Source organism: Glycine soja, chromosome 9, assembly GCF_004193775.1.
Source record: "Glycine soja cultivar W05 chromosome 9, ASM419377v2, whole genome shotgun sequence".
In the NCBI taxonomy this organism is placed as follows: domain Eukaryota; kingdom Viridiplantae; phylum Streptophyta; class Magnoliopsida; order Fabales; family Fabaceae; genus Glycine; species Glycine soja.
Window position 1 is genome coordinate 21,026,039 of NC_041010.1, and position 72,089 is coordinate 21,098,127.

The window sequence follows — 72,089 nt, forward strand, 5'->3', positions numbered from 1 at the left end:
CTCAATCGACCTGTGCTCCTGAGTTTGGACTTCCAAGACCGTTCAATCAGAGATTACTCGTCTTGCACGTTGGTGGGGGTGCCGTAAAACAACGAGTAAAGTTCAAAACAAATAAGTTTCAAAATATAAAAAAAAAGTTCAAAAAGAAAAAAAAGAAGCATTTAATTGACTGTGTTTTCCAAACGTCCATGTGACCTTATTTTATCATTCCAGAAAGTTTGTCTTTATCAAGAATAGGATGTTGGACAAATGGCCTCAGTTAACTTAAGAAAAATGAGGGTTAAATTAAGATACAAAGACTATTCCCCAATTAAACTTTCACTCTCTCTTTTTGGATTAACAATGCACACAAGGACAACCCTTCCCTTGTGTTCAAGAATCCCCTACAACAAGAGACCCACGGTCTCTTAATCCCTTTTCAGAAATAAGAAGAAGAGAAGAAGAGGTCTCTCTTAAAAGAGATGGATTGTACAATGAAGATCAATCAAAATTCTTTATTGAATATGCAAGTGGTTGACCAAGGAATCTTTTTGAGAGGATAAAATATTTCAGTTCAGAAAAACTCTTAATCTTTTAAGAGGATAAAACTTTTTGGGCAATGAAAACTCCCTTTAAGTTCGTGTTTCCAAGTCACCTTTGATGGTCATTCATAAAAAATTTGAATAGGTGTGACTCTTGGCAATTATTTTCTGAAAATCCCCTCTGGTAATCAATTACACATTATAAATTTTGAATTCAAATTTCTAGTGACTGTGATAAACATTTTCAACTGCCGGTAATCGATTACCATAGAGAAAATCTCAATTTGAAATGATAGAATTCTTTGGTCAAACCTTTTGTATTTTCAATTTGGAAACTTCTTCCTAAAGATTCTAGAGATCAACTTGATCATATATCTTGATTTTCTTGGATTCTTGTCTTGAGTAAAACTTAGAAGCACTTGATCCTTTAGCATCATCAAGACATCAAAACATCTTGCTTCTACATAGGAGTCATTTGACTTAATCCATCAACTGAAAGATCCTTCAACTATTTCTCGTCCTTGGAAAATTCTTTTTGCAAGAATCAACTGCTTCTTTCATTCTTCCTCACTACGAGGTTGTGAAAACAAGACAACAATTGGTACCTCTAAGCCCTACACTAGGGCAACGAAAGGCACCATGTAAAAACCTCAAGCGAACCTAGGGGCAGATTAGAAGTTCTCAACGAATAGGTTCCCAGCTACAAGGTCATGACGAAAGATAACAATTGGTACCTCAAAGCCTTACACTGGGGCAATGAGGGGCATCGTGCATGAGCTTCAAGTGAACATAGGGGCAGATCAAAAGTTCTCACCCGTCGATGTTTTTAAACAAAAAAAAGGGAGACAAGCCCTGGAATTTTTAGATTGATTAAACGTCAAATGGCTCCATTGTCGTCACTCCAAAATGGTTAAGTGACTGAATCAACAGGATATACACTCTGAGGGAGTTCCCGGAGAGATTTGCAAAAGATAGGATAAGGTTGCATGAATTATCACCTTTTTCAAAATGACAGTCAATCTGTGTTTTCCAAAAAAAAATTAAATCAAAATCAAAATCACAAAATAGGGAAAGAATGTCATGAACATTGTACAACTTTCCATTGCATTGCATTGTTTCATATGAGGTCAGCATTATCAAATCTCACGACAAAGGTTGCATGCGTCTGCATCCCTAAATATCATGTTAACTGCATAGATTTCCTACATCTCGTGTCCAATCTTGTTGGATGACCGGCCCTCTCGATGGGTCGATCTCTTGTTTTCTCATAAAGTTGGACCCTTGGGTACTAGTACCTATCACCTTTAGAGGACCATATGTCCTCGCCATCAGAGGACTGCACATCCTCGCCTGCAGAGGGCTGCATGCCCTCGCCGTTAGAGGGCTACGCGTCCTCATTTTCAGTGTGCTCCATATCCACACCTTAGAAGAATATAAGGTCCTTTGCCCTTAGATGCTTAACCGAGACTTGCGCTCCCGATTAAGGGGCCAGTAGTTTCCTTTTATCAGTTCCTGGGCTATCCCCTGATATTAGAGGGCGACCAACTGTGCGAGCACATCCAGAAAGGGAGGCTATCACGCATCTACTATGCATACCGGGGCAAGATTTCACCCGTGCCGCTGCAAAAAGACGAGAGTGGATCATGCGCACCAACATGACCACTTTTACATGGATATGGATGACGTTGCTATTTAGTAGCATTCTGCCCGGCGACCACAATGTCAATCTCCCCCTGCAGATGTATCGGTTGGTCTATGCCGTCATGACATAGGTAAGTATGCACATGGTTCAATTGATTTCTGATGTCATCTATTGTTTGCAGGGATCGTGCCCACAAAGACACCCAGTGGACCCGGAGAAGTCCAACAGGGCCCTGGGGTTTCCAGCTCTGGTTACGGGCCTCTGTAGTCCTACAGGGTGCCCGTTCCCCCCGGCAAGGTCACGTCATCATAGGTAAGTATGCACATTGCTCAACTGATTTCTGATTTCATCTATTGTTTGCAGGGATCGCGCCTGCAAGACACCCAGTGGACTCGAAGAAGTCCAACAGGGTCTTGGAGTTGTCAAGCTCTAATTACGGGTCTCTGTCAATTCTACGGAGTACCTGTCACCTCCAGCAAGGGCATCAGGCCCCCTACTAATCGAGCTTTCATCAAGAAGTACTGCGTCTCCAGGCAGGCGCAGGGTGAAACACCACAGCAGCCTGGGGATGGCCGGCAGCGGGCAACAGACGCACCGCCATCACCTCTAGAGTTCACCTCAGCTCATCCACAAAAAGGTTAGAGTGTTGCTTACGACCCATGGCCGACCAATAGGCGACCAAGTCCAAAGTCAAAGGTAAGGAAAGTACTAGGTCCGTGACCGACAAGCCATCAAGCGTCCAGCTCAAGACTTTAAAGAAGCGCTACTAGGAGGCAACCTAGTACCTTTTAAATCTCTGCTTGTTATTTGATCACCCTTGTTTCTTAAGTCATAGCAGGACACACCTAGTTGCTCATGATCCTAGGTATTTGAATAAAACAAGCACAAGCTTAGAAGATAGTCATACCTCACAAAATATATATGTATGTTTAGTTAGCAAGATACCTTGGATATGCATGTATATAGCAAAAATATCTCACAAAACATATATATGTATGTTTAGGTAGCAAGATACCTTGGACATGCATGTATGTAGCAAAATACCTCACAAAAATATACGTATGTTTAGATAGCAAAATACCTCATGGAAAAAAGGAGAGAGCGAGCAAGAAAAGAATAAGAAGAAAAAAAATAGAAATAAAAATAATAATAAAAAAATAATAATAAAAAGTTGTCTAGCTAAAAAACAACATGCTTGTGAAAAGAGATAATTTCCAACTTTTCTTTGAAAGATTTTACTGATCTTAACCAGTTTTTTGAAAAAAATGTGTGTACACATTTGAAGGGTAAATGCCGTGAAAATTTTTTCGAACACCCAAGATAGACTCGGATGAATGCACAAATTGATAGAAGAACATATTTTGGAAACACTAGGTTGACTTAAGTAGGGAAAATGAATCCTGAGCCCTAGTGTCACATGGCCATAAAAACTTGATCCTTGAGTGTCCACATGGGTGCATGCATGACCAGTTTTGCATAAAATTTCCTAATCATCATTGTTGCATGTGTATCATGGGAATAATGTGGGACATCCCCTTAATCCCCAAACCGTTGGCCAAACCCTGACATATATCATGACCAACCGTTCTACAAGCCTTGAGCCAGAATCCCAACTTATCATAAACCTTGACCCAGGGTGAGAATGTCAATCCTTGCCCTCGGAAGAAAACACAAAGAGAAGGAAAATTCTCAATCCAAGAAAGGGAGAAGACACAAAAAGAAAAAAAAAAGAAGAGAGAATTCCCAAACCAAGAAAGGGAGGAGACACAAAAAAAGAAAGAAAATTCCCAATAAAAGAGTGGGAGAAAGCAAAAAAAGAAAGAAAAATTCTCGATCAAGGATCGAAAGAAAAAGAAATATGCAGAAAGGTCTTTGGACCAGACAATATCTGAACAATACAGAATTGTCACCAAGTAACCAAGAAAAAGGAAATCACGACCTAAAGTGGTCCTCTCCCTTTGATTGCCAACAAAATCCTGTGCGCTAGCGACTTTCTTGCCACGCACTAAACAAAAACAGAAAAGGAAAAGGCAAAAACACTCAAAGCCAAATTCCCCACCTAAAAACCATTCCCAAAATAAGTCCTATTGACCCATGATCACGCATGTAATCTTTGATTTGATAGGAAATGATTTACAAAATCAAGTCATGACATATCTATGGTTCGAAATTAGGATAAAACACTTACCTGTGTGAGATTGATACACTTTGAGTGATTTTCTTCTATATTTGTTAAACCCAGTGTTTCCTCTAAATGGTCGTTTAGAAACGAAATGCTAACATCCAAAATCTCATTTACGGTTATGAGAAAATTTCATCAGCATACTCTCCTTCCCCGATAGACACATTGTTTTTCATCCAAAAAGCATATGTTGCTCTTATCAGTTGGAAGTTTTGTCTCTTTACTAAAGCATGTTCGCATTTTGGTGAAGAAAACACCGAGACTATTTTTAGTCTCACAATTGGCAAGAACTACGTAGGAGCAAAAGCCCTGCTTTTGTCGACCACCCCACCTTTTGTTGCCATGACCCAAGAGTTTGGTGGCATACGGAGCCACATGACCGTGGGATCCCTAAATTCGTATGTTCCATCATTTATCATTTGTATGCTATCTTTTGTTTAACTGAGGGACTAACGTTTGTTTCGTTTTGATTGACTTTTGTTTTGTACATACATATCGTTTGAGTTGTTACGTCAGTACTTGTTTCGTTGTTGTCAATAGTGTTTGTAGAAATTCCGGAATCGCATGGAATTTTTATTTTAGGAACGTCGTCCTAAAAATAAAATGAACCAAAATCATGAAAAAAAAAAGAAGAGAAGTGTAGTGAATAAAATGTCTGCGTATATAGAGAAAAAGGAAAATGTGCATAGAAGGGTTTTTATAAAAAAAATACGTGTAGAGAAATTCTTGTGTGTGTGAACAACGAGTGTATATGAAGAAACTTTTGTATGAACCATAAGTGTGTGTTGGGAAAAATGAAAAATCTTTGAATGTAAATAGGGTTTGTATATAGACCGTATGACGTAAAGAGAAAGAGTTCTAATGCGTGTACAGAAAAAGTTTGTCATGTATAAGAATGTAGATGCACAAAGAAAAGTTTTCCTCATAAAGGACCACAGGTGTATAATTTTAGTGAATATATATAAAAATAAAACAAAAAGGAAAAAGAAAGAAAGACCGCAAAGGTCGACATGTTATAGTTAAGAAGTATAAATCATTCGTAAAGAGCAAACGTATCTTCTGGAAACAAGGAACTGATGCTAAGAGTTTATTTTCCGGAATGAACCAAGATAAGGATGGATGAATTCATTGAACTGATGAAAGAACATAACTTGGAAACGTTGGGTCTGTCTTTGTAAATCCCCAACCGTAGTATCACAATGCCATAAACGGGATGCTTGAGGGCCCACCTGGCTGTAGCCATGACTAATTTTGCACGTTGTTTTCAAATCATCATTGTCACGCGTGCCTTATGGAATAATATGGAAGTTCGGCCCGAAATCGACACCTTGACACCCAACTTTTTTTCGCCCCAGATATCAAGATTGGGGTTCCCACGATAAAAGACCCCATTGAGACACAACCTTAGACCTTTTTGAACCTTGGCCTATAAAAAAGGAATCCTCATCCTTTCCCCCGAAGCAAAGGACAACGGAATCTCCTCAAGAAAGAGCAAATAGAATGCTAAAACCCGATTTCCCAAAGAAAGGGATGGGGAAGGAGAAGTGAAAAGAAAGAAAAGGAAGAAATGGAAAGAAAGAAAAAGAGAAAAAATGAAAATAAAGAAAAGAACAAAAGAAAGAAAAGGAAGGATTCCCGATCAAAGATCGAAAGGAAGTAAAAAGGGAAAAGAAGCAATTCTCGATCAATGAAAGAAAGAGAACGGAAGATCTTCAGACCAGATAAATTTTCAGCAAGGTAAGTGATTGCCGGCAAAGGAAAACCCATTTTTGGTGTCTCTTCCCTTCAGATTGCCATTCAAGGTCGTTGTCGACTGGCGATATCCCACCCCACCTGAACAAAGAGGAAAAGACCGAAACACCCAGCTTCCTCTCCAAAAAACACTACCCTTGAGAAAATCCTATTGGTCCGTGATCGTACGTTTGATCTTTGATTCGATAGGAAGTCGTGTCCAAAATAGAGTCATGGTGCAGTTATGGTTTGGGAATAGGATAAAACACTTGCCTGTGTGAGTTTTATACACTATGAGTGATTTATTTTATGCTTAGCCCGATGTTTCCCCTGCATGTTCATTTAAAAGCTAAATGTTGACATCCTGCCCTTCATTCTCGGTTACAAGGAAGATTACCCTTAGCACAAGTATATTGTTTCTCTAAGATATGGTGCTCTCACGAATGATTTATTTTTCTTTGCAAAAAGCATGTTTGCCTTTAGGTGGAAAAACCCGGTGGACCATTCGGTCCTGCCAACAACCCTTTTTCGGAGCCCCATGAATTGCGTTTTCGTTCATGTGTCCTCCACCCGCGAGTTTGGAGCCATGCATAGTGATTGCTTAGTGCAATTCTCCATTCTCAATCTTTTTTCGGAGCCCCATGAATTGCGTTTTCGTTCATGCGTCCTCCACCCACGAGTTTGGAGTCATGCGTAGTGATTGCTTAGTGCAATTCTCCATTCTCAATCTTTTTTCGGAGCCCCATGAATTGCGTTTTCGTTCATGCGTCCTCCACCCACGAGTTTGGAGCCATGCGTAGTGATTGCTTAGTGCAATTCTCCATTCTCAACCCTTTTTCGGACCCCCATGAATTGCGTTTTCGTTCATGCGTCCTCCACCCACGAGTTTGGAGCCATGCGTAGTGATTGCTTAGTGCAATTCTCCATTCTCAGCCCTTTTTTTTTGGAGCCCCATGAATTGCGTTTTCGTTCATGGATCCTCCACCCACGAGTTTGGAGCCATGCGTAGTGATTGCTTAGAGCAATTCTTCATTCTCAACCCTTTTTCGGACCCCCATGAATTGCGTTTTCGTTCATGCGTCCTCCACCCACGAGTTTGGAGCCATGCGTAGTGATTGCTTAGTGCAATTCTCCATTCTCAGTCCTTTTTTTTGGAGCCCCATGAATTGCGTTTTCGTTCATGGATCCTCCACCCACGAGTTTGGAGCCATGCGTAGTGATTGCTTGGTGCAATTCTCCATTCTCAATCTTTTTTCGGAGCCCCATGAATTGCGTTTTCGTTCATGCATCCTCCACCCACGAGTTTGGAGCCATGCGTAGTGATTGCTTAGTGCAATTCTCCATTCTTAACCCTTTTTCGGAGCCCCATGAATTGCGTTTTCGTTCATGGATCCTCCACCCATGAGTTTGGATCCATGTGTAGTGATTGCTTAGTGCAATTCTCCATTCTCAACCATTTTTCGGACCCCCATGAATTGTGTTTTCGTTCATGCGTCCTCCACCCACGAGTTTGGAGCCATGCATAGTGATTGCTTAGTGCAATTCTCCATTCTCAATCTTTTTTCGGAGCCCCATGAATTGCGTTTTCGTTCATGCGTCCTCCACCCACGAGTTTGGAGCCATGCGTAGTGATTGCTTAGTGCAATTCTCCATTCTCAACCTTTTTTCAGAGCCGCATGAATTGCGTTTTCGTTCATGCGTCCTCCACCCACGAGTTTGGAGCCATGCGTAGTGATTGCTTAGTGTAATTCTCCATTCTCAACCCTTTTTTCGGAGCCCCATGAATTGCGTTTTCGTTCATGGATCCTCCACCCACGAGATTGGAGCCATGCGTAGTTATTGCTTAGTGCAATTCTCCATTCTCAACCCTTTTTCGGAGCCCCATGAATTGCGTTTTCGTTCATGGATCCTCCACCCCCGAGTTTGGAGCCATGCGTAGTGATTGCTTAGTGCAATTCTCCATTCTCAACCCTTTTTCGGAGCCCCATGAATTGCGTTTTCGTTCATGGATCCTCCACCCACGAGTTTGGAGCCATGCGTAGTGATTGCTTAGTGCAATTCTCCATTCTCAATCTTTTTTCGGAGCCCCATGAATTGCGTTTTCGTTCATGCGTCCTCCACCCACGAGTTTGGAGCCATGTGTAGTGATTGCTTAGTGCAATTCTCCATTCTCAACCCTTTTTTTGGAGCCCCATGACTTGCGTTTTCATTCATGCATCCTCCACCCACGAGTTTGGAGCCATGCGTAGTGATTGCTTAGTGCAATTCTCCATTCTCAATCTTTTTTCGGAGCCCCATGAATTGCGTTTTCGTTCATGCGTCCTCCACCCACGAGTTTGGAGCCATGCGTAGTGATTGCTTAGTGCAATTCTCCATTCTCAACCCTTTTTCGGAGCCCCATGAATTGCGTTTTCGTTCATGGATCCTCCACCCACGAGTTTGGAGCCATGCGTAGTGATTGCTTAGTGCAATTCTCCATTCTCAACCCTTTTTCGGACCCCCATGAATTGCGTTTTCGTTCATGCGTTCTCCACCCACGAGTTTGGAGCCATGCGTAGTGATTGCTTAGTGCAATTCTCCATTCTCAGCCCGTTTTTTTGGAGCCCCATGAATTGCGTTTTCGTTCATGGATCCTCCACCCACGAGTTTGGAGCCATGCGTAGTGATTGCTTATTGCAATTCTCCATTCTCAACCCTTTTTCGGACCCCCATGAATTGCGTTTTCGTTCATGCATCCTCCACCCACGAGTTTGGAGCTGTGCGTAGTGATTACTTAGTGCAATTCTCCATTCTCAGTTCTTTTTTTTGGAGCCCCATGAATTGCGTTTTCGTTCATGGATCCTCCACCCACGAGTTTGAAGCCATTCGTAGTGATTGCTTAGTGCAATTCTCCATTCTCAACCCTTTTTCGGACCCCCATGAATTGCGTTTTCGTTCATGCGTCCTCCACCCACGAGTTTGGAGCCATGTGTAGTGATTGCTGAGTGCAATCCTCCATTCTCCAAAGTTTTTCATCGTCAAGGGCGGAACCTCTTGACTGGAAATGTGATCTTTGTTATGTTCCCGATTGTTTCTTTTTCCCAAATGTGTATATGTATATTATATTTGTTATATTTGTTGTTGTTTGTATTGTGTTGTGCAAAAAAGAAAAAAAGAAGGAGTAGAGACAAGAGTCATCATGGACTAATCATGGAAAGGGCAAGACAGACGAAATCAGTGTCTTATCTTTGCTTTCCTCTTATCTCCGATAAAAGGTAAGTAAAGAGGGGCAACTGTCATACCCTAATTTTGTCTGGGGATTATTACTTGATGACATGCAACCTTTGGTTAGCCGCTTTGGGATTACTTGGCGTCCTTTGTTGCACAATAAGTGAAGTCCCGAGACGTGTCAGAAATCAAAAGGAAGCAGGCTTACGCGATCCGTTAAATTCCGTAATGTGGCGGAAATCGAAAAGAGGTGTTTTTGCACAATCCGTGAGTTTCCGTAACTTCTTCGAAAGCTAAAAAAGAGTAAATACATAATCCGTAAGGATTCGTAACCTTGCGGAAGGAAAATAAGTATCATTATGAAATTCGTGAAGTTTCGTAACGTTACGGAAAAAGAATTACCAAAAAAGTAGAAGGGGGTGCATTTAGTAAAAAGGGGGGTACAAATAGAAATCTGGCCCACTTGGGCCTTCCAGATTCTTCCTCCAGAAGGCTGTTGCTTCTGGAGGAAACAGCCTTGCTCGCCTGGGCGAGCTGAGCTCGCCTGGGCGAGCTGAGCTCGCCTGGGCGAGCTGAGCTCGCCTGGGCGAGCTGGGTGGCAAGCTCCTCCCCTATTTTGCTATAAATAGGGGGAGGATTGAAGAAGAAAAGGGTTCAGCCTTCTTGGCACTTCTCATTCTCTCGAAATTGCCGAGGAAAATTATTTCCGTGAAGAAAATCCAAGCCGAGGCGCTTCCGTAACGTTTCCGTGAGTAATTACGCGAAGATTCTCGACCGTTCTTCAAGATTCATCGTTCGTTCTTCGTTTTCTTCAGTCTTCAACGGGTAAGTACCTCAAACCGAGCTTTTCAATTCATTCTATGTACCCTTGGTGGTCCACATTTTGTTTCATGTATTTTTATTCTCGTTTTCATTCGCTTTTTATACCCCCTTTTGACGTGCTTAAGTCATTTATTTAAGTCATTTCTCGCCTAATCTAAAAATAAAATAAATTTCCACCGATCGTTTGAATTGTATCATCCGTTAATTTCGGTTAAAATGAATTCCGACCGTTCGGTCGTGCCGTAACCACGTTGGAAATCAAAAAAGAGGTAAAATAATAATATAATAATAAAAAAAATACCTTTTAGTAAAATAAAGCGAAAAATCAATCGGACGTTTTCTCTTTGGGATTTCTCATTCTTAATTGAATTGACTAATAACTAAAGTGAAACTAAGGCTAAAATCAACTCGCCTAGTCAAGCTCGTCCACAAAAAATAGGATTTTGAAAGTTTATCATTTCAGTTTCTTACCAAGTAAAATGGATCATTTTTAAGGTCCAACGCCTTAAAATGATCACCTTTCAAGTAAAAAAAGAATCATTTAATTCACGCATAAGAAAGAACTACGTAGGTCTGATTTCCTCTCCGATGGAGGGTACGTAGGAGCAAAAGCCCCGCTTTTGTCGACCTCAAAAAATAAAAAGAAATAAAGTTAAGGTAACACAATTTTCACAATTCTAAAAAATAGGTTGTTGTCCTTTGGGACAAATGTGAGAGGTGTTAATACCTTCCTCAAACGTAAATACAACTCCCGAACTTAGAATTTTCATTTTGACCGGTTTCCTTCGGTTTTTCTGACGTTTTCCCAAATAAACGTTGGTGGCGACTCCGCGCATCTTTCCTCCTTTGGAAAGCACACCCGTGAGCCTTGCCTTCGCTCGCCCGCAAAAGGGCATGTTGCGACAGTTGGCGACTCCACTGGGGAACTTTTTGTGAGTTAGGCCTATTTTAAAGAATTGTGGAATTGTGGAACTTCGTGTGTGCATTTGTTGAACGGTGTAAAATGTAAATAATTTATGTCTATTTCGCATTCTTTACACTGCATTCTAAGCACCCACTACCCCCACAATTGTCCAAAATCTAGAATTGAATTCTACCAAATTGTATGTTGTCATTGAGCTTATTCCTCAACTACAACCACTACCCCCACAACCACAATACCGTCTCCACAACCATCATGTCCACAACTACAACTACCATCTCCACAACAATTATCGTATAACAACCTTGACCTCAATGATCCAGTGTCCTCATACAACAACCTTGAAACACAAGACGCCTTTGACATTTATACTTCATACACACAACCATTATTCCAAAATGATTCTTTTTAAGATGTCCAACAAACCTCTTTTGACCAAAAAAACCACCATCCATCACAATATTTTACGTCACCCTCATCACAACAACCACAAACACAAACATCAAACCGAAATGAACATCTTATCACTAACAAAGATCCCATTATACGATTTCACAATGAAAACATGGATGATTTTAGTGAGCATGAAGATCAAGAGTTGTTTCATCACAACAATGACCAAAGCGATGACGAGGGTGTTGTCATACCAACGTCACCTCCGTTGCAATATCACCAACCTAGGTGTCTAGTGGAGTTGAATCTTGACCACCTACCACAATACATTGATCGGTACCATTTCGTTTAGCAACAAGACTGTGTACAACCACCAACCAGTGCACTCGAGGTTGGCATGGTCTTCGATGAAAAAGAACAATGTATTCGAGCAGTCAAAGAATACAACATTAGAAATCATTTTGACTGAAAAATAATATATTCAAACCAGAGAAGGCTAAGCTTCATGTGTAAATCACATGAAAATGGTTGTACATCGAGCTTAGGCGCATGCAATTCAAAGAGGCATAAGAAATGGATTATCAAGAATATCAGAGATTATCACACTTGTATCGCGCCAATGCTCAGACAAGATCATCAGTAACTTGACAAACACGTCATAGCATAGCACAGATCATCCAACCCATTGTCAAAACAAACCCAACAGTCTCCATTAAAATGTTGATTGTAGAGATCAAAACGTTCATGAATTATACTTCATCCCACAAAATGACATGGTTAGCAAAGCAAAGAGTGTTGGAGATGATTCATCGAAACTGGGAAGAATCATATGCCAACCTGTCAAAAATTTTCAAAGCTTTGCAATCTTGTGTCCCCGGGATTGTGGTCGCTAATCCGTGTTTGAGGAAGGAAAAATCGTACCTGGCAAAAAAATGCTTAAACTAGTGTTTTGGTCATTTGGTCCATGCATTAATGGGTTTGCATATTGCAAACCCATAGTACAAGTAGATGGTACATGGTTGTGCGGGAAGTATTTTGTCACATTATTGATAGCTACACAAGACAGTGCTAACCATATCTTCCTGATTGCCTACATCATTGTAGAAAAGGAGACAACTTCAGTGTAGGGGTTTTTCCTAAAGAATTTGAGAAGGCATGCTACTCTACAAAGTAACATTTCTATCATTTCAAATAGGCACCCCCGATTGCCTACAACAACCCAAGTAACTTATGGGTCCAGTAAACATCCTATTTCTTCTGCTTGCGCCACATTGCACAAAATTTCCTTCGCGGTAACTCAAACTGGAAACATTTAAGAAACTACTCATGCAGACCGGTAAGAATTTATAATATTTTATTTCATCCTTAAACTTTACTTTGAAACAAATTTCATAACGGATTAAATTGATTGAATATACACAGAGAAGATGCACTGGCGACATCTTGGGGATACCCGTGCGAAGACAAGTGCAGTGGAATGTCTTGATCAGTTACCCAAAAAATATTGGGTACAATGCTTCAATGATGATGAGAAACATTGGGGAGATATGACTACAAATTTGTTTGAGTTGGTCAATTCCATGTTCAAAAGCACAAGACATTTGCTGGTGTCATCGTTCGTTGAGGAGATGTACATTAAGACCACAAAACTCTTTGCTACTAAAGGGTCGACAAACCCAAGCAATGATCAACTCTGGCTCGCAGTATTATGAAGTTGTCTCCGAGGCAATGAATAGTTGTTAGCTAAGAATCAAATAAGCACATTGTTAACAAATTCGATAGACACAACCACACATTTATTACCCAAGCCCCACTTCAAACACCTAAACCACCTGGAAGGTTTAGGGTCATGTTACAATCCCAAAAGTGTGATTGTGGTGAACACCAGATTAAAAACTTGCCATGTTCTCTCATGTCTTGACTGCCTATAAATCTGTCAGTGTTGGTCCCATGAGCTATGTGTCATTGTTATTCACTTTACAAAACACTTTGCATGTATATGACAACTCCTTTGGTTTACTGTCACACGAATTAACGTGACAAGAATATTAAGGAGATCAATGGGGTCCTTGAGTGCAAAGGGTCGTCAGATTTCAACTCGCATTCCTAATGAGATGAACAAAGAAGAAAATGAATGGGAAACTAAAAAAAAATGTGGAATCTGCCAGCAACAAGACCATAACAAAAACAATTATACCTACATACCTACATCTTCAACTTTCCCTTAGACAAATATTATTGTTTATGTATTTTATTTATAATGTAATGTTCTTCTATAAATAAATTGTTAAACAAAAAGTATTATCATTTTCAAAAAAAATTAAATGAGAAAACAAAAAAATAATAGTTAATAAAATAATAATATTAAAAGATTTAATTTTTTATTAATGCAAAAATAATATTAAAAAAACAAGTCAATAATTTTTTTAAGAAAATAATTAAAATGTAACTAAAAAAATTTAATTTTTTTAAAAAAAATTAAAATTAATAACAAAATTAACTCTTTGAGAAGTTGGGTTGCCAAATCCCGACTTCTCACTGTCCCAACAAAGCGGTGTAATTGAGGCATTAAAACTGAAAGAGGTGTATTTTTGGGTTTAATAGGAGAAAGGGTGTGTACTTTGATAAAAAAAAAAAAAAAATTGGCTAGACACCATATAAATACTACCTTTGGCTACCCACATACATCATGCATTAATCGCAAGATAATTACTAGTTGATCGTATGACCAAGCATGATATGCATACTAGGTGACTAACTCTCGTTGGATGATTGAATACACTTGTGCGTGATAAATGAGTATTGCACTCATTCTTCCACGTGTCTGCTAAATGTAACGACGTTGCTTGTGAAGTGCTACTAGTGCTCAAAGTGCAGGTAGAGTAGGAAATTGATATTGCTTGAATAGTTGTAATTGTAAATGATAGTTGTGTTCCATACACTACTAAAAAAAATGGTTTCTACGACACACTAACCACATCAGTCCTCCTAAACCGATGTGGTATAATAAGCAATGGCAATTTTGTAATTATAAAGTTAGAAAACGAAGACGGTGATATACAACCCCGTCTTTGAATTGCGGAAACACTACTTCGACGACATTGCTTTGGTGAACACCGTGGTGGTTGGCGCGGCATTATAGTCACGTGACTGGAACAACACTCTCATGACCTCAAAAGACTTAGTTGCGCACCCTAGCTATGTGAAGATCATTCGAACAACACTCTCATCACTCAGTTCACATCGTGACTCAGCTCTCTCCCTTCCTCAGTCATCATCACTCCTTCGTCACCCCGACTTACGGTGGTCATCATGACTCAGGTCACTCCTTCCGAGGTGGCACACCCCTAGCCTATCGTGACTCAGGTCACCCCTTCCCGTGCATGTTTGCCCAAACTGAACCCTAGTTTTGTTGTAAGCTTTATTTTTGTCCCTCTTTGACATTTGTAGTTATTTTCCATTTTCATTCTTTTATTGAAAACAGACAAAGAAGCAAGCAAACTACTTTTTGTGATTTTGAAGAAATTACTAAAATTTGATGTTCATGAAGCTGATTTATTTTTTATTCGAACTGTTTTGGAGTCAAATTTGGGTCTGTTTTCCACTCAACCCTCCAATAATTTTGCATTTCTTTGTTATTTTTAGGCAAGAGGGAGAAATGAAGTGATGCGGAGGCAATGTATATGGTCAATTAGATTTGTATGGAACTGCTTTTCTACTGAAGATAGACCTTGACAAGAAAATAGTATCTCAGTATTACACTCCCTTCTGTATTTGGAATAATCTAGATTCTTCTAACTATTTTGATTTTCAAAACTATCTTAGACTCTTGGTCATAGTGGCATTGCTATATTCTATCTCCTTGAATGATGTATGGGCTTGTATTTAGTAGTATTTCTGAACAATGTTGAACCTGTGTGAAATTGTAGGAAGAACACTTTATCCTTTTATCAAAGTATTAAGTATTATGTAGTAGTATTTTCTACCCATGTTGAACCTCTTGGTCATACTTTTGATTTTTTATGAAAGTATGAACATTATAGTTAAGTGTTTAGTAGTATTTAGTAGTATTTCTGAACCAATGGAGTTGTTCATATGATGTATCGATGTATTTAGTAGTATTTTTTTATCAATGTATTTAGTAGTATTTTCTTATTGCTTTAGATACCTTCAATGATTTAAGTTCATCTATCAACTTTTGAATTTGTTAAAAGGAGTTGTTCATGCTCCAATGGAGGTCTTGTATCCAGTAACTATTTTGTTTCATAGATTTATTTGTTTTGATTATTGATGGTGTCAATGTATTATCCCTACCTTATAAAGATACATATTCTATGAGGAAAGAAATGGATATGTATTAAATTTCATGTTTCTTGTTAATATTATATACTCTTTGATGATAATAACTCTCATAGCAAAATTACTGTATTTTGACTGCAGGCAGGGTTGCCTTTGGTACAGCAATTCCTCTGTATTATAAACCAAAGCAAATTTATGCTCTCTGTTTGTGGTTTTTATTGTTTATCAGATTAAACTACCTTTTGAAAAACTCATACATGCTTTCAAAAACTTTCCCGAGGATGCAATAAATCCAGATACATTGTTACCATTAGCTTATTCCATCTAGGTCATCTTCCTTTCTCTAACTCATTGTTACGAACTATGAATGATATGAATTGGAGCAAGATGCACATTTTCCTTCACTTCATAACTTCCACATACATTTTTTTTGTCAAACTCAAAGTTGCTTTCAAACTTGAATGTTACATAATCTGTTACTTTTAAATCTCGTATTTATTGATGTGATTAATCAAGTGATAATTGTATTACTGATACATTCTCTTAACTGCATTAAATCTGTGAGTAGAAAATGTGTCTCCATATAGTTTTTTGCACAGTCTGAGCAAAAAAGGTTTTACTAGGCAATGGGCCAAACATTTGTTTTACCTTGATCATTGCAACTATTCTTTTACCTTTGTCAAATAGTTGGACTAGGGATCAAACATTTATTATCTTGAACATGCAGCTCAAATATAGAGCATGGCCTATATACCCTTTTAATTTGGCAGTTTCCATGCCAAGATATTTGGACTTGACTTTTTTATTTGGTAGTGTCCCTACTCTTTTACCTTCTTGGCAGACACCATGATGCATATTTTTTCAATAATGGCCACTACAATAATGCATGACTATGATGTTACTAGACTATGTAATATTTATTCAAGTCAGATATAATTTTACATCTACATTATGGTTTGCATCACATATCCTATCGTTTAGAAGAATTGAAACTAAAGTATGAGAAGAAGAATGGAAAGATAAGATGATCTCAAGAACTTTCTGAAAAGCCAATGCTTCATTCCTAGTGACCAGGCAACTAAAGCAAGAGCTTATGCAAACATTTGCTAGACATAGAACTACTAGTAAATCTTAGAGAAGGACCTGAAGGTCTATGTTTCCTGCTAAGAATTAATCCAGTGTGAAAATCATACCCTTAAATTCCATGTTGCTTCATTGGATAGTGGTACACTACAACTTCTTCCAAGACCTGAAACATCTGATCCTAAAGGCAATGGTGTTTGCTCCAAACCCAAGACATGATACTCAACTAAGTTCTCATGATCATCAAAGACACTGCAGTCTTCAACTTGAGGCTGAGAAGTGGGAATTGAGAAAACAGTATTGCCAGTGGCATTGGTGTTTGCTACCAAAAACACTTTCTTTTACTTGAGATTTACTAATTACTAAAATTCATATCATAAAAACTATTAAGTAATAAGTAAAAAAAAAATGAAATATATTCTTTTAAATACTAATCGATGATATTATTGGGCTTCAAAACATGGGTTTTCCTCTTCTCCACTCAAGGGTCAACAAGGGCTTCATGTTCAATCTCATTTATTTTAATACAAACCTATATAAAACATAAGAAAATATTAGACTTGACAATTAAACTTACAAATATGTATTAAATTAACACCAAATTATAATTAAAACTTAAAGAAACTATTATAAAACTAAAATTTTTAATAGATAAACTACACATAAGTTTACTATTAAATGTAAATCTTGGTGTTTCAATCAGTGATTTGCAGCATCATTTGTGAGAGAATTAAACTGCTGAAGTTTTCTTATACTCCTGTAATGGTTTCAGGTACTGCTGCTGTGACACCCTTTACCCCTCACATATATATTAATAAAGGAATAAAAAATCAAATATTAATTAAAAGTATTTTTAAAACATTTTTAAATACAAGCTTTTCAAATGGTAAAAGGCTCACATTCACTTTCTTCTACATCATATTCAAACTTGTCCAAATAAATAATACAGTCATCTCGACTCAAAGAAGGTCATCTAAGTCTCATACAATTAATATAAAACCTATATCCTAATGTCACATTCTATCAGAGCGTGGTGTTCCCGTGTCCTCTAGCATGAGGTTCTTCATAGTCATCCACCTATTCATCTGCTACCCCGAACACAAAGTTCAAGATCATCATAGGATCCAAACACAAACAACAAACCGGGAGTGAGTTATCACATTTCTAACTACTAGAGAGAAACAACACAACATATAGTAGCCAAATACAATTTACTTAGCATATCTCACATTATTTCATCACTTTGTCATTCATCAATCACAATTTTCATCCATCAATCACACCTTTCAATCATCAATCACTATACACAGGAATCACACACTCCGATCAAGACATAATAACACATCAATTTCATAATAAACAATTAACAAGCATATGCGACAGTTATGCTAAGACTCAAGCCTATATGCAACGTGGTACCATGTCAGTGAAAAACCTCGTCGGGCACCTAGGAGTACATGACAAGACAAACCACACAATAATAAGTCAAGTCACTCTCACTAGGTAATATCATAGGGAGACCAGTCAGGGTCACAGTGTTTTGCGAGAATGCTCCAACCATATGGGATCAACATAGGCTTAAAGGAGCACTCAAACCGTGTGACCCCCAAGGCCTACACTCCGAAGAGTCCGTCAGGGCCTCTCCCTCCTGATTCAGGTCCAACCCAGAAAATATTTTAGCACACATATTCTATCTATGAACTGTACAAAACACACGACTCCTCAATTGTTCTCAAAATAATTTTAACTCGTCGCCCTTTAAGGGTCTTATCAATGGTATAATCTCAATTTAACATGTTATCACACCTCATGAATCATATACACTTTACCTATGAACTATGCAATACACACATCTACTCAATTGTTTTCAAAATCATTTTAACTCGTCGGGTTCCCACAGTGGATCCCATCACAATACTCGTCGTCCTTAAAGGATCTTACAATTGTGTGATTGCACAGTTCATAGTTCACAACTCAATACACATATCTCATCTCAATACACATGTATTTCATCATCCGTCACATGTTCAATTTATCACATACTCACAATTTGAATCATCATTTCATAACCTCAACATAACAATTTATACAAAAGATTTTATCACAACATGGGATGTAAAGCCTCTAAAATAGTTTCTCACTAACCCCCAATTGTGAATAACTCATCCCTTACCTCTGAGCGGACTCACATGTCTTTAGCCAACGATAGTAACATCTCTAGCGGTTCCCTGAGATTCCTTCAGTTATTCCTCCAATTGCTCCGATAGAATTCTCAAACGTCAGAGAGACGGAGAAGAGATTGAAACCTCCACTTGTACTGTTTTCATGTGATTCCTTTTTCTCCCTCCACGAATATTGTCCGAAAATCCCAACGGTGGAAGTGTGCGCAATTGAATTTCGAACAACATAACCAAATTTCATAAAAATCCAACGGTTAACGAAACCGAGATTGTAATTTTACCGAGACAGTTTTGGGATTTTGCGGGAAATTAAGAGGCTATAATGCGAAGGGTTTTCTTCTAAGCTCAGACATAATATCAAAATTCCCAATGGTGAGAATGCTCGGAATTGGGTTGTGAACGTGGTGCTCAAATTTCATGATGATCCAACGGTGAATGAGCCCAAGATTGTCGTTTTTCTAAGACAGGTTTGGTGGGCTGCGGGAAAAAGAAAGAGTTTTGAGAGGAGAAGGGGAAAACGAAAATGAGGCCCAAAAAGAGGCACCTGACTTAACATAACTATTTATACCTAGGGTAATCAACCTATTATTTGCTCTATATTTATTTATTTATTTATTTTATAAAAACAAACTCTATTTTATTTTCTATCAAACAAATAAATGAAATACCCTTTTTATTTTCTCTCAAATCATTATTTTAATTAATAATTATATCTCCTTATTTATTTATTTATAAAATCTCATCATTTTTCTAAAACTTTATTTATTTATAAATAACAATCTTTTTTAATCTAGATTACAAAAATTGGGATGTTACAGCTGCTAAAGTTGTCTTGTTACATTAACAAGGGATATTTACCCTAATACACAATATTTCCCCAATACACAGTATGTTGACTTTATGTTTATGGCCTATACTTATTTGCCATATTATATTATATCTTACATTTAGTCCCTTAATTTGTTTCTAAATATTCATTTGAAATTTTGACTGTTCATATTCATTTCTAATGCAGAACTGAAAAACACTTGAATACAGGATACTTTTGCCATTGATTTATTATGATATACGTGAAAGAATTTGTAGGAATTAATTACTAGTAGGGTATTTAATTACTAGGGAATCAATCACTTGTTATCACCCGAGCCTTTGAACTAGAGTATGCAAATTTAAGGTTGGGTTTCTATTAATGGTGATTCTAATTAAATGGTTTTTAATCCCATTTATGTTGATCTTTTCACCATCAATTATTTATTTTAATTGAAGGATTATAATCCCATTCAATTTGACTCTTAAGTCACTAAGTCATTATTGAGCCCTTTTCTATAAGATTGGCCAAATTGATTTGTGATTATGCCATCAGATATTGTCTCACATATTAATGCTTTCAACTCATGTAGTATTGTCTATTGTGTATCTTACACATATGTACCAAAAAATTTTCTAGACATAGTAGCTTCATATGACAATGCATGGATGACATTGCTGCAATTAAAACACTATTTCTATTAACAAAAACCCTGGCCACTCACTCAACCTCATTACATGCACCCACTAAAGCAACAAACTTGAAAAAAGAAAACCGCTATGTGTTTTTTGCCTTGTTTTTTTTCACACAAGTTTAATTAAACTTTGTGCACGGCCAATGTCTTTCAATCAGTGAGAATTTATTTTTTGTTTCTAGGTACTACCTTGTGACAAAAAGTATCCATGTCAATACTTTAGTATTGCCATTTTCTCCTCTTTTGCCGCCATTCAATCGACAATATTAACTTTGGTCATCCATAGAAGTAATGCCAAGTGGATTCTCAAAGGGAAGTTAGAGATAATGACTGTTGTATATGCTATGAGTATAATATCCTTTATCACAAAATTTATCATTTAGATATGTTTGTGAAAGTTCCATTTCAAATTATACTATAGTTCAAATCTGAATATCTATAAGCATATATTATGCAAGATTAATTCAACAAGCCTAAATTATCTTTACAAAATTTTTCATTCAGGTCTGTCAATTATTCTTTGCAGATTCTTCCGTTTGTGTTTTTCTCATGATTTAGTATTAAACTATTTCATGGTACTGAAGCTTAAATATTATGCATGCTACATTGCACTCAATAGTATTGACTATATTAAATTTCTTTTCAATAAGGCCTACTCCTACTGGTGTCTAGACTTGCCTAGACTTGCCTAGACTTGTCCACTTTATTTTTCTGCTAAGGTTCTCAGTGCACTTATTGCATCTGAGACTGTTGGAACATGAAATGAAATATTTTGTTGTTGGCATATATTTATACTTTATAGACATTGAAAGTGATACCAACTAGTTATATATTGTGTAAAATGTCAAATGCTAAGCATATGGTATCTTGATTATAGTTTTGCCATTGTTATTGAATCAATTTTTTTAAAAAAAATTGGTGATGGATTTGCATGAAAATACTGACATATGTTGGGTCTTTAAGTAATCTCAAGATAATGTTTATTTCTTACATCTTTAATTTACTTCTTGGTTGCTTGTTATAGAACATGAGACACTTGTTGTAATATAGTGGCTAGATAGTAATTTTCTAAAGTTTTGTGATTCTTTAATCCTTTGTAATCAAATGCATCATAGTTATAATTTTGGGTTTGACCTGACTTGTGGCCTGATCGCCCATCAAAAGATTGAGGTTTATGAAGGGACTCAAGACGAACCAAACTTAGCACTCTGCATCGTGCCACCCATGATATAGGGAAAATATTTACCCATGAATGAAGTAATATTAAATAGAAAGAATCTGATGAAAGCATAAAAGTAGGTTCTTAGTTGCTAACATGAACCTGACTCAAGATTTATACTGGTTGCTTGAATAATGATTATTGAAAATCCAATTATTGCTTACCATTGTGCTAACTTTTTTTCTTTTTAATAAATTTTTGTATCAGGTGCAAGATTTGCACTCAATAATGCTTGATTATTTCTTACAAGTGAGTAGGGCAGTAATACATCCTCTTTCTTATCAGCAGGTTAGTTGGATGGAACTCAAAAATTAGAATGATTACTTATTTTATTTTGTGCTCTCTACAGAAAACTTAGTTGAATACGATTTGGCTTGTTGTTTGAGAGGTCGAAGGAGGTGCATGTTCAAATGAAGAAATATGTCTTGAATGTTCACCATGTTTATTTTATATTTAAGATATTATTAGAGAAGTGTTTGGCCTTTTTCCTTTATTCTATTGGCCCATCTATCTTTGTGTGCTGACCTTTTTCCTTCATTCTATTGGTCCATCTGTCTCTATTTAAGATGTTTTTGATCTTATACTAAATTACTATTTCCTCTAAATGGTTGATTTACCTTTCTTATTGTATATTCAAGGGTACTAGTTTGTTTCAAGTTGTGGTTACTGTAACATAGTTATTCGAGAATATACTGTCATAAAACTCCTAATATGTTACTCACCCCTCCCCAAGGTTGCTTCCATTACTCTTCCAATTTAAGCTAACTACCTCATTTTGGTTATGTTTATCATCTTTTTAATGCAGGCTAGAAACTTCTATTTCCATTGTGGGCTTGTTTATGTGGCTGAACCAGGACTTGTTTATCTGTATGTAATTTCTTTGTGTGAGGTGCTTATAGGACTTTTGTAATTTTAAATATGTCTTTGGTGCCTTCACAGCTATAATTTTTCCTTCTCCTGCCAACAATATTAAAGTTTATAAACTACATTATCCATATCTAATATAGCTATATACACTTATAGGTGGTAAAAATAAGCTCAAAGTTGACAAATGCTTCTCAACTCCTGGAATGGCACCTAATCTTGGAAAGGTATTTTTTATTATCTTCAATAGTCTTATACTTGTAAAGTCATCTGAATTAATATCTTTATCTTCTTTTTTTTATCAGATTAATAGTTACATCTTCTATTTTTATCAGATTAATAGTTTTAAGTAGCAAAGCTTATATGAACATGTTATGCAGATAACACAATATCTTAGAAAGCGAAGACTGATGTCAGATAAGAAAGTTAGTTCATCAACATTTGTTGTCATTTGTTTCAAGTATGAGCATAAATGGGGATTGTATGTAACTCTTGTTTGGTTGTATTTATGTTTTATAGCTAGGAAATATCACTATAGTGATATCTATAAATAGTAAGTATTTTTTTTAATCTTATATAATTTTATTTATAGATAATTTTGTAATTTTGTAATATACATAATTTTGTCATTATAAACAATATCTTTTAATTAACCTCAAATTTATCTGCAAGTTAAATATGCAACTTCAACTAGTAAAAGAGAAGGAGAAAATTATTGAGAATAACTATGAAATCATATTGGCATCCATTTCGTTAGCACCTGCACATACAAGGTCATTCTAGGTTGATGAATGCTTAATTATTTTGGCTTTCTGTGCAACATTTGCATACATAGATAATATAGATAATATTATTGCATATCATATAATTGTACTTGTTGATTATTACTAATATAGATAATATTGTAATTATAAATACAACTTTTCATATTATATAATTATATTTATTGATTATTAGTAATATAGGTAATATTGTAATTATAAATATTGATTTTCATATTATATAATAATATTGTAAATATAAATATTGATTATTAATTAACCTAAAATTTAATTGCAGGTTATTCAACATTTAACATCAGTGCTGACGTAAGCACCAATGTAGAAATTACATATTTCTACATTAGTGCTTACGTCAACACCGATGTTGAAACACATATTTATTACATCGTTCAAAAGGTAACACCAATGTAGAAAGCGCATGTTACTACGTCGTGCCTGATGTCACCACCGATGTAGAAAACACGTTTTCGAAGTCATTGCTGATGTCATCCCCATATTCGAAAGGCACCCTTCTACATCGGTGGTTTGGTTGGCACCGATGTAGAAATCAATGTAATTCTACAACGGGCGATTGTCGACCGTTGTTGAAAGTTTTTACTTTCAACTACATTAGTATCAACAACGGTTGAGCACCGATGTAGAATGCTCATTTCGACCGATGTAGAATAACAATTTTCTAGTAGTGATATTTGGATTCTATGTTGTAGTATGGCCACTTAACATGATGGTAAATTATTGTGAGTTACACTAATGACCGATGTATTATGCATGAAGTAGATTCAAATAGATCTGAATTTTGAGTTACTTATATATGACTTAGTGATTGATGAGAAAGGATTACAAGAATGTTGTCATAAAGAGAATTGTATTCATGTTCTGAATTATGTTTGTTTGCAGAGAGGATTGTAATAGAGGCAATGATATCTCAACTAGTCTATCATGTTATGTACATTGCCTGCACTTTGGCTTCATATCTCACATCCCTTTGTTTCTTGATTGTGGCCTTGCTTAATCAGAAGCAGTGGATAGATGAACACTATGAAACACTCCCAATCCTAGAAGATAACAAGCTTGAGGCGACTAAGATGAGATATCTCTTGTGAAGACACTTTACGTCAAGATACCCTTTGTTAAAAGTACTTGAATATGAGAAGAATAACTCTAGGATAGTCGCCTTAGTTATTATATTTATGTTGCTTCTGATAGGTGAATGGGTTTGGGTGAAGTGTGTTGGTATGTTGGGTTGGCAATGGTTAGTTCATTTGAAGGAATGTATAGTAATTATGTTCATTCAAATACTTCTTTCTACAAATTCATCATATTTATTTTCCTACTTTTGAGTATCTATGAGATCCTCTATTTTAATGCATGCAGGCAAAAAAAGAAATTATATATTTTCCCCTCCCACCATCCCCAATCCAATTGTTTATCAGGTACCGACAAATGGTGACTAGCTCCACCCTCAAGTTTTACTTAAATTTTATTTAACTATAGCAAGACTTTTGTTTGCTTATATTTCCAAGGCATTATATGAAATTTTGGTATATAGTAATTGGTTACCAGTGATTAATCTTTTATATTTTTGTTTATGTATTTATTGTAAAAATATATACATGTACACTCATTTCCCCATGTTTCTTATTTTATAAATTAAAATAAAAGTTTTCAAATATTGAGAAAAATTAACTTGTGATTTTATCAACTTTAGTCAAGCCATAATAATAATAATAATAATAATAATAATAATAATAATATCTCTTCAAAATAAGGTAGAATATCTCTTAAAAAATACAAGGAAAAGGAAAAGGTAAGATTTCTTCTCTTATCTCTCAATTATGAGGAAACTCGTTTATTAATTATGTATTTATTTATTTGACAATCAATGTAATTAAGACTTTTTACTCTACAATTGGTCTCTTAGGTATCTCCCATCCCACATGCATTAATCTTTTGGACTGTCTATGAAATTAATTTTTTCTTTGAGGCTTATTTACACTTAAACTCATCACCCATTCCTAAAGGTGTATTATACGGAAATCAAACAATAGTCCTCTTGCATAAATTCAACCTGTATTACCAACTAAGTTATACTCATTGAATTTTTATAAGGACATTGAAAGATTAAAAAAAATCATTTTATGAAACAAATGCATTATTATTGGCATTAGGATTTTAAAAGATGAAAAAATGCATTATATGAAATTCCATAACCGATAATTGGTTTTTGCAACTTTTTCTCATCTTCTAAATAAGAAATAATAATAATAATATATTCAAATTTAATTGCTTATGATATTAGAAGTTCATTTATTTACATAAATTTTATTGTTCGAAAATCAGGTGTTTTATCCAATATGAAAAAAAAATGAGAGTATAATCTAAAAAATTTTAATTTTCACACCTTAAATTTTTCATCCATCTTTTATAGATATTTTATCTTTTTCTTCTTTTTCCACCCATTACATTTATCATTTTCTTCCTTTTTCTATTTCTCTCTTTTTCTTAAGATATACCTCCAATGAATATGAAAAAATAAACAATTCTTCTAGTTTAAATAGCACAAACACGCTACGAGAAGTTTTCTATCACAGTGTGTCACGAGTTTGTCTATATTACATACAAATTACAATAGGTTTGGCTGATGATAAATTACAAATGACTTTTCTGTCAACAATAACAATAGAATACAATGGGTTTAGCTGTCAATGAAATTATAAGTTGTCTTCATTTAGCTATTACAAATTATTAATTGATTTTTTCATTGGCCAAAGTTATTATAAACGAATTTTTAGACAGTAAAACGTTAGAAATTATAGTAGGGTTAGCCCACTATAATGAAAATGGCTTAGCCCACTAAAGAAAAGTGGAGGTACTATTTTACCCAAAATGGACTGATTCGATGTGAGAAGAATTAATTAAGTATCAAATAAAAAGTTTTAGATACCTCTTGGCTACACAAAAAAAAAAAAAAAAGACAGAATCTTTTACTTTTAAAAATTATGAAAATAAAACACTCTTGAATGATACTACTCTTTTTTTTAAAGACCAATGTTAATTATTAATTTGTGAACTTTTGTTAGTGGAAAGGATTTGAATCCATGACCTTTACCTCTCCTTTCTTTCTCGAACCACCGGATTAACCTAATAACTCCTTGATATACTACTCTTTTAACTAAAACATTATTGAAAAAGTTTATCCTTCACTCAAGAATATGATTATATAATGTTGGAGAGAAATGAAATTCAAGATCCCCATGCACAAAAACAACTAGAATTGAAGTGTTTTTTTTTTCTTATTCTAAGAATTGAAGTGAAATGACAATTCAAAGATGGAAGAAGCAAAAAAAATGCAAGTTAGGTTTGACTTAAAGAGAAAGAAACAAAGGCGATTTTGAAAGAAATGGTGTTGCTATTGGTCCCTACTCTAACTAAAGGGAAAAAGTCTATTTTGCCCCATTTGAATTTCCCCACCCCTTCCTCTTCCCTCTTCTCTCATCTTCTTCTTCTATTCCCAAACTCCTCTCCTTCTCAACCTTCCTCTTTCACTTACCAATCATGCCCAACCCTTCTCCCTCTCCTTCCCCAACTCCTCTAAGATACCTTTTTCTCGCAAATTAGTGTTCAATGAAATCATGATTTCGTTGTAATACAACAAAATCTCTATTTCTTTTATATTTTTGTTTGGAGAAAATAGGTAATGTGGTGCAATCCTACTTCCCAAGGGCATTTGATAGAAGACTCCAAGAAGATTAGGCCAAAGAGGTAAGAGAAGGCCCAAGGGTTCTCATGAGTCTTAGGATAGATTTTGGGCTCATGGGTTAAGTATTAGCCAACTTATCTTTGTACATATTAGATTATGATTTCAATATTTTTGGGCCTTGTATTTAGGGCTCCATAATGTAGGTAGGGTATTGATGTGAACCTTACAGGGCGGAATGTTTGATACAGGTTACGGAGATTTGGATGACGCCACTTCCAGTGTAGGAAGATAAGTCAGGGTAGACGCCACTTCCGGTGAAGGAAGATAAGTCAGGATAGACGCCACAAGGATTCCCTTGATAAGTCTGAGATTGGTTCAACAAGGAACCCAAAGAGAAGCTCTCACCAAATTTTATCAAATGTCCAAAAGTCCTTTTATTGAAAACAAAAACCAATACTTATAGTGTATCTGAACAAAAAGATAAAAATAGACATGGGTCTTCAAAACAATTTGGGTCAAAAAAATTATAAATAAAAAATAGAACATATTTATTACGAGCCTTCAAATTAATTTGGGCCTTCAGCAACAATTAATAGTCTTGATAGTGTCTCTGCCTCTGGGTCTTCGTCCTTCTCCACTTGGGCCTTCATCCTTCTCCACTCGGGGGCTTTGTCCTTCTCCACTTGGGCCATTAACCTATATTTGGCCAGTTTCAGGATTCTCATCATTCCCTCCTTCTTGGAAAACATTTGCCCTCAAAAGTCCAGGATCATCATTGGGTTCAAGTACCACTTCCTTCCTTTTCTTGTTGGCTTGCTTGGCATAGCTTTCATTCTTCTTTGCAATTTGCACCTTCACTTGGTCATACAATCTTTTCACATACTCAACTTTGGCCTGTGCATCCTTATGCTGAGTCTCTTGGGGCTTGCTGTTGTAAGTTGGCCTGTTAGGCAGTGAAGCTTCTGGAAGGAGATCAACTTGATGTTCTATGCTTCTTGTAGGTGGTAGTGCATGAGGAATCTTCTTAGGAAAGACATTTTTAAATTCTTGCAATAAGGGTTGAACACTAGGTGAAATAGAAATAGTAAACTCATTTGAATTATCAGTAGAAATTTTATTGTCTTTGCAATACTGTAGATAGAGTGGTTCATAAGCAGGTAACATTTTCCTCACTTCACTCGCCTCTACAAAATAATTAAATTTTCTCTCATGTGTATCACTCTCTCTCTTATGTGTATCACTCTTTCCCTCGGGTGTATCACTCATCTTTTTCCTATTTCTCTGTGGTGCCTCACTATTTTCTTTCTCTTGTTCTCTCTTTTCTCTCATTCTGATTTGGTCATCACACACTTCTTTAGGGGATAGAGGTTTAAGAATAAACAAAGAAGATTTGGCTATTCTCCTGTAGAGCTCTTCATTGTTACAATTCAGCAAACGTTGCATTTGTGTAGTCATCGCGTCTAGTAATAAGCGTTGAGATCCGTCCAGTTGATGATATACACCACCATTGTCACCAGCTCCTGCCATGATTAAGGAACAAAGAATTTTGCAGTAATTTAAAAAAAGATTCAGGACCTCACCACACTCTACTCACATGTTTCTCTCTTTGATGGTAGTTCACTCGTGTTTGATGCTCTCAATATAGGCTTTCGTGTGATGTTTTCACTCTTGCCTTTTACCACTCACTTTCTCTTAAGTTCCTGGATGAATCAAATTAGACACACAAGGTATATAAAAGGAAAGATAGCTTAATTATCATAGACTGTGTAGTAGATTTAATTTGGATAACAAATCAGATTTTATTATGGTTAACAGATTAGACTTGATTTGGATAGCAGATTGGATTTGATTTGGATAACATATTAGACTTGATTTGGATAACAGATTGGATTTGATTTGGATAACAGATTAGATTTGGATAAAATATCAGATTTGGATAACAAATTATATTTAATTTGGATAAAAGATATGAAAACAAATAAGATAACAGATAGGATAACAGATAAGATAACATATATGACAAGTAAACTTCAAATGCTCATAACTTTTGCTACGGTTGTCCGTTGGAGGCCCACTATATATCAAAACGCTCAGAATTCAGAGGAGAATCTAGATAAAGGGATTTGATCCACGATTTTCTTTCCAAAAAAAAACACCTCTAAATGCCTCAATTTCGTGTTCAAAGATCAAACACCCACTTTTTTTTTCAAAATTTTTGCAACTTTTTTTTTTTACACAAAGTCTGAAAGACACAAGAACAAAAACGTGACAAGAACAAGAACAAAAACGCAACAAGACGCAAATAAGAAAACAAATAACAGAACAAGGACAAAACACGAACCTGGACAAATTACAAAGAAAAATAATAGGATAGGATAGAACCTGTATCAAGAGCCGAAGCTCTGATACCAGATGATGTGAACCTTATGGGGCGGAACGTTTGATACAGGCTATGGAGATTTGGATGACGCCACTTTCAGTGTAGGAAAATAAGTCAGGGTAGACGCCACTTCCGGTGAAGGAAGATAAGTCAGGGTAGACGCCACAAGGATTACCTTGATAAGTCTGAGATTGGTTCAACAAGGAACCCAGAGAGAAGCTCTCACCAAATTTTATCAAATGCCTTCTGGTGTGTGACTCAAAATCACAAATGGCACAAGTGAGATGACTTTAAAGTAGTGTTGTCATGATTGTTTTCAGTTATTATAACTGAATTGGTTTTGGCACCAAAACATAGCTAGAGTGTACATATATATTCTTGATCATGTAATGCAGTGGGTGGTTTTCTAAGAGGCTGAAAACAGAGAAGCTGGAAAAAAACTGCAGAAGTCAGAGAGTTCAAAATGGAGGTAGTGAGCTAGGTGATTGAGAGAGGTTTTCTTAAAAGAGAAACCAAGAGAGATCAAAGCTAGATGTTGCTTGTATTGAACATGTAATTTCATGATCAATGTGATGATGAGGAGCTGCACTTTCCCGTGGATGTAGGCACATTGTCGAACCACGTAAATCTTTGGGTTCTTGCTCTGCTGTATTTGTTTGCTGTGTTTTCTATTTTTTTCTTTTCTTTTTGATCTTGTGCAGGTTTAAGAGTTGCAGAACTTTTACAAAGAACCAACAAGTGGTGCCGTCTGTGGGGAAAAAAAAGGATCAAGATCAAGAAAGATGGGAACAACAAAGTATGATATAGAGAAGTTTTCAGGGGGAAAATGACTTCGGGTTATGGAGAATCAAGATGGAAGAAATCTTGATTCAACATGGCTGTGCAGAAGCTCTTAAAGGAGAAGAAAAGATGTCTGAATCTCTAAGCTCAAAGGAGAAATCAGAGATGATTGCTAAAGCCTGAAGTGCAATCATTCTATGCCTTGGAGATAAAGCTTTAAGAGAAGTTGCAAGAGAAAAGACAGCAGCCTCAATGTGGTTGAAACTGGAGTCATTGTATATGACAAAGTCCCTTGTAAATTGGCTATGCTTGAAGCAACAACTGTACACCTTCAAGATGACAGAGTCAAGAACAGCCACTGAACAATTGACTGATTTCAACAAGATTCTTGATGATTTGGAAAATATTGAAGTAAAGCTTAAAGAGAAGGATAAAGCTCTCTTGCTTCTAAATTCCTTACCAAAATCCTTTGAACATTTCAAGGATGCAATTCTTTATGGCAAAGATCAAGGCATTACCCTAGAAGAAGTTCAGACCTCAATAAGGACCAAGGAGATGCAAAAACAGCAAGACTCCAAATCTGAGGATAATGGTGAAAGCCTGAATATTTCAAGGGGAAGGAGTGAAAAGAAGGGAACAAGAGGAAAGAAGTCCAGATCAAGGTCAAGGGATTCAAAGAATGGCCAGAAAACAAAGTTCAAATGCTTTAATTGTCACAAAACTGGTCATTTCAAGAAAGACTGCCCTGACAAGATCAAGAAAGGATCTTTGGACTCTGTTGACATAGTTGAAGCCTCTGAAGGTTATCAGAGTGCAGGTGTTTTAGTAGCTTCTAATACCAAAACACAAACAAAATGGATTATGGATTCTGGATGCTCATATCACAGCAGCCCAAGAAAGGACTATTTTGAAACCTTGGAACTGAAACCAGCAGGAGCTGTATTGCTAGGAGACACAACTACCACTGCAAGGTACAAGGCATTGGAACTGTGAGATTAAAGATGTTTGATAATAGAGAGTATCTACTGAAAAATGTAAGGTACATTCCAGAACTCAAAAGAAATCTTATTTCCATAAACATGTTTGATGATCCATGATATTCAACTAGAATTTTAAATGGTGTTCTTAAGATTTCAAATGGATCTTTAATCATAGCTAAGGGTAACAAGAATAAAAGTAATGGCTTGTTTATTCTTGAAGGTTCCACCATTGTTGGACATGCATTGATAGCTAGTAATACATTGATTGATAAAACAAAACTTTGGCATTTGAGATTAGGTCATGTTAGTGAAAGAGGATTACATGAACTTGAGAAACAAAATCTGTTAGGTGGTGATAAACTAGATAAACTTGAATTTTGTGATCATTGTGTGCTTGGTAAATCCCATAGAATAAGCTTTGGCACGTGTATTCATGTTTCATCTAGGCCTTTTGAGTATGTGCATTCAGATTTATGGGGACCATCTAGAGTAAAAACTCATGGTGGAAGCTCATACTTTCTCACCATCATAGATGATTTCTCAAGAAGAGTATGGCTTTATGTTTTGAAAAATAAGTCGAAAGCTTTTCAAAAATTCAAAGAATGGCATACTCTTGTTGGAAATCAACTTGGTACAAAATTAAAAGTTTTAAGAACTGACAATGGCCTGGAGTTTGTTTCAGAGCAGTTCAATGAGTTTTGCAGGAAAATAGGCTTCAAAAGGCATAAAACAGTCCCTCACACTCCACAACAGAATGGTTTGGCAGAAAGAATGAATAGGACCATTTTGGAAAGAGTGAGGTGCATGCTTCTAAGTGCAAGACTGCCAAAGACCTTTTGGGGAGAAGCTGCAAACATGACAACATATTTGATTAATAGATGTCCTTCATCAACCTTAGATTTCAAGACACCAATGGAAGCTTGGAGTGGTAAACCACCTGATTATTCAGAATTAAAGGTGTTTGGATCGCTGGCCTTTGCTCATGTTAAACAAGGAAAGCTGGATGCAAGGGCTGTAAAGTGTGTTTTCATTGGCTATCCTGAAGGAGTTAAAGGGTACAAGCTGTGGAAATTAGAATCGGGTGAGACAAGATGTATCATCAGCAGGGATGTGACCTTTGATGAGAGCAAAATGGCAATGCTAAATAAGGAGCAGAAAGATAACAGCTCAAATGGTGAGAGTACCAATTTTGAGGTGGAGCATTCTGAAATTTTAGATCATGGCAGTGGAGATGCTATTGATCTCACTGATCAAGGAGAAGCTAGAGATAATGAAGAGCTGGTTACTCAGCATGACTTGTCCAATTATCAATTGACTAGAGATAGAGAAAAAAAGGGTGATAAAGCCTCCAAAGAGGTATGGTCGTGCTGATATTATTTGCTATGCCTTGAGTGTTGCTGAGGAGATTCAAAATTCAGAACCAAAGACCTGGAGGGAAGCAATTGAAAGTGAAGACAGCCAGCTGTGGCTTCAAGCAATGAGTGAAGAAATGGAATCTTTGAGAAAGAACAAGACCTGGATACTTGTGGATCAACCTAAGAAGCAGAAGGTTGTAGGATGTAAGTGGATTTTCAAGAAGAAAGAAGGCATTCCAGGAGTAGAAAGGCCTAGATTCAAGGCAAGATTGGTAGCAAAAGGCTTTACACAGGTTGAAGGAATTGATTACAATGAGATTTTTTCACCAGTTGTGAAGCATTGCTCAATAAGAATCATACTTGGTCTGGTAAATCAATATGACTTGGAACTTGAACAGCTGGATGTTAAAACAACTTTTCTCCATGGAAATCTGAAGGAAACCATTTACATGAACCAGCCTGAAGGTTTTGAAAAAGGGGAAAACAAGGTGTGCTTGCTGAAAAAATCTTTGTATGGACTGAAGCAAAGTCCTCGAATGTGGTACCTGAAATTTGATGAGTTCTTGATCAGATATGGCTTCATTAGAAACAGATATGACAGCTGTGTATATATCTTGAAAAAAAGGGAAAGTGTGTGTTTTTTACCTTCTCTTGTATGTGGATGACATCCTCATAGCAAGTGCCAACAAGGAGGAGATTAGGCAACTCAAAGAAAGCTTAAACATAGAATTTGAGATGAAAGATCTAGGGTCAGCTAGGAGGATACTCGGGATTGATATTCATAGGGATAGAGCAAAGGGTGAACTATTATTGTCCCAAAGCAATTACCTCAAGAAAGTGGTGGAGAGGTTTAGGATGCATCAAAGCAAACCTGTTAGCACACCACTTGGTCATCATACAAAGCTATTTGTTATTCAAGCACCAGAAACAGATGAAGAAAGGTCTAAAATGAATCAAACACCCTATGCCAGTGGTGTTGGAAGCATAATGTATGGAATGGTTTGCAGCAGACCTGACTTAGCTCATGCTATAAGTATTATAAGCATATTCATGGGAGATCCTGGCAGCGCACACTGGGAAGCTGTGAAGTGGACACTAAGGTATCTAAATGGATCTTTGAAAGTTGGTTTAAGGTACAAGAAGACAGCACACGAGGCAGCAGTCACAGGCTATGTAGATGCAGATTTTGCAGAAAATGTAGACACAAGGAAGTCCTTAACAGGATATGTGTTTACTTTGTTTGGTACAACAATCAGTTGGAAAGCAAATCAACAATCAGTTGTTGCTCTTTCAACAACTGAAGCAGAATACATGGCTCTAGCTGAAGGAGTGAAGGAAGCAATCTGGCTTAAAGGTATGATTAATGAACTTGGAATAGCACAAGCTTGTGTCACAATTCATTGTGACAGTCAAAGTGTCATTCACTTAGCAAATCACCAAATGTACCATGAGAGGACAAAGCACATAGATGTGAAACTACACTTCATCAGAGATGTGATTGAATCTGAGAAGGAGAAGGTGGAGAAGGTTTCAACAGAAGAAAACCTGGCTGATATGTTCACAAAGTCCCTCTCTAGTGTCAAGTTCAAGCACTACTTGGACTTGATAAATTTTGAAGATGCCTAAAGCAGATTGGTAGAAGTGCAGCCCTGAATCACAAGGTAGACACTTGCTGATTTAGAGTCAAGGTGGAGATTTGTGGTGTGTGACTCAAAATCACAAATGGCACAAGTGAGAAGACTTTAAAGTAGTGTTGTCATAATTGTTTTCAGTTATTATAACTGAATTGGTTTTGGCACCAAAATATAGCTAGAGTGTACATATATATTCTTGATCATGTAATGCAGTGGGTGATTTTCTAAGAGGCTGAAAACAGAGAAGCTGGAAAAAAACTGCAGAAGTCAGAGAGTTCAAAAGGGAGGTAGTGAGCTAGGTGATTGAGAGAGGTTTTCTTAAAAGAGAAACCATGAGAGATCAAAGCTAGTTGTTTCTTGTATTGAACTTGTAATTTCATGATCAATGTGATGATGAGGAGCTGCACTTTCCCGTGGATGTAGGCACATTGCTAAACCACGTAAATCTTTGGGTTCTTGCTCTGCTGTATTTGTTTGTTGTGTTTTCTGTTTTTTTTTCTTTTTGATCTTGTGCAAGTTTAAGAGTTGCGGAACTTTTACAAAGAACCAACATGCCCAAAAGTCCTTTTATTGAAAACAAAAACCAATACTTATAGTGTATCTGAACAAAAAGATAAAAATAGACATAGGCCTTCAAAACAATTTGGGCCAAAAAAAAATATAAATAAAAAAATAGAACATATTTATTATGGGCCTTCAAATTAATCTGGGCCTTTAGCAACAATTAATAGTCTTGATAGTGTCTCTGCCTCTGGGCCTTCGTCCTTCTCCACTTGGGCTTTCATCCTTCTCCACTCGGGGGCTTTGTCCTTCTCCACTCGGGCCTTTATTTGGCCAGTTTCAGGATTCTCATCAGGTACCCTAGAAATGTAGGATTTTTCAGCCCTTGTATTTTAAGGCACCTAGACTAATTTTTGTATTAGGGGTAGTTTTGTAATTTCACATACATTAAGTGAATATTTGATGTTTTGTTGAGAAATAAATTTAATTGAATTGGGAGAAGCCTAATCTGATTAAATTTTAGAGGGGGAGGTGAGCATTTGCTTACTACACCCCGTTGCCACATCATATAGTCACACTTTGTGCATGTCCTTCATGCTTTACATGTCTCACAACTCCTAAGCACACTTAGTGAAGAATCTTGGACTTGATCTTAGATTAGTGGGCTGAACCATAGCTAAAATTTACTAATCATAATTAGTCAAATTTTGGCTCCACATTCAATTTCAAATTCAAGTGAAATTTGAATAGAAATTCAAATTTCCCTTCAATTTTGTGTGACACTTAGGCTATAAATAGAGGTCATGTGTGTGCATTTTTTCAACTTTAGTCATTTGAGAATTACTCTTCAAAGTTCATACCTCATTTGAGGCACAAATTTTTGTGCCCCTTCTCTCCCTCTCCCTCCACTCATCTTCTCCTACCTTCACGTTCTTATCCATGACTTCCTATAGTGGTGAGCTTCTTCTTGACTCATCTTCTCCTTGAAGTGGCATCTCCAATCATCTTTCTTCCTTCTCCATTCTTAAGAAGCAAAGGACTCCATTGATGAAGAAGATCCAAGGCCTACAAGCTCCACAAGGAGCTACATCATAATGCAATCAAGATTCCATTATGTATTCTGGGAAGCTGTGAAGTGGACACTAAGGTATCTAAATGGATCTTTGAAAGTTGGTTTAAGGTACAAGAAGACAGCACACGAGGCAGCAGTCACAGGCTATGTAGATGCAGATTTTGCAGAAAATGTAGACACAAGGAAGTCCTTAACAGGATATGTGTTTACTTTGTTTGGTACAACAATCAGTTGGAAAGCAAATCAACAATCAATTGTTGCTCTTTCAACAACTGAAGCAGAATACATGGCTCTAGCTGAAGGAGTGAAGGAAGCAATCTGGCTTAAAGGTATGATTAATGAACTTGGAATAGCACAAGCTTGTGTCACAATTCATTGTGACAGTCAAAGTGTCATTCACTTAGCAAATCACCAAATGTACCATGAGAGGACAAAGCACATAGATGTGAAACTACACTTCATCAGAGATGTGATTGAATCTGAGAAGGAGAAGGTGGAGAAGGTTTCAACAGAAGAAAACCTGGCTGATATGTTCACAAAGTCCCTCTCTAGTGTCAAGTTCAAGCACTACTTGGACTTGATAAATTTTGAAGATGCCTAAAGCAGATTGGTAGAAGTGCAGCCCTGAATCACAAGGTAGACACTTGCTGATTTAGAGTCAAGGTGGAGATTTGTGGTGTGTGACTCAAAATCACAAATGGCACAAGTGAGAAGACTTTAAAGTAGTGTTGTCATAATTGTTTTCAGTTATTATAACTGAATTGGTTTTGGCACCAAAATATAGCTAGAGTGTACATATATATTCTTGATCATGTAATGCAGTGGGTGATTTTCTAAGAGGCTGAAAACAGAGAAGCTGGAAAAAAACTGCAGAAGTCAGAGAGTTCAAAAGGGAGGTAGTGAGCTAGGTGATTGAGAGAGGTTTTCTTAAAAGAGAAACCATGAGAGATCAAAGCTAGTTGTTTCTTGTATTGAACTTGTAATTTCATGATCAATGTGATGATGAGGAGCTGCACTTTCCCGTGGATGTAGGCACATTGCTAAACCACGTAAATCTTTGGGTTCTTGCTCTGCTGTATTTGTTTGTTGTGTTTTCTGTTTTTTTTTCTTTTTGATCTTGTGCAAGTTTAAGAGTTGCGGAACTTTTACAAAGAACCAACATGCCCAAAAGTCCTTTTATTGAAAACAAAAACCAATACTTATAGTGTATCTGAACAAAAAGATAAAAATAGACATAGGCCTTCAAAACAATTTGGGCCAAAAAAAAATATAAATAAAAAAATAGAACATATTTATTATGGGCCTTCAAATTAATCTGGGCCTTTAGCAACAATTAATAGTCTTGATAGTGTCTCTGCCTCTGGGCCTTCGTCCTTCTCCACTTGGGCTTTCATCCTTCTCCACTCGGGGGCTTTGTCCTTCTCCACTCGGGCCTTTATTTGGCCAGTTTCAGGATTCTCATCAGGTACCCTAGAAATGTAGGATTTTTCAGCCCTTGTATTTTAAGGCACCTAGACTAATTTTTGTATTAGGGGTAGTTTTGTAATTTCACATACATTAAGTGAATATTTGATGTTTTGTTGAGAAATAAATTTAATTGAATTGGGAGAAGCCTAATCTGATTAAATTTTAGAGGGGGAGGTGAGCATTTGCTTACTACACCCCGTTGCCACATCATATAGTCACACTTTGTGCATGTCCTTCATGCTTTACATGTCTCACAACTCCTAAGCACACTTAGTGAAGAATCTTGGACTTGATCTTAGATTAGTGGGCTGAACCATAGCTAAAATTTACTAATCATAATTAGTCAAATTTTGGCTCCACATTCAATTTCAAATTCAAGTGAAATTTGAATAGAAATTCAAATTTCCCTTCAATTTTGTGTGACACTTAGGCTATAAATAGAGGTCATGTGTGTGCATTTTTTCAACTTTAGTCATTTGAGAATTACTCTTCAAAGTTCAGACCTCATTTGAGGCACAAATTTTTGTGCCCCTTCTCTCCCTCTCCCTCCACTCATCTTCTCCTACCTTCACGTTCTTATCCATGACTTCCTATAGTGGTGAGCTTCTTCTTGACTCATCTTCTCCTTGAAGTGGCATCTCCAATCATCTTTCTTCCTTCTCCATTCTTAAGAAGCAAAGGACTCCATTGATGAAGAAGATCCAAGGCCTACAAGCTCCACAAGGAGCTACATCATAATGCAATCAAGATTCCATTATGTATTCTGGGAAGCTGTGAAGTGGACACTAAGGTATCTAAATGGATCTTTGAAAGTTGGTTTAAGGTACAAGAAGACAGCACACGAGGCAGCAGTCACAGGCTATGTAGATGCAGATTTTGCAGAAAATGTAGACACAAGGAAGTCCTTAACAGGATATGTGTTTACTTTGTTTGGTACAACAATCAGTTGGAAAGCAAATCAACAATCAATTGTTGCTCTTTCAACAACTGAAGCAGAATACATGGCTCTAGCTGAAGGAGTGAAGGAAGCAATCTGGCTTAAAGGTATGATTAATGAACTTGGAATAGCACAAGCTTGTGTCACAATTCATTGTGACAGTCAAAGTGTCATTCACTTAGCAAATCACCAAATGTACCATGAGAGGACAAAGCACATAGATGTGAAACTACACTTCATCAGAGATGTGATTGAATCTGAGAAGGAGAAGGTGGAGAAGGTTTCAACAGAAGAAAACCTGGCTGATATGTTCACAAAGTCCCTCTCTAGTGTCAAGTTCAAGCACTACTTGGACTTGATAAATTTTGAAGATGCCTAAAGCAGATTGGTAGAAGTGCAGCCCTGAATCACAAGGTAGACACTTGCTGATTTAGAGTCAAGGTGGAGATTTGTGGTGTGTGACTCAAAATCACAAATGGCACAAGTGAGAAGACTTTAAAGTAGTGTTGTCATAATTGTTTTCAGTTATTATAACTGAATTGGTTTTGGCACCAAAATATAGCTAGAGTGTACATATATATTCTTGATCATGTAATGCAGTGGGTGATTTTCTAAGAGGCTGAAAACAGAGAAGCTGGAAAAAAACTGCAGAAGTCAGAGAGTTCAAAAGGGAGGTAGTGAGCTAGGTGATTGAGAGAGGTTTTCTTAAAAGAGAAACCATGAGAGATCAAAGCTAGTTGTTTCTTGTATTGAACTTGTAATTTCATGATCAATGTGATGATGAGGAGCTGCACTTTCCCGTGGATGTAGGCACATTGCTAAACCACGTAAATCTTTGGGTTCTTGCTCTGCTGTATTTGTTTGTTGTGTTTTCTGTTTTTTTTTCTTTTTGATCTTGTGCAAGTTTAAGAGTTGCGGAACTTTTACAAAGAACCAACATGCCCAAAAGTCCTTTTATTGAAAACAAAAACCAATACTTATAGTGTATCTGAACAAAAAGATAAAAATAGACATAGGCCTTCAAAACAATTTGGGCCAAAAAAAAATATAAATAAAAAAATAGAACATATTTATTATGGGCCTTCAAATTAATCTGGGCCTTTAGCAACAATTAATAGTCTTGATAGTGTCTCTGCCTCTGGGCCTTCGTCCTTCTCCACTTGGGCTTTCATCCTTCTCCACTCGGGGGCTTTGTCCTTCTCCACTCGGGCCTTTATTTGGCCAGTTTCAGGATTCTCATCAGGTACCCTAGAAATGTAGGATTTTTCAGCCCTTGTATTTTAAGGCACCTAGACTAATTTTTGTATTAGGGGTAGTTTTGTAATTTCACATACATTAAGTGAATATTTGATGTTTTGTTGAGAAATAAATTTAATTGAATTGGGAGAAGCCTAATCTGATTAAATTTTAGAGGGGGAGGTGAGCATTTGCTTACTACACCCCGTTGCCACATCATATAGTCACACTTTGTGCATGTCCTTCATGCTTTACATGTCTCACAACTCCTAAGCACACTTAGTGAAGAATCTTGGACTTGATCTTAGATTAGTGGGCTGAACCATAGCTAAAATTTACTAATCATAATTAGTCAAATTTTGGCTCCACATTCAATTTCAAATTCAAGTGAAATTTGAATAGAAATTCAAATTTCCCTTCAATTTTGTGTGACACTTAGGCTATAAATAGAGGTCATGTGTGTGCATTTTTTCAACTTTAGTCATTTGAGAATTACTCTTCAAAGTTCATACCTCATTTGAGGCACAAATTTTTGTGCCCCTTCTCTCCCTCTCCCTCCACTCATCTTCTCCTACCTTCACGTTCTTATCCATGACTTCCTATAGTGGTGAGCTTCTTCTTGACTCATCTTCTCCTTGAAGTGGCATCTCCAATCATCTTTCTTCCTTCTCCATTCTTAAGAAGCAAAGGACTCCATTGATGAAGAAGATCCAAGGCCTACAAGCTCCACAAGGAGCTACATCATAATGCAATCAAGATTCCATTATGTATTCTGACACAATGGAATCGCGATTATGTTACCCATTTTTTTTGGGTTAAGAAAATCATAATAAAATCATGATTCTATTGTGTTAAGGGGGTGCAAAAAAAAACAACTGAAATCTTGATTTTGTTGTTATGTCTTGGGTGACAAAAAAAAATATACAACGGAATCATAATTTCATGGGAAGAGCATTTTTGGAATAAAAAAATGGAAAAACAATTGAAATAAGGCCAATAGCAAATTGATCCCGTGCAAATTGTTCTTGGTCCCTACCAAGGGGCTAATTTTTTTATTCTAAAATTATCCTTCCCCCGAAATCATGATTTCATTGAATAAAATACACAATGGAATAATGATTACGTTGTTATACCGTTTTCACACACCCCTTATTATAATAAAATCATGATTACATTGTATACATATAAAATGAAATTACAATTTTGTTCTATATTTTTTCCACCCCAAACATAACAATGGAACACACGTTTTCGTTGTATAAAAATGGGGTGCGAAAAATTATACAATAGAAATATGTTTCTGTGTACAAAATACAAAATAAAAATATGTTTCCGTTGTTTAATTTTTTCACAGCCCTTTTTGTACAATAGAAACATGTTTTTGTTAGATATTTTTTCACACAAAAAAATTAATTTTAGAATTAAGTTATCTTTTTCTACTTGATTAATTTTGATACAAATTAAAACAATGATGATACATGTTACTTTTTTTAATAGAAATTAAATTTATTATTACCTAAATTATCTTTTTATTTAAATTTAAATTAATCATAACATAAATTACTCTTTAATTATATTCAAAATAATATCATAAATTGATTTGATTATGATTATGATTAATAAAAGTAATGTTTATAATAATTAATTTGATTATAACTTGTATTGAATTAATTTAATTCTAATAAAAAAGATATTGAGTAATATTAAAAATAGTAAATTATATCACAATTAATTTGATTATTTTAAAAAAAATAACTTACATTTACGATTAATAAAAATAAAAAACATAATAAAAATAAAATTATGTTGTGTGTCTCAATAAAGATTACAATAGAATTATAGTTCTATTGTATATTTATTGTCTTGTTTTTAAAATACAAAATAAAAATATAATTCTATTACATATTTCAACAAAGATTATAACGAAGAAATTATGTTTCCGTATTTCACCCCAAGTGAGGAGAAGGAAGGCACCGGTAACATTAAAATAATTTTGTCAGACATTTTAAAATTTTGTAGTAACTAAGAACAATTATGATAGGAGTCAATACTAACCGTGAATAATTAATCCTTGTTGGGCAATCATAAGGCCCATGAACCATCGTTACTAGCCCAATACATCGTTAGGCCTTGATACCAAAAGAAAGGGTAAAATCGTCAATACGAACACCAAGCGTTCCCTTTCCCTCCCAACCCTAATTCCTCCCCTTTAAATGCACTCGATGATTTGCTCTTACTCATCGTCTTTATTCGAAACCCTAAGGACTAAAACTACGTTGTGCAGCTTAGGTTTCTGTTAGGTTATCATAGTCTTTAATTCCATTCAATTTGTTCGTCTCTTTCATTCGAAACCCTAAGAGCTTAAATTACGTTGTGCGGCTTAGGTTTTTGTTTGGTTCTCACATTGTTTTTTGTTATTTTATTCAATTTCGATTGTTCTTGTTCGGTTTGAAAACCATATGATGAATTTGGATTTACAATTTCTCACGACGGTCGTCTGAGATTTTCCTTGATGAAATGATCCTCTGTTTCTGATGGTTTTCATTTTCCATCTTTTATTCTTTTCGGTGGCAAAAACAATATTCGATTTCCTTTTTCTTTAGTTCGTTTGATGTTTTTGTCTCTGTTTTGAAGGCACAGAGATATCTGATTCTGTTATATTGATGATTTTGTTTTTTAAATAAAACTCGAAATTTCAACTTTTAAGGCCAAGTTAGTATCGCAGGTTTTCTGGAAAATAGTGTGTTCGCATTTTTTTAAAAAAATAATAATGCATTTCTGAGTTTTACTAACAGATAGTACTCAGCCTTTGGAAATAGATTATTGACGGATTAATAATATCAGTTTATTTCAAAGATGTAATTGTTACTATTTAGTTTTTTTCTTATTTCGGATTTTTCAAAATCTTTTAGGAACTACTTCTTGAAATGTTATTTTACACGCTCGCTGAAATGGATTCTTACCTTTTTCTATTATTAAAATAAGTTTAAAATGTCATTAGTTGGAATTAAACGTGAATTAACTTTAGATCAATTTACTATATGTTTGGTTTCATCCGAAATTTTGAAATTAATTTTGGATTCTGATTTTAGATTAATTTTTACATATTTAATTTCATGTTAGGAAAATTTTTGAAATTAATCTTGAATCCATTATTGATTGAGTTGAAGTAATTTTGACTAATTTGTGTTGGATAAAAAATTACATTTAATTATATTTCTAATCATAAATTTTGAAATTAATATTATAAAATCAGTTATTCAAAATCATTTTTTTCAAGTTCATCAAAATATGCACTAACATTGGAACTAAAGGGAAATTTGTTGGTGAACTGATTTATCTTTAATGTGAATTCCTGTGTTTGAATAAATGTTGATATAATTGATTTTAAATTAATTAATTTTATAGAATTAATTTTAAAATGATGTAATTTATATTTAAATATTTTATTATAAAATTATATTATGAATAAAATTCAATATAAAGTTTTGAATCTAATATAATAATTATCTAAAATTATTTAACCTAAAATCATTTTCGATCCAGTAACAATTTTATATTTTTCTTTAACACAGAATCAAACAAATTTATTCAACATCAATTTTGAACCTTGAATTTATTTTAGAGGGCCTAACCAAACATTCAGTCACTGCCGCGAATCAATTACAACTTTTCGGAAATAACTTGTAGGGGGGAAAATATTGTACACGTTTTTATGAGTTTATTTTGTTATTTTGGAACATTTATTACCCAAAAGCCGTCGGCGTTAAATCTTTTACTGGAATTGTTGTATTAGCCTGACAAAAGTTTTAGAGGAAAATTATGAATTTGTTGGAAGGACCCATTTCAAAGATTTAAATAAAGGAAAATTGCCATAATTTTTGCTCTAGGGATAATAAAGTTGATCTGTTTCCTCATTCAACGAATGCTTTTCAAAGTTAGAATGGGAGATAAATTTGACGCTTTTACTAAATTTATTAAATATTGAAGTTTAGAAGTTTGAATTAAAAATAGAGAAACATGATTATGATTATAGAGTGTAAAAATTATGACAAATTTATTAATTTTTAAAATAATTATCAAAGTAATTTAAATGATGATTTGTGATTGAATGAGTATAAAGTATGTTGAAGCAAATCATATCTTATCTAAGTAAAACATAGTTTAGATGTAAACATAGGTAAAAAAAAAGTACGAGTCAACCAAACATGATGACAAACAGAGTTTAGTGAGACAAAAGTATGTTGAAGCCGCCCCAATAGATATCCAAACATAGCTTGAAACGAAAATATATTTTACACATTTGTCTCTCATATGTAGTTATACCATTATTTTTTAGGATGTCAATGTTTATTTGTTTGATATCACTATTGAAATTTAGAATTGACACGGAGTGGTGGTGGATATGTGGACTAGGATGGTCCTTTCAAGGCATAGTATGTGAATCTCGCATTTTAGAGTTAGATAAGCTCAATTTGTGAAATAAATAAACTTTTTCAAGGATTGAAAAACATGTGGATAAATAGATCAGTTTCAGTCCCAAATAACAATATTAAAAAAATATTTACATATAAACAATAATATTTAATATAAACATGACTACATTTTATAAATGATACAAAAAGCATAAATAAGCATAATCTAAAACATAAAATTAAGGGCACTACGGTAAATAACCATACAAATTGTCAAGTTCTAATGTGTAATAAACTAAAATGTTATTTTTTTTTTTGGGAAAAATGTAAATTATATTAAACAAAAAATGATACAACAATAAACGGGGCATACCCCGTAGCTAGAGAAAATAAAAAACCTCCCTAATACAAAAAGATTTATATCAAGATGTTAAAACAAATGCAACAGGTGCGCTTGTTTATACATAAGAAACTTAATTTTGCTAATAACCTCTATTATAGAAAATTGATAATCTTTAAAAATCAGTTTGTTCCTAGACAACCCGATGCAGTAGACTGTAATTGCTATAACCAGACAACGAAATTTTCCTTGAGAGACTTATGGTGTGTCATTTAGCGTCATTTTTTATTGTTTTTTTTGTCTTTTTAGTATTTAGCATACCTTCATTTAGCGTGTTATTCTCAAATATAAATTTTTCACCTTTAATAATATCAAACTCTTGTTCTCTAATAATATCAAACCTTCGATCAGAATAATGATTTACCACTACTATAACCTCTACAAGTTATTGTCTAGTAGTGATGTATTATTACTAGACTTGGCTATTTAAATATTCTGAACTTTATGATTTACTGTTTTGCTTTATTATATTATTGAAATATTAAATTAGTATGTTATTTATAGATATTTTATTATTATTTTTATATGAAATAGACTCTTACGAGTCGAGTCTATGAAACTCTCATGAGTCTGCGTAAACTCTCTAGTTTGATAACCTTGCGTGTACGGCATAATTTTAGGAGTCTCCATGCTTCATAGCTGGATACAGGGTGTTGGTAGATGCACCTGCCATATTGCTTGTGCACCCAACAATAAATGGGTATTCCGAAAATACCCCTGCTTGGTTTCTTCTTCCTTTTACCTTTTTGTTTAACGTTTTTAACACATTCATTTGTTCATTGTCTTGGTTTCTTCTCGTTTTTTTATTTTCGTGAAAGGAAAGGTGCATTGTGGTCGCTTCGATCGAGGTGAAAGTATTACGGATGTACGTCGACAAGTGGTGGTTGTAGTGGTGGTTGGTGTGGTTGTGAACAAAGGTACGTCTCATTTTTTGTTTTATTTGTTTTTTGCATATAAGACTTACGAATTAAAGAATCCATACGTATAACTCCGTATGCATTATACGGATTTCAAACACACACCAGCAACCATTAAAATCATCAAATGCTTACCTTAACGATGAAAATGACACGACAGTGGTGGAGACAACCTCAATTGTGGCAATGGAAGTTGAGGACGGCGGCGGCATGACAGAAAACATAGAGCAAAGGAAGAAGAAGAAGCAGGGAGCTACTGCAGCGTTGTACAACCACAAGGTAGGAGGGAGGGTTTTTAAAATTTAAGTGAAGGACATTTTTGTCATTTCATTTAAATTGTTGTGTGCACAAGTAATGGTGCTGCTGGGTGCACCTAGCAACAGCCCCGGATACAAGGATGGCACCTGCCTTCGTAGGGCTCGCCTCATTAGTCATTTGTGTAACTAATGTTTTACAAAGTTGTTGCTAAATTGCTTTGTAACTGTTAAAAATGGGTAACAAGCATTGGCTGTGTAAGCCTGTAAGACATTTCAGTTCTGGTTACGAGTACAGGCCAGTAAATTGGTTTGAGTTTGAAAGGAAGTAATTCATGCAAATTTAATTTAAAATTCATAAAGTTTCTTTGCCTATCTTATTATATTAACCTGTAAATGGAAGTGTACGGATTTTGGGTTCATCTTTCGGATTATAAATTGCATAGTGCTTCTCATCATCATTGCATCAAGGAGGTTGATAAAGAAAATTGCCAACACAGGAAAAAAGCTTTTAAATTCTGATGTATTGAGCATCAAATATCTAGAAAATAAGCACTCAGTTGCATAATGCCGGTTTTGAAACAGAGGAAGGATCATTCTTCAAAAATATTTTTTTGACAATTTACAACAATCTGATTCTGATATAATATATCAAGAGAAGGGGGGTGCAAATGATCATGAATTGCAACATTGCATCAAGCAACAGGAACACACATGTCTTTCTTGGGGCCATTTGCCCATCAATCTTGGAACAATGGTGGCTTAAGTCAGTAATGTTTGGATCTTTCATGTTATATGCCAGTGCTACTGATTTAAAAATGAATTGACTGGATTCCAGAATCTAATGCCAAAAACTTGCTATGAGGAGTTCCTGAAGAAGACAGCATCTGAAAGATTCAACAAATATCTCCAACTTACAACCTTCAGATATCCAAAATGTTCAAACAAGTGAAGATTATAATGGAATGATAAGAAATTTTGTTAGATCTTCAAGGGTAATGACAAAAAGACAATAAATATTAGGAGAGTACACACCAGCTTGTCATGGTTCATGATTGCATGTGATGATCCAGAGTATAGGCATGAATATCAGATGCACTAGTACCAGGTCTAACAACAACCACCAGAATAAAATCAAACATTTGAACAATAATAGGTGTAGGTAAATTTGCACTTCAGACTTTATAAATTACAGATAAATAGATAGAGATATTCGATACAAGATGGAAATACCTTTTGTTAATGGTACCATAATGGAATTTGGGCTTTCCTCCTGCTTTCATATCCTCAACATACTACAGCCATGAGAAAAAACCATGAGATGTATTATGAGTAGACCTAAAAAAAAGACACAAGCATAAAAAAATGTTCAAGTATCTGAAACATACCAAACTTAAAGTAACCACCATTGATGAAAAAGATAGAGAACTGAAAGGTATTTCATTGAGTGAGAAAAGCAGGCATTCTGATGATTCTGGACCAGGTGAAAAGTGAGGTTTCTTCAACCTTGCTAAGAAGATTATATAAGTCTGCCTCAAAGAAGTCATAATCATGACCAAAAATCTCGAGTTACATAGAAGATTAACAAAAACAAGAAAAAAAGAAAAGAAATGTATGATTCTTGTTACTTGGCCAATTAAAGGAATATCCAATTGAGCAAAGGGAGAAATCACTTCCACGTCAGCATTGGCTTCCTCCCGTGTTTCCCTGATAGCACCTTCCATAGCCGACTCTCCAATTTCTAAATAACCCGCAGGAAGTGTCCTTGTTGACACCAAAATATGAAATTAATCTTCATTGTACAGATTTCAGAGAAAAGAATGTGATACTGGAGCAGATCACACAGAAAAGTGTATGTACTAATATTTCACAATAACCTCCGATATCAATGTGATTTCAGTGGTGATATAGATGGATTCACAATGGATTACAAGACTGGTCTAAAGGAAAGAGATACCACTAACACATAATTACTTTCTCTTGCTACTATTTTATCACTCTACATCAGAATTCCACCTACGGCCATATTAGCAGTTAGTTACCCCCAATTATACCAATTCCCTTGCCCATTTGGGGCTCCAATTTGTAATTCATCCTCACATACACTGCCTAGGAGGTTTTCTAAGGGAATGTAACCCAAATCAATGAAAATATGGAGTACAATAAGAAGTCCAACCGTACCATAGGCCATAAGATGGTTCAATCTTCCGCTTGCAAAGGAGGACCTTGTTATCATGTTCAATGAGGCAACCGACTACCTACTTTTCCATTCAAATGCATGTCATCATCAGAAGAAAGTATTAAGTGCTATAATAAATGGTATACAACTATTACAGTAATTTTTCCAGATGCAAGTCAGAGTATTTATCTAAAAAAATATAGGCTTAGTTTGGTTAAACTTATTAACGAGCACTTGTAGAAGGAAAATTTAAAATAAATCAAACTTTTCACTTAAGTTAAAGTCATCTCATGTACCTCAATGTTTTTAGAAATTTTTTAATTTAACTTCTCCATAAGTGGAGGTGCATAAGTTGATTTTAACTTATAGAAGAAATTCGATTCATTTTACCTTTTTACCTCCTTAATTCATTTCATATTCTACTTGCACAGCTGCCACAGATATCTCATATTCTACTTATCAGCAGTAACAACATTAGGTAAATTATCCATACATTTGAGAAATGATATTCATTTCAGGTTAAGCACTAAACTGAATCCCATGATTTTTTAGCCATTTACCATTTTTGGATTCTGATAGGTTATCTTCCCACAACTTGTACAAATAGCTCTCAACCTTTCTTCTCCTTCAGGAATTTCATGCTTCGTTGGACCACCACACCACTGACAGAATTTAACGTTTTGAACATCTCCCTACATTGTAATGCAACTCAACTATAAGACCAGTAGCTATAAATAGATGGTGACAAAATTTGAAGAAAGTATAGGATCTACAATTTTAAGACTTTGAAAGTGTCAAGACATCTTTCTAATTGAGTCCATGAAAAATGTGCTGCAGAAAAGGGGCATTCTTATAACATCAAAAGCCAATCTATAATGCAACTATATTATTTAAAAGTGTAGTGTTACTCATCTATCTACCACCAACAATTAAATACCAACCACATCCAAAAAGATCTCAAATCCTGAACACTCATAAAACTAAAGTACCCGGTGCCATAAGACTCCTCGCTATGAGAAGGTATGGGTTACTCGTGCATATGCAAAGAAACTGTTTCCGAATTCGAATTCATACCGAGCTACTTTACCATTGTGCAAGCGCTTACTCTCACTCATCAAACTTATAAATATTTTTTTTTATCTGTAGGAATTGAAGATAAATGTACCAAAGGGGATTTACAATAACTCTTGCACCCTACCCAACCGAGCTAGACCTTCATCAAACTTATAAATGTATGTAAAATTTGTTGGAGATCTCAATTGACAATTGATGTCACCAAAAAAACAGTGTACATAAGTGGGGGAAACCCTAACCTAATGAGGTAACTTTTTTAGTTAAGTTAGGTTCAAACCCAATTTAGAAGAAAATTAGTTAGAACTTAAAAGCATACTAGACTAGAGAATGGACAGTTGAACACATTAAAGAACATATATATGAGGATTGATTTTCAATAGTTTGAAACCAAAGATTTGCTATTTATGACTAAAACAATCAAGGGCAATTTTCATTGTTACAGTTCACTTAAAAAGTTTATTAATAATTTTAAAAAAAACTAATAGTTAAAGTAACTTACAGGAGAATGAAGTGATGATGGGGGAGAATGATCAGAAGAAGAATCCATGATGAGATTGAAAGGAAAGAGAACAGCACTTGATTTGTACGAGGTTACCAATGTTGAACAACAAACGCGGATTAACAACCTAAGTTGTCAAGAGCTGAAGCATTTGCAGAGAGGTAACAAAAAATGAAAGCGATCCTCTACAGTTGTGATATATGCAGTTCACCGTTTAAAGTTTACAAACTTGGATTTTTGTTTTATAGTTTAATGTGTAAAAAACATTTTTGGACGGTGAAGATTGGTGCCGTTGAAATTTCAGCAGCAGATAAGCCAATTCCGACAGAAAATGACATTTGAGTAACAAAAATGATGGCGACAATGTCGTAAATTTATTCTTAGTTTTGTATTTTTTTTTAAGGTATACTTGGCCAAATTAACCTGCCAGTCAATTCTCTTCGAATAAATATTATTTATTAATTTATGTATTTATATAAATTAAAATAAATAACATATTTATTCTCTCAATTAAATATTGTAAGTATTTTATTTTCTCATCTTTTAGAAGTGTATTTCACTCATTAGTTCAATAACTCTTAACTATTATAAACTATTTTCAAATTATTTTTATTTTTGTAAGAAAATAGTGGATTTGGGCCCTAAAGCTTGACAAATATAGGAATTCATTTAGAATGGACTCTCATAAAGTAGATTTCAGATTTAACTCAATCCTATAAACCGGCTTGTAAGGTGAGAATTGTTCCTTACTTATATAATTTATCTCCACATTATCTTTATCTGACGTAAGATTTCAACATATCCCATTTTACTCATGGTTATCTGTCATGTGAGACTTTTAACTATTTATATATGTATATTTGATATTGTTAATAGTCTATTTGATTAAATTTACTCTCTTTTATCTCTGTCTCTATATTGATTTTTAATAATCTTTTATGAATAAATTGTCAATAGAAAAAAAAATTCATATCATACTTTAAATTATTCATTATAATTTCAAATACGATTTATACATTTAAATATATTTATTTATTATACATTTTAATTTATATATTTTTAAAAAAAATTATTATAATTTTAATTATATAAAAATAAATATTTATCCTGTAAAATAAAATATTAAAATGCTAGTTTCATTAAAAGTAGATGTGAGTAAGGATTGAGATAAGAAACAATATATTATTGATTCTACCCAATCCAAAATTTGATCCAATTATTTATTTAAACTCAAACTCAACTTACTCATAACTCAAAATATATTAAATAATATTAAGTCGATCTGACTTTGAAGAATAAAATAATATTAAAATTTAAATTAAATTATACTTTATAATATATATATATATATATATATATATATATTATTAATAATATAAAATTATTTTAAAAATTATACTTTTTAAGAGAATACTTTAGACAACCATTCAAGTTTAGACATAAAATACAATTTGAAACCGTCCTAAAAAATGTATGGGTGTAATTTCAAAATTCAAATCCATTAAAATCAATATCAGATCAAAATAGCATTAGTGGATTAGGTTGAGTCATCTCAACCCTAATTAAAAGTATATATAATATAATTAAATGCAAAGAAGAATATGTCGATTGATTCGAGTGTTGAACAACTAATTTTTTGAAGTAAATACTTTTAGATAGAAAAAAAAAGTGCTGAAATAATAAATTCTATCGTGTGTAAAAAAGGTAGCTTTATCATTTTGAGAATATGTCCCACTTAAGTAAGATTATTTTCACCAAAAGACACTTTCTCGTCTTATATCAATTATTGCCTATTGCATTAATTTGAAAGGGCAATTGATATTTTCAAATGATTAAACCGTTTGTTGGCTAGTTCTAAATCTAAGCCACAAGTGACATTTCTCCTTGTTAACTTGTGTTTCTTCTCAAATGACAGGTTTCTCTCAATAATAAATAACTTGTTTTATTTTGAGGTGGAAGAAAAGGACAATGCGGGCAACACAACTAGAAAGATATAGGCCAACATTAAATTCAACAATGCAACTAATTTTTTGTTGACTTTGTGAAAAACTGAAAGCCAACAATTCAAATGTTGATTAACGCGGTAAAAGTTTCATAATTTCTGCCCATAAGTTTCTAGCTTACGGATTTTACTCCAATAGTGACATCAAAGTCTATCAAATATTATAGTTACTCCATTATATATGGAATAATCTCTAGTACAATGATAAATCGCCTATCACACTTGTTCCTCTTTTATGTCATGATTTTGTTTTGTTCCAAGTTAAATTAAGGATGTCTTTCAACCCACTAGATCAAAGACTAATCCTGCTCACGATACGTGATTGTTGTTAGTCCACAAAAATTTTGCCCACATTAAAAATCAAACACGAATTCTTCCACTAAATAAATTGATCACACTCATACAAACGCTAAAGAATTTTATACCATTATATCAATTCTTTAGATTCCCAAATTTAAACTATGGTGATAGCATTTTTTACTTATATAAAAAAAAACTCAATGAGAGGGGGAGAACATTAACTTTTAGAAGAAAAATTTTACAGCTTAAAAAAGGGAGATAAAATGTCGACAACATTCTTTGAAAAAACATAGAAGATATACTCACAGTTTACAAGTTTTTTACAAGATCATTTAATCATGTATATTAAATTGAGATGTGATATATACATACAACAATTTTTTATGTTTATATCTTTTCACCTATTACTTATTACATTTTAAACTTCTCTCTCTAAGTTGTTAAATAGTATCCTTTTTCTAATAAATTTCTTAATTTTTATAATATCTAACTTAAAAACTGTTACATTAAAAATACATTCCTATTAAACTCTTCAAATAAACAGATTATATACGGTATGCATAAATATGCTGGAGAAAAAATATCTCACTTCACTCCTTCATTATGCATATAAACTTATGAAAAGGAATGGTATGGATCTAGTGCTAAATTGGTGATATGAAGCACCATATATAAAATTTACACAAGCATATGATAAAATTGCAACAGACCAAAGTATAATGAAAGCGAGCTTTGTGTAAAATAAATTAGCTTGGGCATATAATTGCCTAGAGCCAGAAACTTGTAGAAAAACTATTAATATAACAAGTTCTTACACTATGAATAAAAAACACAAGTTCTTACTCCCTAATCCAAGGCCAGCTTATCAGACAACGGTCGATAAGCAGCACTGCAATGCTTCAACTTTTCCTCTGCTATAACCTATCAACATGCATAATAATTAAAATTATTAGTAAGCTCGACATGTATGATAGAAATTCCTCAATATGCAAAAGATCAAAAAAAGTGAAAGAACTAATCAGCAGTTACAGCTTGGCAACACCTTAAAAGAGCCATGATGGCGATCTGGATGCCACTTTAAGGCACATATCCGATACCTGGTTTCATAAAATTGTACAATATCACATTGAAGAGGAAGTGAAAAAGAACTCAGAAAATAGTTTAAAATCACATTGAAGAGGAATTGCAAAAGAACTTGCACATTTTTCACATCTTCAAGTTTCAGAGGGCCAGAAGCACCCAGTCCAAGGGCTAATCTATCTGAAATTAAATCTGAATGTGAACAATCCGACTCTGGCTCGGTTGATGTGCCATTATATTCATTTTCACTCCGACGTCTCCAATTCCAAGATTTCTCATGATTAGAAAAGCCTCCTGACCTCCACTGAGGATTTTCCTCATTTATAAAGGACCAATAGTAAGATCGATTGCCACCAAAGACAGACCAGAAAACGGTTTCAACGTCAAAATCATCTTTGCAAAACTCATGGTTTCCTGAAAGACATCAAGTTTTTTTAAAACATATGAATCCAAAACAGGCTCTATAATATCCAGAATTTTATTTGCAATACAATTTAACACACACAATATTGCTTATTCAAGAAACTTATGATGCAAGTTAAAACCAAAACAGAAACAAACTCTAATCAACAGAGCCTTGAAATATACCAATCCAGAACAAACCATATATAACCATAATCTTCTTTTCACTAAAAGTAATAAACTAAAAATAATAAACACAATGTGCCTTCCAGAGCCTTTAGGAGAATATTGTTTTCTGAACCATGAGGGGCCTTGACTGGGAGATGGACCATCCTCATCATCATCTTCTTTCCAGCTCGGAAGACAAGAAAAAGGAAAGCACATGAATTTTAGATGCAACATCTTACAACCAACAAAATCAGGCAACAAAGCACACATGGGAAGCATCTAGACCTATGTCCAAATGAGTTCATATTAGAGAAAAACTACAAAAATCAATGATACTAAGGACTTCTCAATATCACACTATTGGAGAGGAGCATAGCAATGCAAACTTTATCTGAATTAACAACACTAGAAAGCCGTATGGATTCCACTACAAACATAGTGAACAAAGAATGAACAAATCTATCGCAGAGCAGTAAGAACATTAGACAGTAAGAGGAGATAAAAGGTTATAATAGTCCAGATTCTACAAATGCAAAACAATGGCACAATTTATTCTGCCAGAAATTCTGTTCACTAGGGAAAAATAGTCATTGCAAAATTATAATATAAAACAAAGGACAAAACTTTGATGTGGTTCTTTAGGTATTTTTAGTATTGTTTTTCCATTCATAATTAAAGTCACCTCAGAAACTAGTGTTGACTTTAAATGTGGACCTTACTAGCAAAGTTTACAAGATAACACTCTAATTAGAGAACACCACCTAAAACATCTAAGGAACTGCACCTAAGTTTTGTCATAAAAATAAAACATTGATAAAAATATTAGGAAGGTAACGTGTGGTGATCAAGTTAAGTTCTGGCATTGTATCTGGCTTGGTTCTGTTAGCCTTAAACCATCTTTTCCTAGATTGTTTATGGTTTCTGTGGATAAAGATGCCTTTATAGATGAAATGGGAGAATGGAAAAATGATAGTTGGTGTTACAATTTGAGGTGAAGAACTTTGTTCAAGTGGGAATAGAAATTAGAGATGGAACTAATCAATTTGATTAATGTTGTCCAGCTGAATAATAAAGAGAATGACAGCTGGATCTGGAAGCCAGATTATAGTCATGTTTTATCTGTTAAATCTGACTATCATGCGTTACCAAATGGTTTGGTATGTGTGTCCCCGAATGGATATGATGGTTTAGTTTTTCAGTCATTATGAAAATGTGATGCTCTTTAAAGGTTGTTGCCTTTTCTTGAGAGGGTTCCTACTCGTGAAGCTCTAAATATAATTTTATATCTGAATTTTACTGTGTCCGTGCTTTGTCATGTTAATGTGGAGCGATCAGATCATCTAGTTTTCTCTTACCCTGTTTCTTTTCAGGTAAGGTTTTTCTTCTATGCTTGGATTGAAGTTGCTGTTGTTCTTCTGGCTTCTGGTTTAGGTCATTATCATCAACATTAAAGGTTGGTAAGGGGAAAAAATTTAAAGGAAGCATGAATGATACTTTGGCATGCAATAATATAATCTATGATCTATTTGGCTTATGTGCAATAGCGTGTCAAGAGGGCTCAGTGGATTTGCTGCAGTTGTTGGATGCAATCAAATTTCGTTCTTGCTCATGGTTCCTAGCTACAAGTGGGAGATACCATTGTAATTCCTCTAGAACTCTACCTATGGTTTTGAGTAACCCTTGAACTAAGCTCAGTAAAAGTTTTGCTTACAAAAAAGATAAACATTTTAATAAGGGAAAAGGTATTCAATATTCACAAGTGTTCCCTTGAGTATGGGGAAAATACAACACAAGTTTTAGGACAACTATCTGTATTTCGCATGAGAACAAGAAAATATCAACAAAATTACAAAACTGCAAACAAAATAATTAAAAAAATGAATAATCTAAAAAAATGTAGATAGCTAAATAAATAATTGGCAGAATTTCACAAGTTTAAAATCCTCTAGAGCCATTGTAAAGATGCTTGATTGAGTTTTTCAGCCCCAAAACAGAAAACACCCGAATATCCATTCCTCTACCACCAAACTTACCATATTATGACACTGACCGGAAGGCTTATGATTGTAGAGGAAGCTATGAAGCACTAATTCTAACACGGACACAAACACTACAACATGACTAATGTCTAAAATATAAGACACCGGGACACCGCATACACACACAAACATAAAACTTCTAATTAAATGAAATATGAGTAACATATAACAAAATATATAAGTTGATGGCATATTCATCTTTTTAAACCAACCTTTTATATTTTTTCAAGTGTATCAATTGTGTAAAGATAACGGCTTAAGTATTCAAGCCAACAAAAAGTGATTTTTGAATCAGAAACCTAATAAGAAGTGTGGAATAAACATCTGGTTGTTTGTGTGGTGTTGAAAGCGCGACACTTCAAACAAGAGACATTTTCGTGCTTCACATAGAGAAAGAGACACGACAACAACCTTACAAAATAGCTCATTTTCCCTATTTGATGCTAAGCAGACAAAGATGAAAATATCATTACCCACTAAAATAATATTTTCATTTTTGTGAATAGTGGTTTGTTGAAACCTTTTAAATTAAAAATTAATTTGCGGGCATAATAATAATAAGACTAAAAGCAGCACCAACCTGAAACATTAATTGTGCATAGGTGTTGGTAGTTTATTAGATGATAGTTGATAGTTGATAGTTTTAGAGAATTGTTTTAGAAAGAAGGTTATGTCATTGATTTCTTGGATGATCAATTACAACATACCAATTGTCTATTTATAGGCTCAAGTCACCAACCTCTCAATGGTGGTGAGTGTTTCTACATTACTTTAGGTCTTTCTAGAGTTTTCATGATAGATTAGTATTATGATAGTTCTAGATTCTTCTATCTTATACATACACTTATAGTTCTAGATTGTTCTACCATATTCATACTCATTATAGTTCTAGATTGTTCTATCATATTCATACACACTATAGTTCTAGGATATTCTACTATTTTCATACATATTATATTTAAGAATATTCTAGAAATTTGTAGCAATTTCAACACTCCTCCTTGATGCAAATTTTTGTGACTCCGAGCATAGCTCGTAATTCTTCAAATCTTGGTCTCGGTAACGCCTTCGTGAGTATGTCTGCAATTTGATCTTCTGTTCTTTAGTAGTCAAGTTTGATCTCTTTAGTTGCTTTAGCTTCTTTGATAAAGTGATACTTGATTGCTATGTGTTTTGTTGTGCTGTGATGAACTGGATTCTTCGCCATTGCAATTGCTAATTTGTTGTCGCAGTTGATTTTAGTAGGCTCATCTTGTTTTTCTCCCATGTCTTCAAGTATCCTACAAAGCCATATAGCTTGACTCGTTGCTTCAGCAGCTGCCACGTACTCTGCTTCTACTGTTGATTGTGCTACTGTAGCTTGCTTCTTCGACACCCAAAAGAACATTCCTGATCCTAGTGAGAAAGCATAGCTAGAGATACTCTTCATGTCATCTGCCGAACCTGCCCAATCACTATCGGTGTAGCCAAGTAATTCTGAGTTGGTTTCGGTAGTATACCATATACCGAACTCTTTTGTTCCTTGTAGATACCTCAAAATTCTTTTTCCTACTCCAAAGTGTATTTGACTTGGGCTTTGCATGAATCTTGATAGAAGACTTGTAGCATACATTATGTCAGGCCGTGTAGTTGTCAAATATAGGAGGCTTCCAATTAGACTTTGGTATTTGGTTGCATCAGTTTTTGATGCTCCATCATTCTTCTATAGTTTCTCATTTGTTATGAGTGGAGTAGCAACAGGTTTGCAACCATACATCTTGAATTTCTTAAGTAAGTCTTCTGTGTATTTCTTTTGCGAGATGAATATCCCTTCATTTCTCTGACTTACCTCTATGCCGAGGAAGTAACTCATCAAACCAAGGTCGGTCATCTCAAAGGTCTTCATCAAGTCTTCTTTAAACTCCATCATCATCTTAGTATTGTTTCCTGTGTAGATAAGATCATCTACATATAGAGAGAGTAAGAGAATGTATTGTCCTTGAGACTTGATGTAAAGTGTAGGCTCACTCTTGCTCCTCCTGAATCCTCGATCCATGAAATACTGATCGATTCTACTACACCATGCTCGAGGTGCTTGCTTCAAACCGTAGAGTGTTTTTCTTAGTCTTAACACTTTTCTTTCTTTGCCTTCAGACACGAATCCTTGTGGCTTCTCCACATAGATCTCTTCTTCAAGTACGCCGTTAAGGAAGGCGGATTTGACATCTAGTTGATGGATACTCCATCCTTTTTGTGACGCAAGATCTATTAGAGCTCTTATGGTATCAAGATGAGCTACTGGTGCAAATGTCTCATTGTAGTCAATTCCGGGTTGTTGTGAGTAACCCTTAGCTACTAGCCTCGCCTTGTGTTTCTGTATGGTGCCATCAGGGTTGAGCTTTGTCTTATAGACCCACTTAACCCCAATGATATCTTTTCCATGGGGACGATTTACTAACTCCCATGTGTTATTTTTCTTGATCATTTGTATCTCTTCTTCCATTGCCTTGACCCATACTTCCTGCTTTGACGCTTTTTCAAAGCTTCCAGGTTCCAGTATGGCTAAGTTACAGGTTTCATATATGTCCACCAAAGATCTTACTCGTCTTGGAGTAGACTCTGGTGATGATAGTTCTTGATCTTGTTGTTGTGGTGGAGGTGAAGGTGGTTCAGCTGGGTCTTCTTCCTCAACTTCTTCTTGAGGTAGTTGAGCGGGTATAAGAACGTTCTTCTCCACTTTTTCTTCATCCCAATTCCCAGAAGCGTATTCATCAACTTCAACATCTCGACTGATGATGAGTTTCTTAGTTTGCAAGTTGTAGACACGGTAGACCTTAGAGATATTGCTATACCCAAGGAAGATACCTCGTATAGTCTTGTCTCCAAGCTTGTGCCTCTTCACGTCTGGAATATGAATGTAGCATATAGATCCAAAGACCCTTAGGTGCTTTGCTGATGGCTTCTTCCCGTTCCAAGCTTCAATTGGAGTCTTGTCTTTTACAAACTTAGTTGGACATTTATTGAGTATGTAAACAGCAGTGTAGACTGCTTCAACCCAGAATGTGTTAGGTAGTCCCTTCTCCTTGAGCATCAATCTAGCCATTTCCATAACTGTGCGATTCTTTCTCTCAGACACTCCATTTTGTTGAGGAGAATATGCGACTGCAAGTTGTCGCTCAATGCCTTCATCCTCACAAAATCTTTCAAACTCGCGAGAGGTGTACTCTTTGTCGCGATCACTTCTTAGTACTTTTATCCGTTTTCCACTTTGATTTTCAGTAAGGGCCTTGAACTTTTTGAATACTCCAAAGACTTCTGATTTTTCTTTTAGAAAATATACCCATGTCATTCTAGAGAAGTCATCAATGAAGAGTATGAAGTACATGTTGTTCTCATGTGATGGCATCCCCATTCGTCCACAGATGTCCGTATGTATCAGCTCTAATAGATCTTTCGCTCTCCATGCTTCGCTTGTTGAGAAAGGAAATTGGTGTTGCTTACCAAGGAGACATCCTTCACACACTTCATTGTTTTCCTTTATGCTTGGAAGATCTCTCATCATGTTCTTCTCATGTAACAACTTCAAGGCATGTGTGTTGAAGTGGCCAAATCTTCGATGTCATAGCCATGAATCATCAACTTGTACCTCCATGGCAATGTTTGTTGCATATTTTAAATTTAGAGGGAAGCTTCTATTGCTCTTATTCATCTTTACTTGGGCTATCTAAGACCTTTTATTTTTCTTGTCTAAGATTTTGCATACACCTCCTTCAAAGTGAAGTGTGTAGCCTCTCTCCATCATTTGGCCAATGCTTAGAAGATTTTCTTTTAGGCTGGGAACTAGTAAGACATCATGGATGAGTCGCGTACCTTTATCTGTCTCCACCATGATAGTGCCTTTGCCTTTTGATTCAACCTCACTTCCATTTCCCAGTCGAACTTTGACTTTGACAGACTCGTCAATGCTTTTGAAAATAGTCTCATCCTTGGCCATGTGATTGCTACATCCACTATCCAAATACCAGCTTCCTCCCTTTTCTTTTATTGAGTCTTGAGTGGCATAGAACATACATTGTTCTTGATCATGCTCCTCTGTGATATTGGCTTGATGCCTATTTTTGTTGCGACAATTTTTCTCTATGTGCCCGAACTTCTTGCAATGGCTGCATTGTGGCATATTACGGAACTAAAAAATTTTCTCTGTGTGGCCTTGCCTTTTGCATATATTGCATGGAGGATTTTTATCTATTTTGTTCTTAAGGAAATTTCTAGAACCTTCTCTTCTTCTGGAAGTTTCTCCATAATTTTTCTTTCCTCCATTTTCTTTGTTTTGGGGCTGAAATTTAAACTTTGACTGGAAGGCATTTTCAAGTGTATATTCTTATGCCTATACAGTCTTTGCTCATATGCTTCAAGAGAGCCCACAAGTTCTGTCTCTAATAGAGTGGACAGATCTTTGGTTTCCTCAATCGTTGTCACGATTGGGTCAAACTTTTGGGGCATAGTAATTAGAATTTTCTCAACAATTTTCTTGTCAAGAATGTCTTCTCCAAAAGCTCTCATTTGATTAACTATTTCTTGAACTTTAGAATAGTAATCTTTAACTGCCTCAGACTCCTTCATCTTCAATAGTTCAAAATCTCTTCTTAGAGATTGAAGTTTAACGGCACGTACCTTAATACTTCCTTGAAACTCCTCCTGCAATGTGTTCCACGCTTCTTTGGCAGTCTTAGCTCCCATAATTCTTGGGAAAATTGGATCAGTCACCACTTGTTGCAAGGTGAATAACGCCTTTAAATTTTTTTGTTTATTTTTCTTCAGCTTTTTTTCTTGAGATGCATTAAGAGCTGAAGTATCCGCGGGAACGGTGAAGCCTTCTTCTACTATGTCCCAAAAATCTTGAGATGAAAAATATGTTTCCATTTTAACACGCCAGAAATTATAATTTTCACCATTGAAGATAGGGACAGAAATAGTTGACAATTGAATAGTGTTATCCATAGCTTAGAAAAAATATTATTGGAGTGGGTTAATAGTACAAAGGAAATTCTTGAAGTAGTTGGGAGGATTTTGGAATGGTAGGTAGGTAATATAACTACGCCCGATGTATGACCGAACGTAGCTCTGATACCACTGTTGGTAGTTTATTAGATGATAGTTGATAGTTGATAGTTTTAGAGAATTGTTTTAGAAAGAAGGCTATGTCATTGATTTCTTGGATGATCAATTACAACATACAAATTGCCTATTTATAGGCTCAAGTCACCAACCTCTCAATGGTGGTGAGTGTTTCTACATTACTTTAGGTCTTTCTAGAGTTTTCATGATAGATTAGTATCATGATAGTTCTAGATTCTTCTATCTTATACATACACTTATAGTTCTAGATTGTTCTACCATATTCATACTCATTACAGTTCTAGATTGTTCTATCATATTCATACACACTATAGTTCTAGGATATTCTACTATTTTCATACATATTATATTTAAGAATATTCTAGAAATTTCTAGTAATTTCAACAGTAGGCATTGACGTCGCGGAGCAGCGTTTGTTTAGCACGGAGTTTTTCTGAATCTTTTGGAGTAATGGTTGCATCTCTACGATCAAAGGGGTTTTAGAAAAAAAAAAACAGGTGTAATTCATGTTGAACCAAACAAGGAGTTGTTCAAGGAACTAACAGATTCTCCAAAAGCGCGGGGTTTGCGTTCCAAGAGAGAAGTAGAATGAAAGAGTTTGGTGAAGATGCTCTTGTTCATTTTCTCAAAAGCTTGAAGCTAAGATAACCCAATAATAACAAGCATCAGCATCATAGGAACGAAGAACCCTAACAAAAAAAACACTAAATTTTTCCTAAGACGGTGAGACCCATTTCAATTTTCACTCATCACCACCGGGAAGTCTGTTAAGAACTGCAAAGATTTCCTAGTGTTCGAGGCCTAGGTTCCTCTAAAAGAAAAGGTAAGAGAAAGGAATATTGTTTGATTGCTTGACCATTTAGAGTACATTGTTTAGTATTTATAGAATTTTGTTGCTATAATTCTCTGCCAACAATTCTCTCTAATGGTATTTGGCATGTTGCCTTGGAGGAAAAAGACAAAGTTTTGCAAAAGTAAGATCATGATCCTAACAGAATTATGTCCTCAATCGATAAGGAATCTTCGGGAGCACTACTGCCAACTCAATTCTGCTCCACTACGTGCTCACAAGGCTCATTCCTACTCCATTACTTGCTCACAAAGTCCTTCAGGTAATGAGGTTTGTGAATTTCATATTTTAGCCTTCCTTCTCCTCCTTCCTTTGTCTCTGTGCTTGCTCATGTTTCTGTGTTGCTTTGTTGCTCCTCTGCTGCCTTTTCTTGTGTGTGCCCTGTTCCTAACATCCCCTTGTGCTTCCAAAGCAACCTTGTCCTCAAGGTTGTATTTTGCCTTCAATTTCTCCCAAGATTCCCATGACATGTCTTCCGGAAGCAGTCCTGTCCATTGCACAAGTACAAGTAACTTAGTGTCCTCATCGATATTATTCACTTTGCATCCAGTATCGCAAGTGGGGTGATGATTGTTGATTCTCCTCTAATGCCGGAGGCAGGTTGAGAGGGACTTCCGACGATGTTGGCGGTGAAAGATAGGGCTTGAGTAGTGAGCAATGGAACACTGGGTGAATTCATGATAACTCCGACAGGTCAAGCTTGTAGGCCACTGGCCCTATTTTTTGCACGATACGAAAGGGTCCATAGAATCTTTTAGTCAATTTGAAGTATGGGCCTCCTGAAGCAATTGATTGACGACGTGATCGTAGTTTGACTAAGACTTGTGCACCCTCTTCGAACTAAACGTCCCTTCTATGTCTGTCCGCACTCTCCTTCATTCTCTGCTAGGCTTTTAACAACTTCTTTGTCAAGCTAGCGATCATGGTGTCACGATCGGTCAACCAGTCATCTATTGCTGCTACGTTTGAATCTCTAGTCAAATATTGAGGAATATTGGGGGGTTTCTTCCCAAAGGTGATCTCATAGGGCATCATGCCGGTGGCGGAATGTATGGAGGTGTTATATGACCATTCAGCCCAAATTAAGAAGCGACCCCAGGTTGATGGCTTCTAGTGCACAAATGCTCAAAGATATTGCTCGATCACACGATTCATCACTTCAGTTTGGCCATCTGTTTGAGGATGATACGCTGTGCTCATTCTGAGTTTAGTTCCACTCAGTTTGAATAATTCCTGCTAGAATCGACTCAAGAATAAAGGATCTCGGTTGAAGACGAGGCTTTGCGGCATGCCATGAATCTTGCCAGTGATTTCCATGAATACCCTGGCCACTGTCATGGCGGTGTAGTGTGCTGGAAGCAATTCGATGTGTATCCCCTTGGAGAAGCGATCTACTACGACTAATATCGTGGTGTGTCCTTGAAATGGTGGCAGGCTGTCGATGAAATCCAGGGAGAGATCCTCCTATGGTTTCAACGGAATTGGTAGAGGACAAAGGAGCCCGGAGCTTTTGCAATGATCATTCTTGGTTTGTTGGCACACTACACAGGTGGAGACATATAATTGAACATCCTGCTTCATGGATGGTCAGACAAAGTTTTCTCCCAGGCATGCCAGTGTTTTTGCAATTCCCATGTGGCCGCCGGTGGGGGTGCTATGGAATTCAGCGAGGATCGTGGATATGGCTTGGAGGCCCTTAGGGAGGATGAAGTCATGACTAATGGTATAGTCTGGGTATTCCTGAGGGTTGGCTTGAATGCACCGACGAAACTCGAGGAAGTTGGTGTTGTGAAGGAGTTCCCTTTTGAGTTCCTGCAAAAACAGAAAGTTGGGTACTGTTAGAAGGAAGAGTTGGCCGAAGTGGGTTTCTGAGCGTCGTGAGAGGGCATCTGCCGCCGCGTTGGATCTTCCGACGCGATAATGGATGGTGTAATCGTACCCCAATAATCGTGCTAAATACAGTTGTTGTTCGGGTGTTTGGATTACTTGGGCCATTAACTTTTTGAGGCTTCGATGATCAGTCAGAATCATGAAGGAATTGCCCAAGAGGTATTGTCTCCACTTTTTAACAACTGTGGTGATGGTGGCGAGCTTCCGGACATAGGTGGATGCATGCAGGAGCTTGGAGCAGAATGGTTTGCTAAAAAATGCTATCGGGTGATTTCTATGAGACAAAACCGCTCCCATGCCGATGCCGGAAGCGTCCATTTCCACACAAAATGGGAGGGAAAAATCCTGTAAGCTTAACACAGGGGCACTACATAGGGTGTGCTTTAGGTTCATGAAGGCATGTTTGGCCTCAAAGTTCCAGTGGAATGAATCCTTGGCAAGCAGTGTCGTGAGGGGAGCTGCAATTGAGGAATAGCCTTTAATAAATCTTCGGTAGAATCCCGACAAGCCCTGGAAGCCTCGCAATGCTCTGGTAGATTGGGGAGTTGGCCAATTTTACACCGCTTCTATCTTCGCCGGCACGGGCTCTACGCCACGACAAGACACAATATGGCCCAAGTATTCCACATATGATGTGGCGAAGGAACACTTTGAAAGCTTAAGGAAGAATTGGTGGAGGTTAAGGACCTCAAAAGCTGTTCGCAGCTATTCTAAGTGCTCCGAAAAGGTTTTACTGTAAATCAATATATCATCAAAGAAGATGATAATGAATTTACACAAATAGGGGCCGAAGGTTCTGTTCATTGGTACCTGAAAGGTCGATGGGGCATTGCAAAGCCCAAACGGAATTACAAGAAATTCGTAATGGTCATGGTGAGTGCAGAAGGCGGTCTTGCCAATGTCCGGTTCGGCCATTAAAATTTGATGGTAGCCTTGCATGAGGTCCAATTTCGAAAACCAGGTGGCTCGTCTAAGAGCTCATCAATCGTTGGTATCAGGAAGCGATCTTTGATCGCCAGAGCATTCAAGGCTCTGTACTCAACACAAAATCTCCATGAGCCGTCTCGTTTCTTAACCAGAAGGACCAGTGACAAGAAGGGACTGGTGCTTGGGCGAATGATGTCGATTTGAAGCATGTTAGCAACTTGGGTTTCGATTTCCTATTTTTGAAAATAGGGGTACCGATATAGGCGGACGTTGACCAGAGTCGTATGAGGGTGAAGATGAATTGAGTGGTTGGTAGGTCGAGGAGGAGGCAAGGTGGTGGGGGGTTGGAACAGAGTGGTGAATTGGGTGATTAAGGTGAAGATATTTGGGTGTGTAGGTGAAGGTAAAGGCAGTGAGGGACAAACGCGTATGTGGAAAAATTCATTGGAGCCGTCTGTCTGAATCAGGCGACAGAGTTGTGGCGAGGACATAGCCTTGAGGTCTTTGGTAGTATCACCCTTGAGTTTGATGATGTTGCCTTGATGGACAAATTTCATTGTCAAGGTGTTGTAGTCTGTTAGCACTGAGCCCAGTGATTTCAGCCAATGAACTCCGAGAACGATGTCAGCTCCACATATTGGTAGGACATGGAGGTCAGTGGTGAAGGTATGACCTTGGACTTGAAGGATGGCTTGCGTGCACAATTGATGCCATTCAATTTCGTTGTCGTTGCTGACAAGCACCCTCAGGGTCGAAGTTGGTTGAGTGGCGAGCTGAGGTGGCGGACCAAGGGAGCTTGCACGAAGTTGTGCGTGCTCCCGCCGTCGATGAGGATCACGACGGGCTGGTTGGCGAGGCGGCCCAACAAGCGGAGGGTTTCCGGGGCAGAATGACCTGACAGTGCGTAGAAACTTATTTGGGCTTCGGGCGGGTCAGGCTGGGTTGGGTCTTCAGGAGTTGGGTCAGGGGTTATTAAATTAGGGTTAGCAGAGTCTTCAAGCTTCTCTTCATCTGCGATAAGGAGGAAGAATCGGGGGGCACAGCGATGCCCCCGCGTGAACATCTCGTCGTAGTCAAAGCAAAGGCCGCGCTCCCGACGATTGGCCATCTCGACGGGGGTGAGTCTTTTTAATGGTACAGGATGGGGTTTGGTTAGGGATGATAACAGGGGTAAGGAGTGTGAGGGTAAGGGAGGGGTTGGCGCGGGAGGTAGGGTGGTTGCCGGAGGTGGCAATGGCAGCGTTGGGCTATGGGGCGCGCGACCGTGATAAGGTCGGCATTGCTCCATGAGCTTGTCCTCCTGAAGGCGAGCTAAACCTGCTGCGTGGACCTAGGTGAGGAGCTAGAAAGCCTATACCTCACGGCGGATGTCGGAGTCCAAGCCGGAGATAAAGCAACTCAGGAGAAGCGATGGAGGCAAGCCTACAATCCGATTGGCCAGTGCTTCAAACTGACTAACCGAACCTTTTTGGGTTAACTTGATGATATGAACCCTCATGGCACAAGGACTGACTTAGGATCGTCTAGGATTAAACCTTGATGGAAAATGCGGAAATTGATTAAGGATGAAAAATAAGGTGGTTAATTTCGTGGGTCTTAATAAGGTGGTTCTTGGCATAAAATGGATTAATGGGATGGTAAAACGTAGGTTAAGTAGTGGCTCGACAGAAATATAGAAATGGCAATAACTCAAGCTACAGGGCTCCAAATGAGGTGATTCCAAAACGAGGTGAAAGGTCTCGTCTTGAAATTCAATTTAGGCTCAAGAATCACTTAATTTGAGTGCGTTAAATGGGAGTTATGGCCACAAGATAATTCTGGGCAGAAGTGGATTTTCTGGAATTATGGTTTGAAAGAACAAGGTTGAAGATGAAAGGAAGGAAAAAATCACTCTTTCCGGTGAGGGCAACACACAAAGGTTGTGAAAGTCCTTTGATACAGCCAAGGTGTTCTTGAATCACTCAAGAATTTAGGAGAATCACTCTCACTAAGATAAAAGAGATAAACTCTAATTTTCTTAATAAAACTCAACTTGTGTTTATTGATAAAATGGTTCAGCTTATATAGAAGCTTTACAGCAGATTTTAGTAATGACCCACTAACCTAGAATTAAAATAACTTAATTCCATTAACCTAGGGAATTAAAAAAAAATTAATGGCTGAGTGTAACTGAAATTGTGGCAACCAAAAGTCACCCCCAACAGCCAACAAGTCAGCCACCATTTGGTCTCCCAAAAGGCTGATGCCTAGGTTGTCAATTGGGCCCTTATTACAACTTGAACTAAACCTACTAAATCCCTTTTAGTTGATTAACCCAAAACATATTTTTGGTCAGCCAACTTTACACGGATTAGGCCATTATTTAGACAAACTAAACACTCTAAAATTGAGACAAAGTGGTGCCATTTAGTCCTCCATTTGGGCCATGATACAACTCACAACCTTGGACTTTTCTCCTTGAAACTTGGGCTTGTATTCAAATAGTATGGATAACACTTGTTGAAGAGCTTCCTTGGCTTTCCTTGCTCTAGCCCTTGTCATAGGCCCTCCAAGTCCTTCAAGTGGATCCTTGCCCTTGCTCTTGGTCATGTCCTCATCATTCTCTCCCTCTTGAGAAGGATTTGTCCTCAAATTGGATTCTCCATCTGCATCAAAAAGAGATAAATCAGAGACATTGAAGGTGGAACGAACATTATACTCACCGGGCAGCTCAACTTTGTAAGCATTGTCATTGATTCTTTCAAGCACTTGAAATGGTCCATCTCCCCTTGATTGAAGCTTTGATTTCCTTTGTTCCGGAAACCTTTCTTTTCTCATGTGCACCCAAACCCAATCTCTGGGTTCGAAGACAACCTTCTTTCTCCCTTTGTTGGCTTGTTTAGCATAGCTTTTATTTTTCCTCTCAATTTGATCTTTGACTCTCTCATGAAGCTTCTTCACATAGTCCGCCTTTGCTTGACCTTCTTTATGCTTAAAAACAGAAACATTAGGCATAGGCAAAAGATCAAGAGGAGTTAGTGGGTTAAAACCATAAACAACTTCAAAAGGAGAACAATTAGTGGTGCTATGAACAGCTCTATTGTAAGCAAATTCAACATGGGGTAAACAAGCTTCCCAAGTTTTTAAGTTCTTCCTCAAAATTGTCCTAAGCAAAGTTCCCAAAGTCCTATTAACAACTTCCGTTTGCCCATCGGTTTGTGGGTGACAAGTGGTTGAAAATAACAATTTAGTGCCCAACTTGCTCCACAAAGTCCTCCAAAAATGACTTAGGAACTTAGAGTCCCTATCACTAACAATGCTCCTTGGCAAACCATGGAGTCTCACAATCTCCTTGAAAAACAAATCAGCCACATGGGAAGCATCATCAACTTTTTTACATGGAATAAAATGAGCCATTTTAGAAAACCTATCAACAACCAAAAAAATGGAATCTCTACCATTGCTTGTTTTTGGCAGCCCCAACACAAAATCCATGGATAAATCAATCCAAGGATACTTCGGAATTGGCAATGAAGTATACAATCCATGAGGCTTTACCTTAGACTTTGTCTTTTTACATACAATGCAATGTTCACAAAATTTCTGCACATCCTTTTTCATATGAGGCCAATAAAAATGTTCTTGTAATGTTTCTAGAGTCTTTTGGACCCCAAAATGCCCCATTAAACCTCCTTCATGTGCTTCACAAACAAGCAAATTTCTAGTACAACATTTAGGCACACACAATTTGTTTTCTTTGAAAAGAAAGCCTTCATGTCTAAAGAAACCATTTTCTGAAAATTTTTCACAATTTTTAAAAATTTCTCCAAAAGTTTCATCATTTTCATACATGCTTTTCAAACATTCAAGACCAATCAATTTTGTTTCAAGCATAGAAAGTAATGCATGACGCCGAGAAAGAGTATCGGCTACAATATTACCTTTTCCCTTTTTATGTTTGATAACATAAGGGAATTGCTCTAGGAATTCCACCCACTTCGCATGCCTTTTGTTAAGCTTGCCTTGCCCCTTGATATATTTGAGGGACTCATGGTCACTATCAATGAAAAATTCCTTGGGATAAAGGTAGTGTTGCCATGTTTTCAAAGCCCGTACTAAGGCATACAACTCCTTATCATAAGTTGAATAGTTAAGGGTAGGACCACTTAACTTTTCACTAAAATAAGCAATTGGATGGCCTTCTTGCATCAACACAGCCCCAATCCCAACATTTGAAGCATCACACTCAATTTCAAAAGATTTTTGAAAGTTTGGCAACGCAAGTATGGGAGCATTAGTTAGCTTTTGCTTAAGAACATTGAAAGCTTCTTCTTGTTTCTCTCCCCATTTGAAACCAACATTTTTCTTGAGCACTTCATTGAGAGGTGCTGCCAATGTGCTAAAATCCTTCACAAATCGTCTATAAAAACTTGCTAAGCCATGAAAACTCCTCACCTCGGTCACGGACTTAGGTGTAGGCCATTCTTGAATAGCCCTAACCTTCTCCTCATCAACTTGCACTCCTTTTGAACTCACAACAAAACCAAGAAACACAACATGGTTAGTACAAAAGATGCATTTTTCAAGATTGACATACAATTGTTCTTCTCTAAGCACATTCAAGACAGATTTTAAATGATCAATATGCAAATCAAGTGAAGTGTTATAGATAAGAATATCATCAAAGTACACCACAACAAACTTTCCTATGAACTCTCTCAAGATATGGTTCATTAGTCTCATGAAAGTGCTAGGAGCGTTAGTTAGGCAAAAAGGCATAACCAACCATTCATACAAACTGTATTTTGTTTTAAAAGCAGTTTTCCATTCATCCCCTTCTCTAATCCTAATTTGATTGTATCCACTTTTTAAATCGATTTTAGAGAAGTAACATGCACCATGCAATTCATCAAGCAAATCATCAAGCCTAGGTATAGGATGCCTATATTTAATGGTGATGTTATTAAGGGCTCTACAATCGGAACACATGCGCCATGTCCCATCCTTTTTAGGGACCAAAATCACTGGGAAAGCACAAGGACTCATACTATCTCTTACCCAACCTTTGCTAATGAGTTCATCCACTTGTCTTTGAATCTCTTTGGTTTCTTGTGGATTACTTCTATAGGCTGGCCTATTGGGCAAAGAAGCTCCCGGAATGAGATCAATTTGATGCTCAATTCCCCTCAAAGGTGGTAGTCCACTTGGCACATTTGGTGGAAACATGTCTTGAAAATCCTGCAAAAGAGTTTTAACACTAGAAGGCACTTCAAAATCATCAAAAGTGTTAGTGGTCAAAATCTGATTTTTGCAAAACAAGATATATAGTGACTGTTTAGCACGAAACAACCTCTTGACCTCACTTTTTGTGGCTAAATAGCTCTCCCTCACTTCAAGTGTTTCACTCTTCTTTTGTTCACTCTTTTTCCTCTCAAGTGTTTCCCTCTTTTTCTCACTCTCAAGTGTTTTGCTCACTTTTTCTTTTTCTCTTTTCTCTTGAAGAAGTTTTTCTCTCATTTTCTTTTGATCCTCACACACTTCTTGTGGACTCAATGGCTTGAGCATAATCTTTTTGTCTTGGTGCATGAAAGAGATCTTGTTGGTGTAACCGTCATGATTGGCTCATTTATCAAATTGCCATGGTCTCCCCAAAAGTAAGTGACTGGCCTCCATAGGAACAACATCACAAAGTACCTTATCATTATATTTCCCAATGGAAACGTCCACTTCAATTTGTTGCCTCAGTTGCACCTCCCCATCCTTACTAAGCCATTGAAGTTTGTATGGCCTAGGATGTGGTTTAGTAGCTAAATTTAGCTTTGACACTAATCTAGCACTAGCCACATTGGTGCAACTACCTCCATCAATGATCACCATGCACACCTTGCCATTGATTAAACATCTAGTGTGAAAGATGTTTTCTCTTTGGCTCTCCTCCTCATGCTTCAATTGACCGCCAAGTAACCGCCTAATCATCAACAAATCTCCCTTTGGAGTCTCCTCTTCCTCTACGTACTCACTCTCCTCTTCCTCTTCAACATCATATTCACTTATATATTCTCCATCTCTAAGAACCATGGACCTTTTGTTAGGGCACTCATAAGCATAGTGTCCTAGGCCTTGGCACTTGAAACACTTCACATCTCTACTCCTTTTAGAGGGTTTCTCTTGGGACTTTGAGCGAGTTTTTGATGGGATAGGTGTGGAACTACTAGAAGTAGCAGCCCCATCTTTCTTACCTTTGTCTTTCCAACTAGAAGAACCAAAGTTGGTAAAACTCCTCTTAGTCACTCCCTTCCTTTTTAATTGTTGCTCTACTTGGATTGCTTTGTGAAGCAAATCATCCATTTCAACAAACTCCTGCAGCTCAACAATATCACGGATATCATTAGTCAAACCATTAAGAAATCGAGCCATAGTTACCTCCTCATCTTCTTCAATCTTTGCTTGAATCATGAGCACATCCATTTCCTTGAAATACTCCTCAACCCCCTTGTTGCCTTGGGTTAGTTTTTGGAGCTTGAATTTCAAGTCCCTTGAGTAACTAGCCGGCACATACCGCTTCCTCATGATCTTTTTCATCTCCGTCCATGTATCAACCATTGGCTCTTCATTTCTTGCTCTCTCCTTTTGTAGCTTGTTCCACCACACAAGAGCATAGTCGGAAAACTCCGTGGCGGCAAGCTTCACCTTTTGGTCCTCCTCATAGTTGTTGCATCAGAAAACATGCTCTATTTTCATCTCCCACTCCAAGTAGGCCTCCGGATCATTCTTCCCTTTAAATGGAGGAATGTTGAGTTTAATACCATCAATTCGGTTTTGTCTAGGAACACCATCATTCCTTCTTCTCCTCCTTTCTTCTTCATTATAATCTCTATTCTCCATTTGATCCAACCTCTCATGGAGCGCATCATCTCGTTGTTTCATTAACCTCTCCAAATGTTGCATCAAAGCTTGCATTTGGAATTGCGAAAGCCCCACTCCATCATTAGGATTAGTACCTGACATCTCAAACAAACAAATCAAACGTAACAAGACAATTATAGTTGTTGTTTGAATACCTCACCCACTCAAGTGTATCACACAATTATGGCTTTTCTCTAATGAAACACTCTTGCCTTTTACCACTCTAATTCCCCTTGAGTTCTTAGGCAATTCAAGAGATTATGGCCACAACAAAGAACAATTCACCAATATGTGTAAGGTAAGGCTAGAGAGACAAGGAAAAGGTTAACCAAGAAAAAGGCTAACAATGTTTTTAGGCACAAATGAAGGAAATAAAATTCAGAATTTAGGAATTCAAGTAACAATCCTTCATGCAACCAATATATTACCTTAAAGAGATTTTTTTTAAAGTTCTTCAAGCATGAACCATTCAGCCCAATTTTTTTTTTAATTTTGCTTATAGGAAATTCTGCTTCTTTTTTTTATAACAAAGAGATCAAAAGGCTTAACTTTTGCAATGGTTCAGCCTAAAAAAATATATATATGAATAAGAAGGTAATATAAATGGCAAAGAGAATAAAGAAGGATGTTACCCAATATTTCCAGCAAAGGAAGTGTTTATCCTAGAACCGGTGCTCTGATTACCAAATTATATGAACCCTCATGGCACAAGGGTTGACTTAGGATCGTCTAGGATTAAACCTTGATGGAAAATGCGGAAATTTATTAAGGATGAAAAATAAGGTGGTTAATTTCGTGGGTCTTAATAAGGTGGTTCTTGGCATAAAATGGATTAATGGGATGGTAAAACGTAGGTTAAGTGGTGGCTGGACAGAAATATAGAAATGGCAATAACTCAAGCTACAAGGCTCCAAATGAGGTGATTCTAAAACGAGGTGAAAGGTCTCGTCTTGAAATTCAATTTAGGCTCAAGAATCACTTAATTTGAGTGCGTAAAATGGGAGTTATGGCCACGAGATAATTCTGGGCAGAAGTGGATTTTCTGGAATTATGGTTTGAAAGAACAAGGTTGAAGATGAAAGGAAGGAAAGAATCACTCTTTCCAGCGAGGGCAACACACAAAGGTTGTGAAAGTCCTTTGATACAGCCAAGGTGTTCTTGAATCACTCAAGAATTTAGGAGAATCACTCTCACTAAGATAAAAGAGATAAACTCTAATTTTCTTAATAAAACTCAACTTGTGTTTATTGATAAAATGGTTCAGCTTATATAGAAGCTTTACAACAGATTTTAGTAATG

At 36.3% G+C, this 72,089-nt stretch overlaps 1 protein-coding gene, 1 long non-coding RNA gene and 1 other non-coding gene across 5 annotated transcripts; 1 reads left to right on the plus strand and 2 right to left on the minus strand.

Moving 5' to 3' along the window:
- The first annotated feature begins 41,843 nt into the window (after positions 1-41,843).
- Positions 41,844-41,931, plus strand: LOC114369030. The gene has a single exon (XR_003657492.1). It is a non-coding gene; the product is annotated as a small nucleolar RNA Z161/Z228 (small nucleolar RNA).
- Positions 41,932-45,882: 3,951 nt separating this feature from the next.
- Positions 45,883-49,354, minus strand: LOC114366876 (nudix hydrolase 23, chloroplastic-like). 3 transcript variants are annotated; one of them, XM_028323901.1, is made up of 8 exons: positions 49,130-49,354; positions 48,117-48,248; positions 47,559-47,635; positions 47,006-47,141; positions 46,766-46,906; positions 46,611-46,672; positions 46,413-46,487; positions 45,883-46,248 (listed from the first exon to the last, which is right to left on the minus strand). In XM_028323901.1, the coding sequence occupies exons 1-7, from the start codon at positions 49,175-49,177 to the stop codon at positions 46,427-46,429; spliced, it is 657 nt and encodes a 218-aa protein (XP_028179702.1). In that variant the 5' UTR covers positions 49,178-49,354; the 3' UTR covers positions 45,883-46,248; positions 46,413-46,426. The 3 variants fall into 3 exon arrangements, with proteins under 3 accessions (XP_028179702.1, XP_028179701.1, XP_028179700.1); XM_028323900.1 differs by having other exon boundaries at positions 45,883-46,298; XM_028323899.1 differs by having other exon boundaries at positions 45,883-46,264; positions 49,130-49,353.
- Positions 49,355-52,070: 2,716 nt separating this feature from the next.
- On the minus strand, positions 52,071-54,035 carry LOC114425551. Its single transcript, XR_003669246.1, has 3 exons — positions 52,633-54,035; positions 52,474-52,528; positions 52,071-52,352 (listed from the first exon to the last, which is right to left on the minus strand). It is a non-coding gene; the product is annotated as an uncharacterized LOC114425551 (long non-coding RNA).
- Positions 54,036-72,089: the final 18,054 nt, after the last annotated feature.

Bases quoted from the DNA above. Each gene is read 5' to 3' on its own strand.
- LOC114366876 (XM_028323901.1), bottom strand. From the start codon at position 49,177: ATGGATTCTTCTTCTGATCATTCTCCCCCATCATCACTTCATTCTCCT. The intron at 47,636-48,116 runs GTAAATGGCTAA...ATGGAAAAGTAG, and splicing joins CCTATCAGAATCCAAAAATG to GTAGTCGGTTGCCTCATTGA. The intron at 46,488-46,610 runs GTATTTCCATCT...GGTTGTTGTTAG, and splicing joins TATGGTACCATTAACAAAAG to ACCTGGTACTAGTGCATCTG.